Raw genomic sequence first — 72,089 nt, forward strand, 5'->3', positions numbered from 1 at the left:
TCAGTAGGCCTGAGAAGGAAAGGTAACTAAGTAAGTTCAAAGAACTTAGTGAGTTCCAAAAGAAAACATTGTAATAGTTACATATAATTCAAGTATACCTTTCCAACTTAGAGGTCACATAGTTCGCCAGTTGGCGAATTCCAAACATAGACAAACTATACGTTGAACACTATTCCTTTGGCGTGTACACTACTCCCATGTAATCATACAAGCCACCTTCTTCGTGTTAGCCACAAACCGTAGTCCATATACAGAGGCATATCAATATTTCATTCATTTTCCTTTGTCGTGATTTGCCAATCTGGTTTGCAATAACACTTGCCCTACCATAGGCTACACGACTATTTTTGTGTGTCACGATCTGCCAGTTCAATGCTCATTTCATTGAAGGTAACACGATGAATTCTTTTCTATGTATCATATCATGTTATTCATTTTAAAAGAAAAAAGGTAGTGGCTTAAACACAAAGAAAGTTCTTACATCTTAACATTGACAGACCAAACCAAACTGATAACAACAAACATTCATCACTCTTGTTCAGCCATTTCATCTTCATAGAATATGCATACTTTCCTTAAACTAAACATAAGCAAAAGCATTACACACATATGAAGTAAGAAGGAACTCACCAAAAAATGCAGCAAGTTCAAATAGCAAGACTCTTGCCCTTACCATAAGAACCTTTAGAAGTGTCTTGAGTTATACTATAAATAGTTAAACTAATCAGACTGTATACCAGAAAACTAAGCCAACTTTCAAGTAACATCATCATAAAACCCAGATTCAGGAAGTTTTCTTCTTTATACTCAAAATTGACGCTTAAGTGTGTAGCCCTAAAGTCACGTAAATAACAATGAAAATAGCTTAAAGTTTATCAACATTTACCAGGTGCTAAAATAACAGAAGAGTTGGCTGAGTATAGTGAACCCAAATCTCCAAGTAGTTCTCTAGTCTTATGCTTTCTGATAGAAAAGTGCAAAGAAAGTTTACAAAAAAATGTGAATACTAGAGAAGACGTAAAAGCTTGCTCAAGAAACTAATACAAGTTTATACAGATAGACACAGAAGCTAGGTTTAGTGAATAAATCTGATTATCCCACTAACCTCCTTGATTCCTATGACTAAGAACTCTTTCTCATCATAAATGCGAGTCTTATCAGCTACGTAACTTAGTTCTATTCTAACAATTCCCATTTTTCTAACCAAATTGTTCAACCAGAATAATAAAATAATAAAATAATAAATGGTTCTATCAAACTGAGGACTTACATATTCGTCTAACAGCTGGGTGATGTATACTCTTCAAAAGAGTCCGCTAAACCATCAAGCTCGCTTATCATAGGCTTCGCCCAAGGGCGTTCTCATAACCTTACATGCTTAGTCACAATTAATACCTTACCCACTCAGAACTTTCTTTAAACACTATACTTCGGCAAACAATAGTTGAATCACTAAGACTACACCGAGCAGGATGGTACACTCATAAACAAAATTTATCTCTATTTTCTTCCCTTTTTCTTTTGATGATTGTTGATATAGTTCCACAAGACGCTTTGGTTTATGACAGGTACATGACCAATGGTTTTTACCTCTACAACGATAGCACAAACATTCCAATTTTTTACCTGTATATCTTTATCATTCTTTTTATCATTATGATCCCACTTTTGATAGGTATTCCTGAAATGGCCACCTCATCCACGTCCTTGACCGCGACCACAACCACGACTACGATTGCACTTATGTCCTCAACCACGACTACTAGCGTGACCTTTATCCTTTCCATTATATGATGTCACATTCACTTTAGGGAATGAAGTAGAGCCAGTTAGACGTGACTCATGATTTTTCATTAACAATTCATTATTTTGTTCAGCCACAAGAAGACAAGATATTAACTTAAAAATATTTATTAAAACATTTTTCACAATATTTTGTCTGCAGGACGACATTATTTGCGTAAAATGTTAAGAATTATTTTTCTAACATATCCTTATCAGCTATTTTCTCTCCACATAATTTCAATTAGGAAGTGATTCTAAACTTAGTTGAGTTATATTCACACACAAATTTAAAATCTTGTAATCTCAAATGCAACCAATCATCGCAAGCTTTAGAAAATATTACGATTTTTTGGCTATTCCAAAGGACAAATAGATATTTAACAGTCAAATATTCAGTCTTTAGTCCCCCATGGAGGTGATGGAAAAGAAATATCATGGCTTTGACCTTATATTAACTTAATAGTTTCACCAAAGCCTTTTGCATCTAAGTGTATTTTAGCATCTAACATTCAAGATAAATAGTTCTTTCCAATAATATTAAAAGCCACAAATTCAAGTTTTGTAAGGTTCAACACTGATGATACAACTACAATGCAAATTTAATATAAACATAAGTAGTCTCTTAACAAACTTTCAAGCATAACATAACAATACTCCAGCAATTACAACAACTTAGTCACAAAATAAATTACAACTAATTTGGCTATGTTAGAAGTTTTAACAAATTACGGGGTTAGTGGAACTTTTAACGATGCAAACATACCTTGATCCAAACTAACGAAGATTGCAAGACTCTTGGATTAATTTAAGCGTGCGTGCTGATAACATATTATAAAACAAGAATAATATATAAAAAGATATATATGATACTAGGGGGATTTCTATTGCATTCTATTATTCATCATCATCATCACAACTAGTATATTCATATATATATATATAGGGAGAGATTAGACTCCTCATTTTTTCTAATACATAAATAGGAAAGGGGTTATAAGGAAATGAAATGTGAAGAGTTAAGGAATATGAAAGGTGAAAAGTTGATTATAATGAACATTCACTTAATAGCATTCATAACAAAAACAAAATTTTTTAACTTTAAATTTAATTAATGAATTGGCACAGGTTCAAAAACATATAAATGCAAAAATATTTTTGTTTTCAATAATTTTAAAATATTATCTTTTACCCTAGTTCAAATCCATATAAATCTAGGAAAATTTTAATTTATTTATCATATTTCTATAATGGAAAACATATGCAAAATGTATTTTTATATTTCCATTATTGAAAACAAATTTTTTTCCTGTTATCAAATGTATTTTTCAAATTTTAAAAAAAATAAAATGAAAACCATTTTTTAAAACATGAAAATAAAAATTCCTTTTTTATTTTATTTTAAAAATAATTTTTATTTTCTTTCTTTTTTTAAAAAATAAAAAAACTTCTTTAGTACTTATTTTCCTATAATAGAAATTGAGAAATAAAATAAAATAATCCCGCACTTATATGAATTTGAGCCAAGGTAACAAGTTTGATAGTTAATACTATTGAATTTTTTTTTTAATGTTTATATGGGTTTAAAAACTAGAGTCAATTCATTTAAACTTTTCAGTTTTACATAAAATAAAGATTAACATTATCAAATAGTTCCATTTTTCATTTCCCAAAATTTATTTTTAAAATTTTCAAATAAATAAAATTTTTCAATGTTTTCTATTTTTCAAGAAAAAGAAAACAGCCTTTATTCCCTAAAATCAAACGGAACTAAAAATTTCACTAAAATTTTCAAAGGTGAAGCCAGCAAATTTACAGAATTCACTCCAATATATTTACTAAAATATCTCTCTTCTAATGTTACTATTTTACATATTTTTAACTTTTAATCTCTTAATTTTATAAGATTTTCTACATATATTTTACTTTTATAAATACATTTTTTTATATACTAAAAATCTTAAATTTAGAAAATATTATAACAATATAAATAAAACATTAAGAAACATTTTAACCATGTAAGGGTTGGATGAACAAGGACAAGTTGGAGTCGAAAGCTGAGGTATTCAACGGATTCCAGTATTTATAAATGAAATGAAATTCGAGCTGATGGAATCCAATCGAATTGGATCAATGATGAGGTCTATATGAGTTAGTTCAGAAGCAGAAGACTTGAGAGGCCTGGAAGAAACTGTTTGTATAAGGGGTTAAGCCCATTGGCTTAGGCCCAGATTAAGGGCTAGGCCCAATTTTCTAAATTCTTTAAATCTCCTCCTCTAAATCTACTATACTAACAAAAATGCTTTGCTTTAATACTAAGGTTTTGGACTTTGAATTTTATGTTATGTTTGAATTTATTTTAATTACTTTTGAGTTAATTATTCAATCTAAGTTTTTATAATAATTAATTTATTGAAATTATTATAACTTACAAATAAATTTTTTAACACTCCTTGAAAATGAAATTTTAATTTAATATATAACACAATGCATGAATTCTAATTAGAAACAAATATACGGATGAAATTTTAATTTTTTGTTTGAGCAAAATAATTAACAGTAATTTTGAGAACAAAAAATAATGACAACCTAAACTATCAATATAGTTGGTTATGCATCAGTTTTGACTATATCATTTGGTGTACATTGTTTTAATCGAAAATAGAAACAATCAATTCTCTTTTTTCACTGTAGTGAAAATTTTAGTTTGTATCAATTTTATTAGTTTATTCTATCTAATTATGATCACACAGATCGAAATATTGTGTATCAACTTATGTATAAATAATATTAAAAATAATATAAAAATATATTTATCATTTATATTAATAAATAATAAATGCTTTAATTTTAACCATTAAACTTTACTGACTTTAACTTTTAAACAACATAAAAAATAAGTAAACAACTTGTATATCAGGGAAGAAGAAAAGAAAAGAAATGCAAAATTTCTAAAAGCTTCACTTCGTATAGGATGATTTTATTGTGAATAATTTTATTGTTTAATATTTTTTTTAAATTGTTAAATGATTGATTTTTGTTTGTGAAATTTAGTAATGAATATTTTATTCTCATTCATTTGAAATCTATAAATATATATTTTAAAAATGTTAATAAATCTGAAACGATACAATCACAACATGCATATACCTATTTATACCAATTCCAATTCTAATAGAAAAAAAAATGTTCCATATATTGCCTATCTTGATAACATCTTATTTTACATATTTGGAACAGGATTGTCAATCGTTCAGAAAGATCAAGAGTAATCTTATAATTCAATTGATATTATTGTTGTAATATACGTGTAATATACTCTAATTTAAAATTTTAGAATTTGTGGAGGTTATATGTAGTTTAGGAGTCATAAAAAAAAAGTTAAGCATTGTCAACTGTCATATTTTTTTCAAGTCTTTTCTTTATCATTGATTGGAATTATTGGGACCCACATGTTTCCTAATCAGTAGGCCTCTGTTAATTTATTATAATCCTGCTTAATTATCAAAGTTCTTTAAACAAGTGAATAAAACAATATTTTAAACTTTAAAAAAATAGAAAAAAGGTTTCTTTATGTATATAATACAAAATTAATATTTACATACCTAAATGGTATGTTAATACCATTATTTATCAAAATGGTATGTTTTTAATATTGTTGGGGGTCGAGGGTGATAGGGTGGCGGCACCAACATTTTTTTCTAGTGCAAACATGGAACCATCATTAGCATATGATTTGTATTTAAAAAAATGTATTTAAATGGTGGACGGAGTAGGATAGACGACACTTGTATTTTGTGTCCATACACAGGTGAAACTGGGTAAAAATACGGGTTACACGAGTGAGGATATTTTAAAGGCGGAACCTAGTGGAGGGTCCTTGACTGGTGGCACCCAGTGGAAAAGCCTTATTTAAGCAGTGTTTTCTTGAACGATTTTGAAGATAAGAAAAGAAGAGGAAAATTTTTTGTTGTAGTAGAAGAGAAAATATTGAAGAATTTGTAAGGTTAGTATATACCAATTTTATTTTTTTACAATATATTTTTTTAAAAATAAAATATTGAGAAATTTAATTATTTTTATATATTTAGTATTGTAGATATATAATCAATTTTTCGTATGCATTTATCCATCGAACTTCATTTATTCAAACAGGACTTATCATTTATTGGGCATTATCAGATATGTATTCAATTTTCATATGCATGACAACTACATAATTGTCATACACAACATTCAATTTAAGCATATAAATGTACAAATTTAGTTACACGAACTTACCTCGTCACTTGCTCGTATACAGAGATCTACTAATCTGATATTTTTTTCTTTTCCTCGATCTAACTCTTTATTTGATCTTTCCGGATCCAATTAGGCTTGCTTGATTTTCTTTCTCTTTCCTAGGGTTTCAATAGAATTTGGAGAAGAAGATGATATAATTTGATGATATTAGATATTTATTTTATTTATCATCTTTTATTTATTTCAATTTCCAATTTATTCCTTTTCTTTTTCTAATTTTTCATGGTTGAATCATAAAAAGTAATTACTAAATTTCCTTAATGGTCTAATTACCATATAAGGACTTCAAGTTTTGAATTCTATAGCTATTTAATACTTATAGCTAATAGAACTCAACTTTTGCATTTTATTCAATTTAGTCCTTTCTATAATTAAACATGAAATCGGTAAAATTTTCTTATCGAAATTTTCATACGTCTTTCCTATCATAATATAGACCATGCAATAATATTAAAATAAATTTTCTTTCTAACTCAGATTTGTGGTCCCGAAACCACTGTTTTGATTTTACTGAAAACGGGTTGTTACACTATAAGAATGCAGATTGGCAGAAACTAGTTGTGAAAATGAGTAAAATTTAGTTTCAAAATATGTTTTAAATGTTTTTAATACTTCCACAAATTAATTTGAAAATGTAACTTGTCTTTTCAGAATACATATGCAGTGTACGAGTTAAAGCCACTCGATTGTTGAGAAATTCAGCAGGGGTATGTTAATGAACCACAAGTGTGAGTGGATGTGAGCAAATGGGGGAATAATAGTCGTAATGTCTGGGAAGTAATATGACATCCAGATGAACTGCACAATTAATAACATCATTATAGTAGCACCAGTCAAATAACATAACTAAAGTAATTAAATGTAATGAATATTAGTAAAAATTACCCCCTCCTCGACGTGTGTTTCAATCATCTGGCGGTAAATCGGAAGCATCTATGATCTCCCTATACTCGAAGAAGAACTCCATCTATGAAAAAAGTAAACTTGTTAGAACAAATTTTCGTAAAAAATTCAAAATTTTTGTTATAATGGTTAAATTTTATCACCTATTCACGAGTTGGAAGACATATGTTTGGTGAGTAACTGATGCCAAGAATGGCATCCTATAAAGCGCCCAGGACTGCAATAATACCAAACACCCGCTTATGTTTACGGCATGAAGCTTTTTCATTCGAAAAAGCTCGCGATACAATGTACCCAGTATTAGTGAGCCCTAATTGTACGAATGAGCAGCGTATAAATCAGATAACAGGGGAAAATATGTAATAGCCCGATTTTGGGCCTAGTCGGAACAGTGGTTTCGGGACCACTATTCCAAGGCCAGAGAAAATTATTTTAGTATTATTTTATGTGTTATAATATGATTTTATAAGTGCATGTTAATTTTGGTATATTAATTTTAGCGATTTCTAGTCCAATTTCGAAAAAGGACTAAATCGCGTAAAAAGTAAAAGTTGTGTTTTAATACCTAAAGGTGTTAAATTGCCTTGTATCTTAAATTGGGGGTCTTTAAAGTGAAATTAGGCCATTGAAAGTGTGATGGCCGGCCATGGGAGACAAAATAGTTGAAAAGTCAAAATTAGACAAAATAGTTTTATTATTAACAAATAAAAAAAAAGAAAAGAAAAAGCTATCATTTTTCTCTTCCCCTTCACCGAAATATGCAGCAAAGAAAGGGTTTTGAAGCTGGAAAATTTCAGCAACATATTTCCCTTGCTTGTAAGTGATTTTAATGTCTTTGCTTGATGATTTTTGTATTTTTGGAACCCCTAAAGCATAAGTTTCATATGAGGGGACTTTTGTGCAAGATGATAAAGAGTCTAGGGTTTTGCCATGAATGTATATGTGTTGTTTTCTGTGTTTTTATGTTTTTATGGAAGATTATAAGTCCTAGTTATCTAATAAACAACTTTTGTGAAAGAAATTGCATGAAAATACCTTAAAAAGGGCTAAATTGCTAAGTTGTAAAATGAGTTGTAAATGTGTAAAATAGTTGGAATTATGAGTTGCTATAGTTATGAAAATGGTTCATCTAGACTCAAGGAGTAAATAAATGTGATAAAAATTAATTTACGAGCATTGGGGCGAAAGTGCAAATATGCAAAAGTTTAGGGGTCAAAATGAAAATTTGTAAAAATATGATTTTTAGACCCATATGAATATTGTGACTGATTGGTAGGCTAAATGTGATGTTATAGATGATGAAAATTGAGATTTGGACCTAGAATGGAAAGAAATCGATTTATGGACGAGTATGTCTTTTCACCTTTGTGGTATCGAGGTAAGTTCATGTATAAATAATGTAGCATAATTGTTATTTTTAAGTTATTGATGTTAAATATATGATATGCTTATTTTTATCATGAAATATATGCTTTGTGGTTATTTTCGAATAAAATGCAAGTTATGTGTATTATCTGTTAAATATAAAGTGCTACCGAGTATTGGTTTCGGTATTTTATGGAAGATGGCAATGATATGTGTTCGAGGAAAATCCCGTTTGAACCTTAGGAATAGATTAGGATACAAGTGACATGTCACTAGGATGGTTGAGCATCCGAACTCGTTGAGTTGAGTCCGAGTTCACTTATGGATGCGAATGTTCGAACTCGTTGAGTTGAGTCCGAGTTCGTGAGATGTAACTAGGCATCCGAGCTCGTTGAGTTGAGTCCGAGTTCACTTATGGATGCGAACGCCCGAGCTCATTGAGTTGAGTCCGAGTTCACTTATGGGCGGGTTACATGGTAGCTTGGCTACATATGTGGCACTTATGTGCAAACTTTCCATGTATCCGAATTATATTCCGATGTGTTCAACGGGTAAAATTCTACTCAAATGGAGGAATACTCGAGATGAAAGGGACGTATTGGTAAATGTTGTGAAATGGATACTTTGAACAGGTATGTACTTAACCCTCGGGTTAAAAACTCGACATAACAACAATATGGTAAGATGGTAAATGAAAATGTGATATGAATGTCTCGGTGATGATTATACAAACGATGTTGTATTAATTTTGTGAACAATGATCATGAATGAGTAATTTAGCCTTGACAGATTTGAGTTACTGCAGTAGTGTAACTTTAAGAATACACTAAAAATAGTGGAAAATGAGTTAGAGGCAGAATAAAATATGGGATTAAAGCTCAATGAGCCTATTTTCACATGAAAGAAATAGGGGAAGAAAAAGAATTCCATATTGTGTGATATTTGAATTCTTGTGAAACAGGGTCTGAATGAATTCGAGATCCCCTATTCTAAATTTAGAAATTCACCAAAAATTGTACAAAAATTATTAAGAGTTATACCTTACATGCATGGATTCCTTATTGAGTCTATTTTTATGGGAAATAAACAGCATGGTCGTTGGAATTTTTTTTACAGGGAGAAACTCGGTTTGTAGTGCACAGGGGTCAGAGTGGTCATACCCTGAAACAGGGGAGACTTTAACTAATAAACTGTACTATTTGGCTTAACCAAAAATTCTGGAAATTTTATGAAAGAAAGGAAAATAAGTATAGTTTCAGGGAAAATTAACGGAACTTAATTCGGAGTTTCGTAGCTCCAGATATAAATAATTTAGTGACTGTTGCTCAGGAAAACAGCTTGTAGTGAACTTGAGAATATGTTGTAAACATTGATAAAACAAGTTAATGAGTTGCTTATTGTTTTCATATGAACTAACTAAGCGAAAGCTTACCCCCCTTCTTTCCCATGTTTTTTAGAGTTTCCAGGTTAGCTCGGGTTGGAGGCCGTCAGAGATATTATCACCCTATCGAGTTAACGTTATCGGAGTAAGTAAACTCAAGTGATTCGAGTCTATGGCATGTATAGGGTTTTAATGTGAGTATGTAATATTATGATTTAGCCTAAGGCATTGGCTTGTTATTAAGGTAGTATTAGTTATGTAAATTGGCCTATGTCGGCTAATATCGTTATGGGCCCATATGATTATTCTTATGCATTTATGTTATTATTTCTTGTGATGTGGCTTACAACATGTATGCCTAGAGATTGAATTGAGATTCATTGATGAGCTAGTAACTAATGCAGGATTAAGTGATTGGTAAATAGTTAATAATGCTTCATGAATGGTTTGTGATGTAATGATAGTTATGTCTAGTATGTGGTAATGATATGGGCAAATTCTATAATATTTATTGCATAAGAAAATAACTTGAGCATAACATGTTTGTAGATGTTTAAGAGCTCATTTATGTCACGTTGTATGTTATTGGATAAGTATGTATCTATGCATATGGTGTGAGAGTGATAAAAGGCTTAATAATTAGCCTATTTCTGGCCACACGGCCTGAGCACATGGGCGTGTGAAGCCTTAACGTAAGAGATTTTTTTTAAGTTTTTCATGAGTTCTCGATTGGGTCCCGAACCACTCCAGATGTATGTTTTGGGCCTCGTAAGCCCATATATGGGACATATTGTATGTGAAAAGAAAAGTTTTTAACTATTTGAGATTTCATGGCCCTGTTTAGTATGCAAGTGTTAGTAAAAGTCAGGTAGCACCTCGAACCCCGTCCCGGCGTCGGATGCGGGAGAGGGGTGTTACAAAATATATCAAGTGAACCTTCTTGTTATTAGCATCTGACATGAGTACACCTCATATTATATGCATTATATATTCTCCTGTGACGCGTATCACCTCCTGTTTAGTGGCAATACTCGGTAAATACTCAAAATTCGCCTTCAACCATGAAATCTCAAAGTTGTTAATTTATCGCCAACATAATCGGGTGAGCGTCCTAATAAGTCATAGCAAAGGGTTGCTGGATTGGACAATTTACTAAAACTCATGACTGCAATGCCGTCGATTTGGAGCTCGAGTTGCAATGCAACATCTTATAGAGTGATGATGCACTCCCCACACAGCAAATGAAATGTGTGGGTCTCTAAGCCCCACCACTCATCCAAAGCGGAGATCAAGTTGTACTTCAAATCAAACATGCAGATCAATACCGCTGATTCGAATCTGGATGCCTCAAAGTATGGCATAAGACATATATCCAACAGATAACCCACACTGTTGACACGACCCCTTAGTACGTGATACGAATCCTGACCATATTAAATTACTGCAATAGTTAATACATCCCAATTAAATTATTACATTAGTTAATATATCACAATTAAATAAAAAAGTCAATATATACAAATTTTATTATCATCACATTAATCTTATTTGTTGTGTAATCATCTTCTGTGATCAAAGAACCTACTTGGATATCTGCAGTTTGAAAAAAATAAATTAAAGTTTAAACATTTTCAATTATTACCAAAACATGTAAAGATAATACAAAAGAATGCAAATCAACTTAATAGAAAAATAATATCAAAATTATATCATTACAAAAATACTAAATAGTTTGGTTCACAAAAAAATTACAATTACAAAAATAAATTTTTTATTTTATTATACATACGAAAAATTCAACATGCGATCTTTAAATCTAATTCATTCAAATAACATTAAATAATATTTTTTCTACACAAAATATATAAAACATGTAAAAATGTTGTTAAAAATCTCAAACTAACTAAGGACTTCAAGAATATTTTAGGCACTTTAATATTTCTAGTTTAGCCTAAATAAAGACTATTGTAATCAGCTTAAACATACAATTTTAGGGAGACAAAAAATATGCTTAAGGTTTCTATTTTGTTTTTAGTTTTTACTTAGGTTATTTTATATTATTGTAGCCGGAGAATCCTATTCCGAAGTGAGACTTTTGGGAGTGGAGATTGTAACAGAGCTACGCTTTCATCAATAAATCCATGAGCATCTCTTTCCCTTATTCTATTCTTTATATCTCTTTCTTAACATTGCTAGTTGAATGTTTGTGTAAAGATTATAATCAATTTATATTTTATCTATATTTCATAGGTTTAAAATGTATTAATCTTATTAATTGATTGAAAGGTAGGATTTTCTTATCAGATTAGCTGTTTGGGAGAGGAAGAACTTCAACCTAGGCTTGATGACCCTAAGAAGTCATTTAGGTGAAAATTAACCCAAAATTGATATGGCCTATCCATGAACACCTTAGCCCTGCACCAGTCTGGATTGTGAGGTCGAGAGATAAGTAGTTATTACCGACTCATTGTTCTAGTGGACGTGCCGAAAGATTCTACTAGGGTAATGACTAGTTGACTGATCAGAGCTCTACATCAATAATTAATTAGACGAAACAATTGAATCTAGGCTAAAGGAACTCGTATAGTCGAAATAAAGGATATGAGAAGTCGATACATAAATTTAAGAGTAGATTTAAGTTTAATTAAATTTATTTAGTTTATTAATATTATCATCATCTTACTTCCATATTAACACTACTAATTCATGACTCAAAAGTAGATTAGTAATTATTTTCGGTAATTGGTTTGATAACAATTTTCCCCAAATTGTAATCCGTTGAATACGATTCTCGGAGTACTTACTTACTTTGTTGTAACCATATTATAACTTGACTCGTATATTTGTAGACATCGCCTCATTTATATATCTTTTGTTACAATATTCATACTCTAGACATTAATACGTTCGGATGCGGTCAATAATGGTATTGACATACCATTTAGGAATTCAAATATTAATTTTGTATTATCTACGATAAAAAAACCAGAAAAAATCTCTTTTTTTATACTATTTATGCGATAAATCAAGAATGGAGAAGTTATTTAAAAAAGAAGAAGAAGCAAAGTTGGCGTGGAAACAAAGTTTTAACAAATTATTCCTACTCTAAGTAATCTAGCTATTAGGAGACTTGGGAATAGAACAGAGGGCCCCAAATGCTTAAACGCCGATGAAACTCTTAAGCATGCTTTTCGTGAATGTATAGCTGCAAAAGAAATTTGGAACAAGTTGGGTATTACATGGCCACAGGAGGTGAGCAATTTAGAGTATAAGGAATGGATAACTTATTTGATAGAGACGGGTTCCAGAGAGCAATGAAAGGTGTTAGCTTGTGCTATCTGACTGGAGAGGTATCGAGTGATGCATGAGGGTCAGAAGCAATCCCCATCTAATATGATGAATCGGCACACATCTTGGCTACAGTGGGACTAAGAATGGGGGAAACAACTTACCTAGTTGATGAGGTGCCAGGTTTTGTTATGAAGGAGGTGGAGAGAGATAGAAGGCAGTCTGGGTCACGAGTGCCAATATTCCCGATGGATAAGGACGATTACCACGACGGAAAAGGCAATCGATCTAGTGGTGTGGGATAAGCAGTGAAAAGGAAAGCTGATGGAACTAGCAGATAAAAATTCGTTGGCGAACAGAAAAAAGAGCTAACGGGAAGGGATGATCGGCTTTCAGGGGAAATAGAGCAATGAACGAAAGAAGGGTCTCCAAGGAGAGGAAATCCCCAAATGGTTCAGTTTGGATTCTCACGACATAATTTTGTATTTATGGTTATGGTTTTGATTTTGCTTTTCCTTTTTTTTTTGTGGTTTTGCTGTTTAAAATTTATTGTCTTTTTGGTGAACATTAAAAGTTTAATCAAGTGGAATACAACTGTTTAGCATAAAAAAAGTCATCTCTTTATTATATATATGATTTAGTCCTATGAATTGAATATTTTAAATTTCTTTATTTTCCAATGTGTATTTTCAATGGTAAGTTTATTTTCTTTTGTTAATTTTATGTGATTTTTTATTTTTTAAAATGCTATGATGTGACACATATCTTTGTATAATTAAACTTCCTTTTTTTTTTCACATTTAGAAAGATAAAAAAGAGAAAATTTACAATATTTATCTAATTGCAAAAAATGTCGAAGTACATATCATCACACTTGTAAAAAATAAGTCGCTTTAAATTTGAAGAAATTAACGAAAAGAGTTTACTTCATTAATGAAAACGTATATATCCAAAAAGTAGAATCACTAAAAATGATTAATTTATATTATAAGAACTAAACATACTAAAAATGTATTGTATAGGGAGCTTCTATAGAAGTTGACCATTAAATTTTAAAAAAAAAAACTTATTACTAATGTTTCAAGAGGATTGTTGATACAAGTTGTCAATAAGAAGGATAGGATGGTGCATAGGAATATTGGTTCACTATCTGTAACAATTTATTTTTAGTTAAATCAGAATAGTGATTTTGGAACCACAAATCTGATATCAAAATATTTATTTTATTATTTTAATGTCTACATTATGATTGTATGATTGTGTGAAAATTTCGTTAAGAGATTTTATCGTTTGAATGCTTAATTTGATAAAAAGTACTAAATCGCGAAAAATGTAAAACTTGTGTTCTATTAGTTAAAGGTGCCTAATAGCTATAGAACCTTAAAGTAAAAGTCCTTATATGGTAAATAGCCAATAATATGATAGTCGATGATAATGGTTTGGTAATGTTGTAAATTGAATTATTTTTTAAGGTTAATTTTGTAATTAGATAAAATAAGTTTAGTGTAAATAATAAAAGATGAAATAAAATATCATCTTCTTCATAATTTTTAACCTAAGAATCATCCACCGTTGTTGAGAAAGGGAGAGAGCATTCGGCCAACATTTTCTTAAGCATATCAAGAAAAGCGAAATTCAGATTTAGATCGGGGGAAAAACAAAGTATCAGACTAATTAACTTATTTTTTCGTTTTTGCAATCGAGGTAAGTTCGTATTTTAACAAACATTATTATAATTGTGTTTTAAATGTTTTAATATTGAATAAATTGTGAATACGACCTTGCAGACATATTTGACGTTGATTCGAAAAAAGTGAAATCCTGGTTGAACCTTAGGAGGAGATTAGGATACGAATGATATGTAATTAGAGATTATGTGATTTGGGTGCTGGTCCGTACGTCCTACCGGTGGCTGAGTTATCCAACATGTGTTGCGGATACTCGTCAGCTTGTGTGAGCAGTACTGTGTAGTTTCGTCATGACCGTTAGCTTGTGTGAGCAGACCTGTTGATAGCTCGAGAGTGAGCATTATATGTGATATGAGATTGAGATAGCCTCGGCTATATATGTGGCACTTAGGGTGCGAGATTCCAAGTATCCGATAGTATTCTAAATGGTTCAACGGGTATATTAGAGATGTGGTTGAATATGAATTTGATACGAGACGGTACAAGTATATACATGAACAGTATAAGCATTGAAATGAGAAAATTTATGAAATTCATAATTAACTTGGTGAATGAAAATGTGGTAGGTTGGTGAAACATTATGAGATATGTTATATTATGTTTAAATTTCTTAAATTGTGTATATATGGTAAGTTGCGTTATACTTTTATACAAACTTACTAAGCTTTATAGTTTATATTGTTTATTTTTTCGTGTTTTACAGTGAAATCAAAGCTAGCTCGGATTTGGGAATCGTCGGAGACCTCATCACACTATCAAGCTATCACTTTGGAACTTTTAAATCTATGTTTTTTGGATATATGGCATGTATAGGAGCTTTGGTCATTTTGGTATATAGTTTGGTAATGAATTTAACCATTTGGATTGGCTTGTAAATGTTTAGTGTTTGACTTTGTATATAGCCATGAGATTTGGCTTATTTTGGTTGATTTGGTTGTGTATATATATATGCAAATCGCCTTTTTCTTATGTTGATAATTGCTATGCAAATGATGTGGTAAATGGTTGATATTTGAGAATTGGCATGCTTATGAGTTTAGGCAAAATGATGCATAATTGGAAGTGTCCACATTGATGATTTGTGAAAGTGAGGTTTGGTATGAAATTGAATGGCATATTGTGGTATTTGTGTGCCTTGTATATATTGATATTGAAATGGTATGATTTATGCTTGGTTGAGGTTGGTTGAATGCCTATTTATGCCATATTATGTGTTATTTGGTTTGGTATAAGTGTATGCAAATTTGGGAGGCAAAATGGCTTGGTAGATAGCCTATTTTTGTCCACACAGGTAGAGACACGGGTGTATGTCTCAGCCGTGTGTGACACACGGTCGAGTGACACTGCCGTGTGTCCATTGGTGTGTAAATAGAAATCAAGTCAGTATGCTCTACACGGTCCAACACTCGGGTGTGTGACTTGGCCGTGTGGCATAAGTCAGTATACCTTACAGGTTTGGCATGGCCTAGCACATGGCCTGGCACATGGACGTGTGAGGCCATTTTGAAGGGCGCATGGACCCAAGTCAGAGAGTTACACGGGGTTGGACATGGGCTGAGACATGGCCATGTGATCCCATTTGGAATGTCCACACGGCTTGTGACATGGGCGTGTGTCCCCTGTATTTTGTAAAATATTTTAAGTGTTCCAGAAATTTCCTGAGTTATCAGTTTAGTCTCGAACCTCCCCGAATAATGTTTAAGGCCTTGTAGGCTCGTATTAGGGACAATGTCAATGATGTTCAATGATAAGTACATGAAATTTGAAAATGTATGTGAATGTATGTTTAATTGTATACTATGTCCGATACTGCTCCGTAACCCTATTTCGGCGTTGAATACAGATGAGAGGTGTTACACCATCTCCTTAATTGGACTTGATAGATGGCATATTAGTCTTTCAATCAGTTTGCTCATTTTCGATTATACTAAGGACATGTTTAGTTTCGTCTACTAATATAAGTTATCTTTTCATATTACAATCTGACCACATAATACTACTTAATTTTAGTTTAAATATTAGAAAATTAGTGAGCCAATATTTGCTTCTATTTTGCTTTGAATGCGAAAACCACATGATTCTCAATTGGACTTGATAGATGGCATAATAATGCATTCCATGAATTATTTTATTAACTAATTTGTTGGAAAAAATTTCAAGTTTAAAACCAATATACTACACTTAGGGCATCTGATCCAACAGTATCCCACTTGCCCTAGTGAAGTAGAAGATTCATATTCTGAATTCCCATGCTCTCTACATGATTCTCAAAACTCCTAGATAGTAGAGTCTTGTTAAAAGACTCCGCAAGGTTGTCCACGGATGTGACTTTGACTACATCCATGATTTTGTCTGCAATTACTTCCTTTATGATATGATACTTTTATTAATATGGTTTGTCTTCTTGTGGTTTCTGGTTTCCTTGATATTAGCTATTATCGGACTGTTGTCATAATACAAAGTGATAGCTTTTTTTCATACTAGGAATGACTTCAAAATTCATAAGGAACTTTTGAAGCCACATTGCTTCTTTTGTAGCCTCAAAAGCAGCCACATATTCAACCTCCATAGTGGAGTCAGTAGTACAACCCTACTCATCACTTCTCCACACAATGGACCCGCCGCCTAGGATAAAAACACAACCCGATGTCAATTTTCTTAAATCCTGACACATTTGGAAGTTAGAATCAATATATCTGACAGAAGTAAGTGCTGGATTTGGTAGTGTAGTATTTTCATCTATATAGGCTTGTAATTTTTGAAACAAATTGGTTAATAAAATTATTCATTAATCACATTAATACCTTTTGTATATTGTCCTCATGTGTTTTTTTTTCATGCAAAGCAAAATAGAAGCAAATATTAACTCATTGGTTGTCTAATATTTAAATAATACTAAGCGGTATTACGTGGTTGGATCGTAAAATGGAAAGACAACCTATATTAATATATGAACCTAAACATGTCTTTAGCCTAATCGAAAATGAGTAAATTGATTGAAATACTAATATGTCATCTATCAAGTCCAATTGGGGAGATGCCTTATCTTGCACATTGAAATGAATGACTCCTAGAAAATAGAGACATAGATGTTAGAAAAAATCGAGTTTGAAAATGATTTTCTTGCACAGCGAAATATTAAAATTTTGAAAATCGACTCGGTTTGTGATATTTATAGCAATAAACCTTAACCAAATGCATACTTGTGTTTTTGGCTTAGCGGATGTTCATTATTCCTGCTTTTCAACCAAACGATCTTCTTCGTTATTCTTAAACCACGAACTATTTGAATGTGGGGTCGAACCAATTGAATTGAAACATAGAACTTGAAAAAGTTTTCTCTCTTTTATTTAGGGTGAAAACAAAAACTCTCTCTTCTTTAATAGAAACCAGTAGAATTATTATTTTGGAAAAATATATTTAATATGAAGGAATAAATTCTCCCTTTTTTTTCGGTAGAGTTGTAACAACTCATTTTCAGTGAAATTGGAACAATAGTTTCGGGACTACAAATCTGAGCTGGAAAGAAAATTTATTTTGGTATTATTGCATGATCTGCATTATGATAGGAATGTCATATGAAAATTCTGATAAGAAAATTATACTGATTATGTGTTTAATTAGGAAAAGGACCAAATTGCATAAAATGCAAAAGTTGAATTCTAGTAGCTATAACTATCAAATAGCTAAGGAATTCAAAATTTTAGGTTCTTATATGGTAATTAGACCATAAAGAAAAGTTAGTAGATATTTTTGATGAATCATCCATGGAAAGTTAGAAAAAGGCAATGACTAATTGGAATGTGAAAAAATTAATGGATGATAAATAATTAAATAGAAATAATATCATTTTATATCTTTTTCATCCCCAAAGATTCTATGGAAACCCTAGGAGAGAGAAAGAAAACTAATCAAGCTTAATTAGTAATTTTTATATTTTTGAGATTAGGATAGCTTAATCTATCCATTTTGGGGATTAATTAGAAAAGATATCAAATTACCAAAGTTTTTCCATTGATGAATATGCTGAAATTTTGAAATTTATGGTAGAAAATGAAAGGATGTTGATAGATAAAAAACTTTTATAAAGTGAATTTTGATGAAAATATGATTTAGGGATTAAATTTTAAAGATGTAATAGTTATGGAAAAATTATGAATTTTGTGGAACACATGTGCTGTAAAAGTTATATGAGGCTCAGAATAAGGATTAAATTGTAGGAATTTCAATTTCTGAGCCTAGGGATGAAATCGTCATTTGTGAAAAGTATAGGCGCAAAATAGTAATTTTGCCTAGGCTGTGAATTGAATTAAATTGAGTATGAAATAGATTAAAATGATGTTAAATTTATTTATATAGATCCTGAAAGACCTAATACCGAGTTGGATTGAGGAAAACAAAAAGTTTCGGATTTATAGATTTTGTGTACGAACAAGTATAGAGGTAAGTTTGTGTAACTAAATTGTGTACATTTATATATTTGAATTAAATGTTATATATGTGAATTGTATAATTGTCATGTATTTGAAATTGATTGAATATCCGATAATGCTCGATAAATGTCAAATCCCTTTTGAATAAATGAAAGTCAGTGATACAACATTTTTCGTACTGGCTGTGGTTCAACATATGTTGCGGACACAACGTAGCTCTTATGAGTGTCCTGTTATAAGCCCTCTTGAGCTTCCCGTTATATTGTTCAGCGAGTTTCTCATTATAGCTCTTCGGGGTGTCCCGATAGGTTGTGATCCTACATTTGTTGTGGACACACCTCAGCTCTTATGCATATCCCGATTAAAGGTTCTTTGTGAACTTCCAGTTAATTGGCTCTTTGTGAGCTTCCCGATAGTGCCCGCTTGAACTTCCCGATATTGGCTATCTGGAGCTTCCCGATATGGTTCTTTGTGAACTTCCTGATTATGGCTGTTATGAGCTTCCCGTTATATAGCCCGAATAATCTTCCCGATAGGCTCTTTATGAGCTTCCCGAAATGGCTCTGTGTGAGCTTCTCGTTACAAGGCTCGAGAGGTGCTTCACGATTATGTGCCCTAATTGGGTACCCCTGGAAATGAATTGATGAATTATAGTAGTGTACACTAAAGTGTACTATATGAGCGTATCCATCGATATTTCAAATAAATTCAACGGGGAAAGTTCTGACATGGAAAAATGAACTTGAAATAATTTTTCATTAAAATGTTTATGTAATATGGAATAATGTTATGGAAAACATATGTATATGAAAGATGTTAAATGATGAGCTCATCCATATTCTTGGTATTATATGAGTTACTTGACTAACATGATTTGTAAAGTTGTGTTTTAGGCTATAAGCCAAATTGCTTGGATGTATTATTGTATGTTTATCTTAAATATAAATATATGGTAAGTTAAGTTCTTGTTATACGAACTTACTACGGATTAAATGCTTACTAGATTTTCTTTTCTCTATTTTATAGTGCTCAGAAGATCGTAAAGGTTAGAGATCGGTCAAAGTATCATCACACTATCCTCCAGCTTGTTTTGGTATAAAAATTAATCTTATTTTGATATAATGGCATGTATAGGTTAACTTGACCTATGTTGGTATATAAATAGTAGTTTGTAACTTAGCCATTGGAATGGCTAAAATGGATTATTTTGATATGATATTATAAGGTTATATATGTCATGTTTAACATATATGTATGTGGTTGGTTAGATTAAATTAGAGTAAAATATAAATCATCACAAGAAGGTAAGTTTGATCATATGAATATGTAATACTATTTCAGATATACTAATGATGTTTGCTTGATTTATATGATTTGAATTGGTTGGAAAAGTATATGCAAATGTTGTTGTAGGTTGAAGGTTAAATTTGGGTGAGAAATAAGACTAGGAAATGACCTTATTTTGTCCATAGGGGTAGACACACGGGCGTGTGTCTTGACCGTGTGTGACACACAGCCTGGCACATGGGCATGCGGATTGGCCGTGTGTTCCCTGCATCTTAAAATTGAGAAACAAAATGTTTAGAATCGGGCACACGAGCAGAGACATGAGCGTGTGTTTCAGCCGTGTGTACTACACAGCCAGAACACGGGTGTGTATCTTGGCCTTGTGAAACCTGCACCTAATTTGTGAAAATTAAATTGACCACACGGCCTAGCACTCAGGCCCCGATTTTGGGGTTAGTCAGAATAGTGATTTTAGAACCACTAAACTAAGGTCGAGGAAATTATTTTAAATATAATTTTATGTATTTTAGCATGATTAGATAAGTACATGAAAATTTTGGTGAATTAATTTTAGCAATTGCTTGCCTAATTGTGAAAAATGACTAAATCACATAAAGTGAAAAAGTCCTATTTTGTTTGATAAGAGTGTCAATTAGCTAAAGAACCTAAATTGGGGGCCTTAAAGAGTAATTAGACCCTTAGAGAATAGGGTGGCCGGCCATAGGGGGACAAATTGATGGGAAAGTCAAAATTAGGTGGTGTTTTGAGAGGGGATTTTGAGAGCTTAAAATATCAGCCATTAACATCTCTTACAAGTAAGTCATTTATAAGGTTATTCTTGATGATTTTTGTATTTTTGGACTCATTGTAACATAAGCTTTCTATGAAGGGGATTATTTTGCAAAATGGTTGAGAGATTAGGGTTTTTCCATGAAAGCATATGTGTAGTTTTTTGAAATTTTATGGAAGAACATGAGTATTAGATGTGTAATAAACAACTTTTATGAAGGGGTTTTTCATGAAAACCCTAATAGAGACTTTTTGCATAAGTTGGAAATTTGTTGATAAATGTGAGAAATAATGGAAATTTTGGATTGCTTCTAGTATAAAAATTAATCAGCTAGGCTTATAATATGAAGAAATTCGATAAAAATCGATTTTCGAGCTTAGGGGTAAAATGGTCATTTTTGAAAGTCTAGAGAAAAAATAGTCATTTTTCCCAATTATGAACTTTCAGGCATCTAAATTGATATATTGATGAAATAAATGAATTTTATTAATTTGGATCAAGAGAAACGTGATTTGGGTCTTGATCGGGGTAAGAACAAAGTTTACGAGGATTAAGCTCGTCTTCATCATTTTGTATCGAGGTAAGTACATATGTAAATAATGTTTTATTGAAGCTTACTTTGGTATATTTTAATAATATACATGTGTAATTAGCTTATTTTTGTTATGTATCTAAATTCTAATTGTTGCCATGAATGTTTAAATGACATGTTATGCGAGTAAATTACAATGTGAGCAAATGTGATGCTATTCGATTAGATATGAAGTCCTGTTGAACCTTAGGCACAGCATAGGATACAAAGGGGCATGTTATGAAAATTATATGGTTTGAACTCATGAGTTGAGTCTAAGTCCATGAGATAAATGCTATAGGTAACGTGGGTCCAGGTACTGACTTTGTGTACAGACTCGTGACTGGCTCAATGAGCATACGTTACATGATAGCTATGGGGTCTGAGTCCTGACTTGATAAAAAGACCTGTGAGTAGCTCAAATATGAGTGTTTCATAGCACGAGGTAGCCTTGATTTCTTATATGGCATTTAGATGCAAATTCCTCCCGTATCCATATGTATGTCGAGAGTTCAACGGGTAACCCGAAGATTTAGTTGGTGAATACTTTGATGAGGTATGTATACCGAACTCATGGTTAGGACCTGAGTAAAGACCTAGGTGTATTAAGTATACATGAATGAAAAGAAGAGTCAGATAGAGACGTTAAGTGATTTATATCGTTTAAGCATGACAAGCTACCGTTGGATGAATATGATTTTTTTTATAATTACACTTTATTTGCATATATGTACTTACTAAGCTCCTACGCTTACCCTCCTTTCTTTTCTTTCCTGATAGTGCCACCAAGCTAGCATCGGGGATCCAGCGACATGAAAAGTTTCGATGACACTATCACTTAAGACCTTGGTATAACTAGTTTCATTGTTATGTTTTCTGGCATGTATAGGGACTCGAGTCTTTGTTTAGTGTTTTGTTAGTTAGCCATAATGTGTTGGCTCATATGATGAATATGATACTCATTTTGTACAATGTAACACCCCAAACCCGACCCGGACATTATGGCCAGATCCAGGGTGTCACATTGAAGTGTTTTATCGAAAACCTTGTTTTCATTGAAAACCCTTCCTTAAAATGAGAACCTTAATTAACTTATAAAAACTCTCTTTCAATCGCGAAAGCTTGTTTAAAACATATGATTTATGAAAACCTGTCATTTTAAAATTAAGTTGCGGAAACGTAGAAAAACAAACTATGGTTCAGGAAACCCATGTTCAACTTCTCATAATTGCAACGCATAAAATAACAATCCAAATAATATTAAAAGGGAAGGCCTTATTACATTCCAGTCTGAAATTACTTAATAAACTAGAAACTATATGCTCTTTTTAAAAAAACAAGTCGAAGTCGTCTTGCTAGCTAGCCACCTCCGAGTCCCTCCAAACATCGAACCTTCTACTAAGCATCACCTGAGAAAAATAAAAGACGGGGTGAGTTTTCGAAAACTCAGTGTGTAAAACTCTCGACGAGTAATAAGCACTCATCAATCCATAAAATCATACATGCAATGCAATGTAGTGTAACCCACCCCAATAATCCAACCGCTACACACTAACTCCGTCTCCCGGTACACATCATGTGGGGATATAAATATCAAACCATCCATACGATACACATCAATGGTAGCCCGGTTGTGGTACTACCTTCATTGCAGCAAGCTACGAATCACATATTGAGCTTAATAGCCGTCGGTGGATCCATAGTTGTCAAGCAACCATGCGATCCTCATATACTTTTTCCATTCCATAATTCCCAATCCATAAGCAACCTAAACATGATATTGTATGTATGCAACAGATATACATGTAACATCCATAAATCTTACATTCAACACATAAGGGTATTTTGGTCATTTTCGCCCTTAGGGGCATTTTGGTAATTTCTCTTTATTAGGTTTATTACTTACCTTGGCCCGTTAACAAGTCCTCGTTGGCTAAAGTGAATAGATACTATGCACTAGGTAGGATTCCAGAGAAGAGAAGGTGAGTCATTAAGACCGCTTAAGTACCAAGCTCTTCCTAGATCCAATCCTAAACATGCATATACCCATTACCACACCTTAACCTTATGACTCGTCCACGGTCGCAATTAATTAATTAAGTTTTATGTCAATTAAACAATTATTAGATACTAGGCCAAAACCCATTACAGGGCCCAAACAAGTCTACATACATGCATATGGCCCACTAGGACCAATCTCATTCATATGGTCCATTAGGCCCAAATCACATTCATATACATGCTTTCATATAATTTCCATCATTTAACATCAAGTTGCCAATTTTGCCTATTATGGGCGCAACAGCCCATCGGGCTCACTTAGCCCATTCTGGCCCGGTTGGCCAAAACATGACCCAAGTCCATGGAATCTCCCATGGAGCGTCAAATAACCTATAGGTTTCCCCCTTACGAGTGTTCTCGCACTCGTAAGACTATCGTAGCCAAACTTTCATCTTTTCAGCATTTCGACTTTTGTTGATCTACTGTGTGTGTGCAGTATATGTGCACACCTGGTAATAATGCGTGCTGCGATCCCCTTAGCCACAAACCTACAATCAATATCACTCAAGGATTAATCTCACATACTTATCGAATACTTTTACCAAAAGCTGAAGTCTCACCTTAACCTTACCTGAAACGCTAAGTCTTAATAGCTTTTTCTTGATCACTAATCACACGTACTTCCTAGATCTGCATTAACCTTTATTGTTAAAAAAACATATTGGGTGACTTGTATCCAACACATGTCACCCTTTTCTACTAAAGCCTATTCGGCCAACCTTTACCGAAGTAAAGAACACTTACCAATATCTCACACCTAAAGAGCAAATCGGCAAGGATCCAAAAGACTGGGATTCGATACTAATCCTACCAAAATCGATTAGAAGAAGTAAGGGACAGAGTGATCTATACTAGCAAAACCGATTGAGAGAGCAAAACACTTACACTAGAATCGGTCGAAGTAGAAAGAGTAGTGGCGGGATAAAAGATACTCGACTCTTGAGTAGAAATCATTTAAAACCAGAGGTGAATCAAAAAGAGAACTTGAGTAAGGAAGAATGGAAAATCGGCACAAAGAAAAAAAAGGAAGAACAATGGATTTTTGGCTTTTAGATATTTGGAGAAAAAGGTGTTTTCTGGCAACAAGGTGAGGGAGAATTCAGCATTAGCCTGTCAACCTCACATTTGGCATCTATATATAGCCTCTAGTCAAATTTCCTATCCCTTAATCCCCTATTCAGCTCCACCTCTTTACACTCATCATCTCCTAATTTTTCTCCCTGATAACCCCTTAATCCCCTCCTTAAATTTCTCCTATTATCACTCCTTACAGAGTTTACATTCAACGCCACCATTGTCCATCCCTTAAGCAAAAATAAATCCTTCCTTTGAGCAAGGAGGGATTCAAACCCCTTACCTCCTTGCCTTGTATGTGATGCAACTTGCCACTCCACCATAAGGCATTCTTGTGTCCAATTCTTCCTTAATTTATTTAAAAGCCAACCTACTTTCCAACAAGGTTCTTTTAACAATTAAACCATAATTTCCTTCACCCATAATTTCGAACTCAAACCTTAGCCAAGACCTATTATCATATAATTTACACTTGACTAGGAATGTTAAGCACAATTTTTATCAAAATCGAAAAAAAAGAAAGTTCGGGATTTCAGGGTTTTTGGGGCGTTACATATAAGGCCATAGATGATGGTTAATACTCATTTTGATCTATAAATAGAAGATGATATTTTCATAGATGAGTAAATAGCATAAATGAAATGTTGTCCATTGTGGTTATTTTGGCTATGTGATGTGCCGTTATATTAGTATAGTGTGGTTTTTGTGCAGGTTACATAAGTAAGGTTGACAAAAAGGCTTGGTAAATAGCCTTATTTTGTCCACACGAGTAGGCACACGGGCGTGTGTCTAGGCCGTGTGTGATACACGGTTCAACACATGGGCGTATGATATAGCCGTATGTCCCCTGCACATAAGAATTGTAAGTCAATATGGTAGTAAACACACGGGCAGAGACATGGCCGTGTGTCTCAGCCGTGTGAAGGGTATGGCCTAGCAGATGGGCGTGTGCCTTGGCCGTGTAGCCCTTAAGGATTGCTGACGTCAGAAACGCCCAAGTTTTTTGCACATGGGCTAGGACATGGGCGTGTCATGGCCGTGTGAAGGACACGAGCCAGAGACACGTGCGTGTTTCAGGCCGTGTGAAAACCCTTGTAGGTTTGCATTTAGAATTAATTCCACACGGGTATAGGACACGAGCATGTCCCTATATTGCTTAAGCCATGTGAGCCACACGGGGTAATAGCACGACCATGTTGAATTGTCACACGGGCGTGTTGCCTCTCCCACAAGGACATGTGCCCCTATGTTAAGAGTTATTTTCAGAGTTCTTTAAAGGACTCGAATTGTTTCGGAATAGGTTCCAATGGATGTTTTGGGCTTAGTAGGCTCTTATTAAGGAGTTTATAAATAAAATTGAAAACGTTTTAATTTGACCATGTTTTGGTGTTATGAAAATGTCTATATGCATAAGTTTTAAGTTAGGTAATGCCTCATATTCCGACCTGGCATGGGGCACGGGTGTGGGGCGTTATAGCATAAGTTAGGGAGTTACACTGGTAAGGACACGGGTTAGGATACGGCCATGTGCCTCAAATCGAATGCCCACGCGGCTTGAGACATGGGCATGTCACTTGGCCATATGGGCCACACGGTCTACTTATACGGGCGTGTGACCCCTGTGTTAAAGAAAAATTTTTAAATTTTGCAAAAAATTCTCTAAGATCCCGGTTTAGTCCCGACTTGATTCTAATCATTAAATTAGGCCTCGAGGTTCTAATCAAGGGATGATATGAATAGTTTTAGATATGAATAGTAAATAACATGAATTATCTGTAATTGTTCTGTAAAGCCAGGTAATATTTTGTAACCTTATTCTAATGATGGATACCAGTTAAGGGTGCTACATGTATTGGTATCAGAGTTACGGTTTAGTCGATTCTTGGACTAACGTAGCAAGTATGAGTTTAGCTATACATGCCATTATATAATTTTTGATAGTGTGATATCTCCTGACCATTTTTTTAAATGTGTTTTTCATATTGTAATGTCATCCAACCAAGTTAGAGTTGATTCTGAGGAAGCTGAGAGTAATGCTCTAACTTCAGTTCAAAGAGCTGTATCTAGTAGTAGAAGGCTCGAATCTAAGGGCCGAGGTGAGGAGGCAAAATAAGTCTTCTTCTAAATGATGAATAAATGGTTTACAAAATTCATAAGAACAAATCCTGTTGTACAATAACCTCCTCCACCTGCTCTTCAACCAGTTCCTGAGATGCCACAAAATGTTGAACCTGTTAGCACTGGTAAACCTTTGGTAGATAAAATCTATAAATATGGGGCAGAAGAATTTAGGGCTATTGCTGATGATGATCTAGAAAGAGCTGAGTTTTGGTTGGAAAATAACTTCATAGTTCTAGATGAATTATCATGTACACCGACTAAATGTTTGAAATATGCAGTATCTTTACTAAAAGACATAGCGTACCATTGGTGGAATACCATAACTTTTGTTGTTCTGAGAGAAAATGTTACATGGGAATTTTTCCAAACTAAATTCAGAAAGAAGTACATTAGTCAGAGATTCCTGGATTAGATAAAGAATGAATTTTTAGAGCTCAAATAGGGAAACATGACTATATCTGAATATAAACGAGAATTCGTTAGATTGAGCAAATATGCCAGAGAATGGGTTCCGACTGAGGCTGATATGTGTAAACATTTTGAATAGAGCTAAATGAAGATATCAAGCTATTGATTGGAATTCTAAAATTAAACGAATTTTTTATATTGGTTGATCGAACACACAAAGCCGAGAAATTAAGTAAGGAAAAGAAGCAAGCAGAGAAAGAAACTTAGGTTTCTGGCAAGAGATTTATAGGCAAATCACAATCATCTACTTCAAAGAAATCAAAGAAGTACCATGATCGTTTTACCGCATCTGTGGGGTATTCTGGAAAAGAACGAAGCTCTCAATGCTCTAATCTAAGATCTCTGTCTCTATCTGTTTCCAGTGTAAAGAGTGTTGGAAGTCTTAAACCAAGATGCAAATATTGCAATAAATTGCATTTCGGGGAATGCTGTATAAGAAGTAGAGCTTGTTTTAGATGTGGGTCTTTTGACCACTATATTAGAGACTGCCCATAAAAGCCTGTAAAAGATACTATTTAGACCTCTAGACCAAGCAATCCTATTTTGAGAGGCAGACCACCTCGACACCCCGACAACGTTAGTGGTAGCCAAGGTGTGACTAAAGATTCAATAGAAAAATCTAAAGCCAGAGCATCGGTAAGAACATATGCTATACGTGCAAGAGAGGATGCTTCTGCACCTGATGTTATTACTGGTACATTTTCTCTTTTTAATACCGATATTACTATTTTGATTGATCTTAGTTTCACACATTCATACATATGCACAAATTTAGTGTCTGTTAAAAATTTACTTGTTGAATTCACTAACTTTGTGGTTAAAGTTTCAAACCCCTTGGGCCAATATGTTATGGTTGATAAAGTTTGTAAAAATTGCCTGTTAATGGTAAAGGGTTATTGTTTTTCGGCTGATATAATGTTACTGCCTTTTGATGAATTGGATGTGGTTTTGGGAATGGATTGGTTAACTTAGCATGATGCAGTGGTAAATTGAAATGCCAGAATGGCGAGTTACTCCCATTGAATCTGATAAACTGGATGAGTTATCTAATGTGATTTCAACTATATCGGCACTGAAATATATCTGAAAGGGATATGATGCTTATTTTGCATATGTGTTGATACTAAAGTATCTGAGTTGAAGATTCAGTCAGTGCCGGTTTTTTGTGAATTTTCTGATGTATTTCCGGAAGAATTACTTGGTTGACCACCAGTTTGAGAAGTGAAATTCTCTATAGACCTTGTTTGGGGGACAACACCGATATCTATAGCACCCTACAGAATGACTCCTACCGAATTGAAAGATTTGAAAGCAAAGTTACAAGAATTGATTGATAGAGGCTATGCTCGACCCAGTTTTTCACCTTGGGGTGCACCAGTTCTATTTGTAAAGAAGAAAGATGGATCATTGAGACTGTGTATTGATTATAGAGAATTGAATAAAGTCAAAATAAAGAACAAGTATCTATTACCTCGAATTGATGATCTATTTGATTAGTTGAAAGGTGCCACTGTATTTTCAAAGATTGATCTTCGTTCTTGCTAGTAACAACTACGGGTGAAAGAATCAGATGTTCCAAAGACAGCTTTCAGAACTGGGTATGGGCACTATGAGTTTCTTGTAATACCTTTTGGTTTGACAAATACACCTGCAGTATTTATGGATTTGATGAACATAATCTTCAGACTGTGTTTAGATAGGTTTGTGGTGGTATTTATTGATGATATTTTGGTATATTTTTGAGATGAAAATGAGCATCCCGAACATTTGAGATTAGTGTTGTAAACTTTGCGTGAGAAATAATCGTATGCCAAATTTAGTTAATGTGAATTTTAGTTACGAGAAGTTGGTTTTCTTAGACATATAATATCTGCAGAAGTATTCGGGTGGATCCAAATAAAATTTCAGCCATTGTTAATTGGAAGCCACCGAAAAATGTGTCTGAAGTCAGATGTTTTATAGGACTAGCAGGGTATTATCAGAGGTTTGTTAAAGGGTTCTCGATGATAGCTTCTCCGATGAATAAATTGTTGCAGAAAGATGTAAAATTCAATTAGTCTGATAATTGTCAATAGAGTTTTGACAGATTGAAAGCCTTATTGATAGATGCACCAGTGTTAGTTCAGCCTGAATCGGGTAAAGAATTTATAATTTACAGTGATGCATCATTAAATGGTTTTGGCTGTGTAATGATGCAAGAAGGTAAAGTAATAGCTTATGCTTCAAGACAACTAAAACCACATTAAAGAAATTACCGGATACATGATTTTGAATTGGCAGCCATTGTGTTTGCAATGAAAATTTGGCAGCATTATCTGTTTGGTGAAAAATGTCACATTTTTACTGATCATAAAAGTTTGAAGTATCTGATGTAGTAGAAATACCTAAACTTGAGACAACACAGGTGGCTTGAATTATTGAAAGATTATGATCTTTTCATTGATTAACATCTGGGAAAACCAATGTGGTTGCAGATGCTTTGAGCAAAAAATCCCTATTTGTTTTGCGAGCGATGAACACTCGAGCGTGTGACTTGGCTGTGTGACCTTATTTTGGTTGATGACGTCATAAACAGAGAGTTACATGGGCTGAGGACACGGGCGTGTCCCAAGCCATACGGACGTGTGTGACCACATGGCTACCCACACGGTCGTGTGACTCTCTAAAATAAGAAAATTTTCTAAGTGTCGAAAAGGTTTCGAAAGTTCTCGATTTAGTTCGAACCGCTTCCAATGTATGTTTTGGGCCTCGTAAGCCCTTATAAGGGACAATTTGCATGTGATTGAAAAGTTTGAAACTTGAACAAACTTTTATGGCTCAAATTTGTATGTTATTTTACGTTTAAGTCTAGTAATGCCTCATACCCTGTTTTAGTGTCAGATACGGGTAAGGGGTGTTGCACTTTTGATTACAGAATAGAGACTACTCTGTAATTTTCCTTTTCCTCAATTGCCTTCTTTTTGGTTTGGTTTTTGATCTAAATAATAATTAAATACAATCTATTAATTTCACATTTGGACTTTTTTGGTTTTTGGTGTTTTTAGTTTGATTGGGTTTTGGTTTTTGGTGTGGACTGATAAACCGTAAATTATACATATTTTTACCCCATGCTTGGCATACTTATGAATGATTTTTCCTTGGTTTTAGTGAATTTGATGCTCCTAATCCTTTAATTTAATGTTTTTATACTCAGGAGAGCTTAGGATAGCAAAAAGAGTGAGAAACGGGCCAAAAAAGGATAAATAGGTCTCAAAATAGTGTTACACACGGCCTAGGCACTTCCACACGGGTAAACCACATGCCCGTGTGAGGCACACGGGCAGTCCACACGCCCGTGTGTCATGGCCATGTCGACATTAATCCAAGTCAGAATTGCGAATGGTTTGATCACTTGCACACGAGCGAGGCACACGGCTGTGTCCCTGTCGAGCCTAAGTCTAGTTCTACTCGGAAAAGACCACTTTTGAGGTTTGAAAGCATTCTAAAGCCTATATAAACACCCTAGTAGAGGATTAGAGGGGACACATGGAGTTTGAAGTAGAAAATACTCGAGAACAACCATCGGAATCACCTCGGAGGCAGGATCTACATCAAGATTGAAGATTTCCATCCAATTTTCTAGAAGTTTTTTGGTTTTCTTTTTATGTTTTGTTGTTTTTCATACTTTGAGATGTTTTCCATTATTATTATGAACTAAACTCCCTAAAATACCTAAGGAAGATTAAACCTCTTTGATTTATATGATAAATACTTGTTCTTATTCTTAATTGTGAGTCTTAATTCTTGCTTTAAGATTCTAGGATATTAATTCAGGTTTTTGATGTGCTTATTCAGTGGACCAAAAGTCCCTGTTTAAGAGTAGATCATTCATAATTAAGCAGAGTTGCATGCAATCCTAGAGATAGGACGACATAAATCTATTGGATTAGAGTCAAACCTGATAAGAGAATCCATAGATCGAGTTAGTGCAATGATAGAGGTTTTAATTAGAAAGAGATTTCAATTAATCAACCTAGAGTCAGTTGTTTTTAGTCTCGAAAGGGATATTAACATAAATCAGGGATTTCTACGGAATAAGTCAAGTGAATAAATTGTCTAAGTCAAAGGTAATAAGTGAAGTCTAGATGGATTCTTTTTTGGGAATTGTCTTCTCCATTGGTTTTTCTAAAGTATTTTCCAACTTTCATCTCTATCGTAATCTTAGTTAAAAAAATTAGTTTAGTTTAAAAACACCCTTTAATTTTTAGGCTAGATAATAGATACATAGTAATTACTAGTACTTTTAGTCCTCGTGGATACGATATTTCTGGTCTTACCATAACTATACTACCTTTTGATAGGTGTGCTTGCCTTAAGCTGGATTCTTAGTTAGTTTCATGATTATCAAGTTTTTGGCGCCGTTGCCGGGGACTAATATATTATGAACGCTTAATTTTTATTCCTTTAGCCATTTTTATTTTTATTGCAATTTAATTTTATTTTTGCTTAAATTACTAAATTTTCTTTTAGTTACTTCTAGTAGGTTTTTATAGTTTATGACTAGAAGAAACCCGTCAGGACCCCTACTTTTTGATTGTGAGATCGAAAGCACAGCTCACAGAAACTGAAGAGAGATAAGGCGAAGCCTACGATACATAGAGGAATGACAAGAGGACGATATTAAAAACACAACCGAGGAGATGAATGATAATCAAAATAATCCGTTACCTCCTGTGGCTGTTGCGAACCTAGCAAATCAGGATCCTGCTCCTCAAACTATGTATGATTATGCTAAACCTACTTTAATAGGAGCTGAATCGAGTATAGTTAGACCTGCTATTGCTGCAAATAATTTTGAACTAAAACCTAACACGATTCAAATGATACATGATCGCTTGATTTCGTGATAGGTTTTAAATATTTATCATTAATCGTTCTTGAAACTAACTATTGTCATGATGTAGACAAGTGTACCTATCGAACAGTAGTATAGTTTTAGCAAGACCGGATTGTCGAACCCAAAGGAACTAAAAGTACTAGTAATGACTGTCTTTTTATTATCTAGCCTAAGAATAAATAGTTTTTGTTTTAACGAACTAATTATCTAAACGAAGAATTCACAGAGAATAGAATTGGGGAATTGCTTTTGGGAAAATCGATTGAATTAAGACAATACCTAAGAAAAATTCCACCTAGACTGTACTTGTTATTCTGGCTCCGAATCAAACGATTTATTCATTTAAATTTTTTTCGTAGAGATCCCTAAGTTATGTTATTTTCCCTATTCAAGACTAATAACGTCTAATTCCTAGTTTGAATAATTGAGACCTTTCTCTAATGAACACTCTAGGGTTACATTAACTGGATCTATGGATCCCCTTATTAGGTTTCATCCTAATCTGGCAAAATCTTATCACCCTATGTCTAGGCACGCAATCAACTCCGCTTAATTATGACAAATGTACTCTTAGACAGGGTCTATTCCTCCTCTGAATAAGAGCTTATCTTGAATCAGTATCCTGGGATATCAAAACAAGAATTAAGAACACAGAATTAAGAACAAGTTAAATATTTATCATACAATTCAGAAAATAATAACAAGATTCGTCTTTGGTTTCATTCCCCTTAGATGTTTAGGGGATTTAGTTCATAACTAAATAAGAAAACATCTCAGAATAATAAAGAATACAAAACATAAAGAAAACTCAAAACTCCTGAAGGGGAAATTAAGGAGAAATCTTCAGTCTTGATGATGAATCCGGCTTCTGAGATAGATCAATCGACTTTCTTGGAGTAATTCCTTACCCCCTATTCTCCGTCTCCTTTTCTTCCTTATCTAGGGTGTATTTATAGGCTTTGGAATGCCTAAGAACCCTCAAAATTAGCCTTTTCTGAATTGGACTCAACTTGGGCTCGGCAGGGACACACCTGTGTAACACGCCGATGTGCGGTTACTTCAGGCCGTGCTCGAGCCTGCCAAATTGACACGGCCGTGTGGGTTGCCCGTGTGAGTAAGTCCAGGCCGTGTTGATCTCGTACTTTGGCCCATTTTCTCTGTTTTTGGCCTGTTTCTCGTTCCTTTCACTCTTCTATGCTTTCCTAAGTATAAGACATGAAATTAAAGTATTTGGAGCATCGAATTCACCAATTCTAATGGAAAATCATCCATAAAATGCATTAAACATGGGGTAAAAATATGTATAAATTATGGTTTGTCAATACAACAGTTTGTTCAGTTTGATGGTTTGAAGGATGAGGATTTAAATACTCATTTAGCAAATTTTCTGGAACTCTGCGACACTTTTAAGATCAATGGCGTTTCTGACAATGCCATTCGTCTTCGGTTGTTCCCATTCTCATTAAGGAACAAAGCTAAACAGTGATTAAACTCGTTACCACGAGGGTCAATCACTACTTGGGAACAAATTACCGAAAAATTTTTACTTAAATATTTTTCGCCGGCTAAAATGGCTAAATTAAGGACTGATATCTTTTCTTTTGTGCAGATGGATTTAGAAACTCTTTATGATGTATGGGAGAGATACAAGGACCTATTGATAAGGCACCCTCGTCATGGGTTACCGCTATGGTTGCAGGTTCAGACTTTTTACAGCGGTGTGAACCCGTCAACAAGGAAACTTATCAACGCAGCCGCTGGTGGAACGTTAAACAATAAAACACCTGAAGAGGCTTACGAATTTATTGAAGAGATGTTATTGAATAAATATCAGTGGAAAGTCATGAGAGCGAAGTCGACGAAAGCTGCTGGTGTTTTCAACCTGGACACAGTTACTATGCTATCTAACTAGGTAGAACTTTTAAATAAAAAGATTGACGGTTTGTATGGTTCTACTCAGGTACATCCAGTGATGAGGTGTGATTCAAATTGAAGAGGAGTACATAACACCGAATATCAATGCTTCAACCTTACCACCGAGGAGGAAAAAGTCCACTATATGGGTAATAATAATTCTAGACCTGAAAATAACCCGTATAGTAACACTTATAATGCAGGTTGGAGGAACCATCCCAATTTCTCTTGGGGAGGTTAAGGAAATCAAAAACCACAAGACCCTTCCGGTTTTCAACAACCACCTTACCAACAGGAGAAGAATCCGAACCTTGAGGAGATGCTAACGAAATTCATCGCGGTATCCGAAACACGTTTCCAAAACACTGAGATAGCTTTGAAAAATCAGCAAGCGTCAATTCAAGGGCTCGAAACTCAAATAGGATAGCTTGCTAAGTTGATTTCCGAATGACTACAAGGTAGCTTGCTGAGTAATACTGAAACTAACCCAAGGGAACAGCTTAATACGATTATTGTTCGAGATGAAGAAGGGTTAGTTGAACCTGAACCAGAACCAAGGCAAGGACTTGTGGTAAGTAAAGGTAAGGATGAGGTGGACCATAGTGAGCAAAAACAAGTAAGTAAAGAATATAAACCTTGTGTGCCATGCCCCAGTGCGACAAGGAAAGACCACACGGACGAACAATTTGGTAAATTCCTTAAATTATTAAAGAAATTACATATTAACTTACCGTTTATTGAAGCTCTTTCGCAGATGCCAAACGCAGTTAAATTTTTAAAGGAGCTTTTAGTAAATAAGCGGAAGTTGGATGAGGCGTCGCATGTGGAGTTGAACGCAGTTTTCTCAGCCATTCTATAGAATAAGTTACCCAACAAGTTGAAAGATCCAGTGAGTTTTACGATTCCTTATTTAATTGGTAGTTTAAATGTTAACAATGCTTTGGCTGATTTAGGGGCAAGTATTAATGTCATGCCCCATAAAATGTTTAAACAACTCGGTCTTGGGAAACCCAAACAAACTAGGTTGAGCATTCAATTGGATGATAAAATAATTAGATTTCCTAGGGGTATTATTGAAGACGTACTGGTTAAAATATATAAATTTATATTCCCAGTTGACTTTGTTGTCTTAGACATGGATGAGGATAGTGACGTACCTTTTATTTTAGGACGACCCTTTTTAGCAACTGCTAGGACTATCATTGATGATGGTACAAGTGAACTGATACTTCGTGTAGGCGATGACACGATTACTCTCCAAGCTCGTGATTCTGCTAATATATCTAGCAATCGAGATGCTTCGGTTACATTAAATAATGTTACAACCCAAACTTCTTTGCAGGAGTCCCTTAGGAAGAACGTGATGGAGCCTCATTCTAATCCATGCCACAAAAATAGAGCAACTCACGGAGAACGAAGGCTTCAGATCGATGAACTAGATGAATGGCGAACACATGTCAAGGAGAAACTAAAAGCACATAATGAATCCAAGCGATACCATGATGAGCATAGGGATGAAACAACGAAATTTAAGGTCGGGGACAAAGTTTTGTTAGATAAAAAGGACCCCTGATTTGATACTTTAGAGCACAATACAGACGGAGTGACTCCCTTCACGGTATTGAACATCTTCCCACATGGTATAGTCGAGGAAACACATACTGCATTCAGAACTTTTAAGGTAAATAATACTCGACTTAGACCTTATTTTGGTAAAACTGATAGCAAAAGTGAGGAGTTTCAACTCCTCAATCCACCGTAATCCTGCGAATGAGAGGTAAGTCAAGCTTAGACTCTAAATAAACGCTTCTCGGGAGACAACCCGAGCACTAACATCACTAACTAGATTATTTTAGCTATTTTTAGTGCTTTTGTGTAGGTACAAAGGCTCATACGGCCTGGATGCACGGGCGTGTCCTTGGTCGTGTGAAAACAGGGCTAAAAATTCCTCAATTATCGAGCCACACAGTCATGAATTCGATCCACACGGCTGTGTGAAGCACACGGCTGGGATATACGGGGGTGTCCAAGGTCGTGTGAAAACTGGAACTAATTTTTCAAATTTTAAATAAGTCAGGGAGCCACACGGGCAAAGCAAACGACCGTGTGTTCAGACACACAGGCGTGTGGTATACCACACGGGCGTGGGAGAAGTGAAGGACTTGGCACACGGCCGTGCGACGCAACCATGTGTACCACACGGCCTAACCACACGACGTGTCCTCAGGCCGTGTGACGAGTGGGCAACAAAATTTCACGATAAACACGGGCTGGGAGCGAGCCATACGGGTGTGTGACACGGCCGTGTGGCCCAACACGGGTCTCACATGGCCGTGCCCCTTTTTAAACCCCCAAGCCCTAATTTCTTTTTTTTCTTTTTCTTCTCCAAAATCTCTCAACCCTGGCCGACTTAGCCCTCCTTCTCCGGCCACCTTCAGCTGCCGACCACACCAGTAGCACCCTCCCCCTCATTTTCTTCCTTCCTCCCCCTTCTTTTCACCTTCTTCTCCCCCGCAGGCCGACCCCTTCTCTTCCCTTTCTTCCTTTTCTCTTTCTTTTTCTCCTCTTTTCTTCCATTTTCTTCCCTACGTCCAACCGCAGGACCATCGCCACCCATTTCTCTGGCAAGCACTGACGGTTTTCCCTTTTACCCCTCTCAATAATAATAATTATTATTATTAGGAATTTTATTTCTATTTCTGTTATCTTTTTCTTTATTTTAGTTTTGTTTTATTATGCATTTAAGTTATTTTAAGTTTTGTCTTAATTTTAATTTTGTTTGCTACTGATTAGTTTAGGTTAATTATGTTTACATTGCTACTGCCAGATAAAAGATCCATATTTAGTTCATCATTTTGGTCATATCTATCCCCTGCTAATGCAAATAGTATATTGACTTATATTACCCATTTATCAACATATTGCTTATTATGCATTTTAGGACTGAATTCTACATCTTACAATTAAATTCTTTGTCATTTGTTATTTCCCTTTCGAATTTTGCATGTTTTACTATTTGAATATGCTATCTTAGGAATAGATTAATATTAAGAATTATTTACAATATTTATTTATTTATTTAATTCCTTCTTTTAGTTTTGTAGGCCTATAATGACAAACACACGAGGCAAGAAAATTGTTGTTCCCGCTTCAAAAAAGTGGAAGGGTCCTGGCACAACTTCATCAGGTGCCTCGACCGAAGCTCGCCACCCTCTACTTCGGTTCTCGTAAAGCCCACAGGATGACCTGTTTCAGCTGCGACGAGTACGACCATTAGGAGTGGGTCGATGTATTGATTGGGCCGCTTTGGAGCAGGTTCAACTTGCTCACCTAGCTCGCTTCCATCTTGATACTACCTCGTGGGATCGTTTCTTTTCAATTATCGAGCCTACCTATTCAGAGCTGACATTGGAGTTCTACACTGCTTTCCACCTACAGCACGTGAGGAACACACATGATGAAACTGGTACTATCATTTTTAGACTTGGAGGACTTGTCAGGCAAATGAGTGTACCCGACTTTGGAGCTGCTTTGGGCCTTTACATGGAGGAGTTCATGGCTTCCGAGAATTTCTTACAACTTCACCGCCACATACACTACTCGCCATCTTGCTGCTGGACTGACCTTACGGTGAGTATGGTTCCCAATGATGCAAATCGCTCAAAGGCAACTTTTCTTCCTCCAGCATTACGCTGCATTCATGCCATTTTGGCTCACACTTTGACTGGGAGGAGAGAGAGCACCGTAGTAGTTAGCACCACCGACGCATACTTTCTATGGAGTATGGCGGCTGGCCATGTATTTGACTTAGCATATTTTATTGCCCTCGCCTTTCCCCACCAAACGAATCGCCATAGGAGGGGCCCCATCTACCTTGGCCCTTACGTGACTCACCTCGCTCGACGCTTCGGTCTCTTCGACACTCCAGAGATGTCATCGACACTCACATTAGTCGGCCAGATGTCTCTGCAGGGAATTTCCAGCATGATCCACATGCGGATGATAGAGCGATGTCGTGGAGTCGACCCTCCTCAATAGAAACTCGTCCACTCTGCTGACCAGGATGAGCCAGAGGACATTACTGAAGATGTCCCTACCCCTCAAGAGGACCCAACCCCACCACCACCACCGAGTCATCGACCTTCTGCTGCCACTTTGACAGATTTATCTGAGTGATTCACTCATTTTGAGCAGCAGTGTTTCGAGCGATTCGACAGCATCGATGCCACTCTCTGAAAGATTTGCCACCACCTCCATATCTCTTCTCCAGCGCCACTGGCTCACGACTTTGATGATGAGGACCTTTGAGTCCCTTTTATTTTTCTTATTTTTATTCTTATTTTTTTAATTTTATTTTCCTTTATTTATTTTTGAAGACTTATGTTTTACGTTTTAAACTCTGCTTATCTTTATGGTTATTATCGAATTATCCCTTAATTCTCTTCCACAGTGGTGTTTATTTTCTTATTAATAACTCAGAATCTTGCCTTTCATTTGCTTTACCTACAATTTCCGCTCTCGCTAATTCGAGGATTTCATCCACAATTTCAGGGCAGCTTCACTTCTCACCCTCTCTTCTGATATTATATTTATATTGCTATTATATATCATTGTACATTGAGGACAATGTGCATCTTAACTGTGGGGAGGTTATTTATGTGATTATCAGAAATCCCTGAATTTTTATCTTTTCTCAAATAATCTTCTCACGTCATTATTAGAGTAAATTTTTGATTGATTTTTGATTTTTATTAATATGTTTCTAAATTAAATCATAGGTAACTGCGCATTGATTGTTTAAACTTTAAGACATTAGAGAATCAAGTATGATAATTTGAAACTTTTGAGAAGTAAAATTACTAGGTTGTTTCCCTGAATTGAGGTATTATCTTGAAGTTTTGAATTTACAGGATTGACATCAAATACCCATAATTTTCGTGAGATTTTGATCCTTTTAGAGCATATATCTTTCTTGCTCACTGATTTTATTGATTATGAGTGTGTCAACATTGATTTGTTATTCTAGAACTTGCATCGATTATACATGTCAAGACCACACCTTTGATTTGATATACGAAAATGATAAAGACATTTAGGTTTTAACCCATTTTTTCTCATAAAAAGCCTACATACACAATTGACCCTTAGTGAACCCCTTTGAGCTTAACAAACTATTTTTTTTAATTTATCCTAAATTTTAACCCCTATATCATTCTTTTTGATTCGTTGAGAATTTTTCCTAATTTATTGAGTCCCTTTTTGTCGAGATTTGATTTGGTTAATTGCCTAACTATTTTCTTTCATTCGAATCATTTAATTCTCTCTTATACTTGTACTTGTTCTTATTCTAAAATAATAAATAAAAAAATACATACATATATATTAGTAGTAATTCTTTGTTTTTAAGCGTAAGTATTTAATTCCATATTCTGAGAAGAAGCTCATGTTTATTCAATGGATGTTAGTTTTTTTTTCTAGTTAGGTAATTTATTAATTTAATCTCGAGTCTAACTGTCTTTTTCAGCTTGCATCCACACCTTTAACTCAAAGCCCCGTTACAACTCTTCAAAGACCTTTTGATTTGTGTATCATCTCATTTATAGTGGTGGAGATTTGATTTTCATGCAAGCCTATGATAATAACTTTTCATGTTTGACTAATGAGTGCTTAATCATTGAACCTTAAACACATTGAGTGATTTGAGTGAACCTTTAGTGAGGATGTCAATCAATATCAATTTGGAATTAAAGATAACTACTTAGATAAAGGGGGATGCCTATAATTTTATGATTAAAATGATCAACTTTGACTATTTGAAACTTTAATGTTCTTTTAGTTAAATTTTTAATGTATGATTACTTGTGAATTATTTAGAACATTATTGATGAGAATTATAAGTTGAGAAGAATTTATTTTGATTGTGAGTTGAGGATTTTGCTTGAGGACAAGAAAATGCTTAAGTGTGGGGATATTTGATAAACCGTAAATTATACATATTTTTATCCCATGCTTGGCATACTTATGAATGATTTTTCCTTGGTTTTAGTGAATTTGATGCTCCTAATCCTTTAGTTTCATGTTTTTATAGGAGAGCTTAGGACAGTAAAAAGAGCGAGAAACGGGCCAAAAAAGGGACAAATGGGGCTTAAAACAGTGTTACACACGGCCTAAGCACGTCCACACGGGTAAACCACATGCCTATGTGAGGCACATGGGTAGTCCACACACCCATTCGTCATGGTCGTGTCGACATTAATCCAAGTCAGAATTGCACACAGTTTGAGCACTTGCACACAGGTGTGGCACACGGCCGTGTCCCTGTCGAGTCCAAGTCTAGTTTTACTCAAAAAAGGCCACTTTTGAGTGTTTGTAAGCATTCTAAAGCCTATATAAACACCCTAGAAGAGGAATAGAGGGGACATGCGGAGTTGGAAGTAGAAAATACTCGAGAGCAGCCATTGGAATCACCTTGGAGGTAGGATCTACATCAAGACTGAAGATTTCCATCCAATTTTCTTGAAGTTCTTTAGTTTTCTTTATGTTTTGTTGTTTTTCATACTTTGAGATGTTTTCCATTATTATTATGAACTAAACTCCCTAAAATACCTAAGGGGGATGAAACCTAAGACGAATCTTGTTACTCTTTGATTTATATGATAAATACTTGTTCTTATTCTTAATTGTGAGTCTTAATTCTTGCTTTAATATTCCAGGATATTAATTCAGGTTTTTGATGTGCTTATTCAGTGGAGCAAAAGTCCCTGTTTAAGAGTAGATCATTCATAATTAAGCAGAGTTGCATGCAATCCTAGAGATAGGACGACATAAATCTGCCGGATTAGAGTCAAATCTAATAAGGGAATCCATAGATCGAGTAAGTGCGATAATAGAGGTTTTAATTAGAAAGAGATTTCAATTAATCAACCTAGAGTTAGTTGTTTTTAGTCTTGAAAGGGATATTAACATAAATCAGAGATTTCTACAGAATAAGTCAAGTGAATAAATTGTTTAAGTCAAAGGTAATAAGTGAAGTCTAGGTGGATTCTTTTTTGGGTATTATCTTCTCTATTGGTTTTTCTAAAGTATTTTCCATCTTTCATCTCTATCGTATCTTAGTTAAAAAAATTAGTTTAGTTTAAAAACACCATTTAATTCTTAGGCTAGATAATATTAAAATAGTAATTACTAGTAGTTTTAGTCCTTGTAGATATGATATTTCCGGTCTTATCATAACTATACTACTATCCGGTAGGTGCGCTTGCCTTAAGTCGAATTTTTAGTTAGTTTCACGATCATTATGGGCGCCTGTGTGGCATGCCGCGTGACAAAACATGGCCGTGTGGTCGATGAGATGGCCATGAGTGTTTTCATGGGCCGAATTGGTATTGGGCCATTTTTGGCCGAACTGGGCCATGTAAGCCTAATGGGCCTGTGGACCCCACACAGAAGCGACCAGACAAAACTGTGGTTACTATTGAGCTAGGCTGTGTGAACCACACGGTTAAGGCCATTTTTGGCTTATGTGGGCCATACAAGAATGTGGGCCCACATGGTCCCGCAATTTTAGCTATATGCCCATTAGCACTGATTGATGTTAAGGTTGCACCGGTCACTTAAGACGATTGTGAACCTACTGTTGGGTCGGTAAGTATACTTAGACCCATTGTAATGAAATAACCGTTATACCCCTGTGAGGTAAATTGACTGAAATAACCCTGTATTATGTATGACTGTTTTTGAGTATGACATTTCTGCATACACGTTTGATATTATGTTGCATTACATGGGGTGGGATATATGATTTTAGAGGAAGTGTACTGGAAGGCTATAAGCATATTACTAGCAGCTCTGTTGCAATTACTATTTTAGTGTTGCAATCGGTACGACTTGGTGTATAGGGTTGGGTGGGTTGATTTTATCCCCACATGGTGTGTAAGGTTGGTACAGAGATGGTGTGTAGAGGCTGGATTGGGTAGGATTTTCTGATTGTATACTGCACTGATTCTGTAATGGGCTTAGGCCCCACTAATATTGTTACTGGATTGGGCTCAGGCCCACACTGTTTTTGATTCTGAAATGGGCTATGGCCCTAACTAAAAGTAAAGGGTTTAGGCCCAAGTTGTGTTTACTCTGATTTTTTCTTATATGGGATTACAAATTGAGTTTTCGTAAACTCACCCATCTGTTTTAACTGTTTAGGTAATCCCCAGACTTAGGTGATTCGATGAGACAGAGGACTCGGAGGTGGCCACTCGACTTAGTAATTTTTAATATTATAATTTAAGTTATTTTGGGAAATTTTATGTGATAAGGCCGCTTTAAGTTTATTTTTAATTTGGGGATTTAATTATATTGGTTTATACCTATTAGCAGTAGGTCGCGAGTTTTCAAAATATAAATAATTTTCAACTGTCACGCTTACACAACTTGATAAAGCTTCCGCAACAAACACTGTTTTTCTCAAAAAGGGTAAACACAATCTAAAAAGGCTTATGCTTTACTAAACCAACCGGAGTTTTAACAATGAAAAAAGATATCATGACTTGTCAAAATCATATAGAGGTTTTATTATAAAACAAACTTTTCAAACGGAACGACGCTTTTCAAACACATTCCAATGTGACATCACAGATTCGGCCATAACGTCTAGGCTGGGTTTAGGGTGTTACAAAAGAATCATAATTGGAAGGCCTTAATTGGTAAATTACCCATTATTAAGATGGTGCATGGTTTAATTTTTAATTTCTTTTAATTTTATAAGTTTTATAAGTTATTTCATTATTAAAATAAAGAGTAAAGGTTAAAAATATGATAATAAGAAAACGTAAAGTTTCCTTCTTCATTTGGCTTGTTCACCACTGAAATACACCATTTTTATACTTCAAGGTTTGGCTATGGCTATGCCTTTGCATGGTAAGCCATTTTTCATCCATTTCTTTTAATTTTTATGTTTTTAGGTCGTTGTAACTAGGTTCAGCTAGCCCGTTCCTTCGATTTTGAAACTGTTAAAGATTTGAATGTTGTCATTGATGAAACTTGTGATTTTTGCTGTTAAATGATGAATTTGAGATATTATTTGTTATCTAAAATTATTTTATTAAGTAAGTTTTGATGAATTTTTTGGTTAGGGACTAAATTGTTAAAATAGTAAAATTTCTAGGATTTGATGTAAAATTGTTGCAAATATCAGTTGATATGGGTACCATGAATATTAGGCTGTTATAAATTGACACTAAAAATGGTTAATTTGCATGTTTTGGGCTTATGGACTAAATTGAATAAAAGTAGTTTAAGGGTAATTTTGTAAAAATGTAAAAATGGCTAAATTGCATAAAATATATATATTTTACTATCTAAATTAATATATTGAATGAAAATTTTAATTTAGATCAAGATCGAGTGGAAAATCAAGAAGAATAAAAAATTACCAAAATACCCCTGTACTTTGTCATTTCTACAATTTAGCCAAGTAAGATCGTACGAACTAAATTCTGTATAATGTTGAGTAAATTGAATGTTAGTATGTGATTCTATTGTGATTGAATCATTGTGTACATGTTATTATGCAATTTATCCTGTCAAGAAACGATGAAAATTCAATGACATACGACAATTATCAAGCCCGATTTGAACTTTTAGAATATATAGGATACAAATGGCATGTCATTAGGGTTACGATATTTTGGGTGCTGGTCTTGAATGTCCTACCAATGGCTGAGTTTCGACATACATTGTAGATACTTGACAGCTTATGTGAGCAGCACCGTGTAGCTACTACGACTGATAGCTTGTGTGAACAGACCAAGGTTATGATGTTTTGGGTATTGGTCTTGAATGTCCTACTTGTAACACCCCAAATTTGGGTCTAGTCAGAATAGTGTTTCGGGACCATAAATCTGATGCTGAGAAATTTATTCTTACTATAATTTTATGGTCTACAATTTCACGGAATGATTTCGTGAAAATTTTCTTTGAAAATTTTCACGTTTGGGCACTCAATTTAGTCAAAAGGACTAAATCGCGTAAAGTACGAAAGTTACATTCTAATAGCTAAAGGTATGAAATAGCTATAGAATTTTTAGTGGAAGTCCTTATGTGGAAATTAGCCCATTAATAAGTTAGTGGAAGATATTTGTTTGGTATTATTGAAATTAGTTTGAAATTTAAAGGTTAATTTTGTAATTTGGTTAATAAAGGTATAATAAGACAAAATAACTAAAGTTATCATCATTATTCTTTCTTCTTCCACTGAAATGTTGAATAAAATGGCAGCCATGGGAGAAGCTTCATTCGACCATCATTGTTTGGCTTGTATGTGGGTATTTTTCGTCCTTTTTTTATGTTTTCGGAGTCGTGGCAACTTAATCTAGCTAGCCCGTATCTTCGACCTCAAAATTGTTAAAGTTTGTGAATTTTTCCATTGTTGATTAAGTGTGTCTTTTGATAACTGATGATAAAAAATACATCTTTGTTGTTAGTTAAACAACATTTGTAAGGTGATTTTTGATAAAAATGTCGAATTTAGGGCTAAATTGAGAAATGTGATAAATTGTGTGATAAAAGTGTGAATATGTGAAATATGTGGGCTGCTATAAGTATGATAAATATTTGCCTAGGCTTATATGTGAATAAAATTGAAGGAATTTTATTTTTATGAGCCTAGGGACTAAATTGTAAATTAGTCAAAAGTTAAGGGTAAAATAGTAATTTTACCAAAATATGAAATTTGTTGAAATTAAATAATTATTTGTTAGTATTATGCATGACAAAATGTATTATTTCTGTATATTCATGGTTGAATTATGATTGTTGAGAAAGAAAGATAAATTGGAATAAAAGTTCAAATTGAGGAGAACGCGGTAATGAGTACTTTCATTTAGTGAAAAGATGAATTGACAGAAAAGGCCATGGTTGGACCATGGCAACATGTGAATATGTGATTATGTGATCCCATATAAGACCATATCTGGGATATGGCATCGGTGTGATTATATGTTTCCGTATAAGACCATATCTGGGATATGGCATCTGTATGTAATATGTGATTCCGATAAGACTCTGGGATATGGCATCGGTCTGTGAAATGTGATTCCGTATAAGACCATAGCTGGGCTATGGCATCGGTTTGTGATTATGTGACTCTGTTTAAGACTATAGTTTTACTCTGGGAAAGTGAAAACAAAGTACTCAATTCAGTAAGACGTTCTTTAATTTAACCAGGTGTGGTAAGTGAAAGTATTTATGGATTTAAAAGATAAATTTGTAGTGAACATGAAATTGAGCTCAATTAAATGATTTCATCAATTAAATATTGAGTATGGCAAGATGTGTTACTGAATTACATGTTTTTGAATTGATATTTGAAGTTCGGAAAGTGATATATGAAATTAATATGAAAAGATTTATGATTATTATTAGTATTGATTCTAACGTAATGTGTATTCTTCGATGTTGAAATGATTCAACGGATATATATATTGAGCATATAAATGAGTATGAGACTAATAAGAGATAGTATAGATATGTACATGTGCCTTACAAGCATTGAATTGATAAGAATTGTGAATTGTGAATTAAACTATGTGAAAGAATATGTGTTAGATTAGCGAATCCTTACGAGTTACATTATGAAATAATAAATTGCCTTAATTATATTATAATAAGTTATGAAATGGATAATATATGTATGATGTAATAGAGGTGGTCTAACCACATGTGTGGCACCTAGTGTGCGAGATATTGACTATCTGATATATTACCATGGTTTAATAGGAAAATATAACGACACGAGGATATGAAATGATACGGATCAATTCAGGAACTCGTGATGAGTTCGACAAGTAAGTGATAATTGATAAATTCATATTACGAGAAAGTGAAAGATTACAAGTTATTATATGGTATATATGATTGTGCTAATGTGATAAGCAGTGGATTGAAAGAAGCTTGTTTATATTTACTTTTGCTTCTTTAAATTATGAATGAATAATTAGATGAACTTATTACCCGTATGAGCTTACTAAGCTTTATAGCTTACTTGCTTTCTTTTCTATGTTTATAGTGTTTCGGAGGCTCGCTCGGGTTCGAAGTCATCGGAGAACACATCACACTATCCAGCTATTATTTTGGTACTTTTAAGTTTCGTGATTTTCGTTATATGGCATGTATAGGCTTTGTGGTTATTTGATAAGTACAAGTAATTTTGGCTATTATTGCCTTTATGTTCAACATGTGATTAGCCATGAAATTTGGCTTTTTAACGATGTGAAGTTTATGTAGGGTAGATGTAGCATGTGAATGATGTTTTGATGCCTTAGCTATGGAAGTTTTGGATGTATTTTTATGATTGGAATAGTGCTAAGTTATGTTGTGTAAGTATGTACTTAAAAAGGGTGGGAAAATGGCTTGGTAAATAGCCTTATATTTATCCACATGGTTAGACACACGGATGTGTGTCTAGGCCGTGTATGACACACAGTCTGCCCCACGGGCGTGTGATCCGGCCGTGTGTCCCTGCACCCTGAATTTTAGATTTGAATTGGCCACATGGGCAGAGATACGGTCGTGTGTCTCAATCATGTGAAGGACACGACCCAAGCACACGGACGTGTGATGCAGCCGTGTGGTTTCATTTGCTGATGACATTATAAACAGAGAGTTACGCGGGCTGAGGACACGGGCATGTGTGACCACACAGCCTACCCATACGGGCGTGTCTCAAGCCACATAGGCGTGTGACCCTATTTTAAAAAAACATATAAGTGTTTCAAAGTTTTTGGTTTAGTCCCAAACCACTTTCAATGCATGTTTTGAGCCTCGTAGGCCCGTATAAGGGATGATATGCATATGTATGAATGGTTTTGAATTGAATGAAATTTTATGGCTCGATTTTATACGATTGGTTATGTTTATATGTTTAAGTCCGGTAATACCTTGTACCCTGTCTTGACATCGAACTCGGGTAAGGGGTGTTATATTTAGTGGTATTAGAGCTATGGTTTAGTAAATTCTTGGACTAATATAACGTATGTGAGTCTAGCTATACATGCCATATTACTACTTGTGATAGTGTGATATCTCCCAATCCTGACGAAATTATTCTGTTGAGACAGAAATGTTTTCCATCTGAGCTACTTTTGATAAGACTGAAAGTGATATTAAGATGTTTGAAAATGTGTTTGTGTTGAGACGACACTCAGAAAGGTAAGAATAAAAGTTCATGATATGAATGTGATTAAGTATAAAATGAAAGAGACGTAAGTTGAGAAATATAAAAAAGTGAAATGAAATGAAAGTTTATATTATGATAAGCCCATCTATGTTTGCTTGATAATCATGTGATGCTATGTGCCTAACTTGTTTGATTAAGTGAATTTGAAAAGTAGACTTACTCAAAATTGATGGAATGTATGTTTATGTACACTTGTTGAATAAATACAATCAGTAAGTCTGAGTAACTTATATATATATCTATGCATGTTAATTTGCTTGAAGTAAATTAAGTGATTGTGATGATATTGTTGATGATGAATGCTAAGTCATATGTGTGTATTTATGAGAGTCAAGTTAGAGGCTTTACGACCTCACCCCTTTACCAGTGTTGCTTTTATAATGAAAATTTACGAGAATTATGTTGAATAAGTTCGCAAGTATAAAACTAAAGACTTCAGTGGTGGAATAATTAATAATGTGATTAAAGATGAGGATGGCTTAGTGAGTGAAGACGGTTATGAGAGAGATATCAGATTGTTCTAAAGATTATTTGGAATGCACAACAACACAGTTAGGGAAGAAGTTAATCTCGACTAGTCAACTCATTCAGGTATGATGTCTAAAGACTGTACTTACTGGGAATTCTTCTGAATTGATTATTGTTAATGAATGGAATATTATGGTATTAGTGATGACAGAATTAGTCATAGGAATAATGTTTGAATTATAAAGATGTTTGAGTATGACAGTTACAGTTGAGTAATTTATGACTATCTCTTCTGGGCATTCTATGTGTTCATACATTCTCAGAGGCATAGGTAATTGCTCATTTTCTGATGAAATCCTTACTTTATGAAAATGTTGGTTAACTAATTTTTTTTGATGAAAACATCATGGTCTGATTGATTTATGATTGGCATTCCTCTATCTTCTATTGGTATTCTATTCCGTTACGTTTGAGCTAAAAGTCAACGGTGAATTTATATGAAACTATTCCTCTTTTTTTTGTTTGTTATTCTGTTTATATCTTTATGGAAAATATATTATCTCTGTTACAATTGAGTTCAGAATGTATGAAGTGTTTCCTTTTCTTCTGGTTTTCTTTGAGGAATTGTTAGGATCTCTATTGTTTCATATGAGTTGTGTTCTCGGACATTTAGTATGGTCTTGTAACTCGAATTTCATTATCTTAGTTTTCTTATCATCCTTATTATTTAATTTATCAAGCATGGCTTATCTTTAAAGTATGTTCAATGGCTGAAAATAATTATGCTTATTATGGTTATATTTCTGGTTCGATCATAGGAACATGGTGATATTGATATCTGGATATTTTTTTCTAATTTTCATGAAAAAGGTCGATATCAAAAAAAATGTGAATTATGACAGTTCAATTTCAAATTGTATATTGGTTTTCTTTTCTCAAGTAATCTTGATTATTATCAGTGAGTTCAAACAAGATGTGATGTTTCGTTTGAGTTAATGTAGTTAGTAAATATCTGTGACTAGCATGTTGAAAGGATCATGAAAGATTGTATGTTTGAGCCGTCCTAACAACATGAGGAAGTGATCACTATGGAATGTTATTATTGAATAGTTAAAATCGAGTCAGTTGTTTTAATCAGAGTGAGCTGTTCAGTTAAAAGGTAAATCAAGGTATGTGCATTTATGTTTATCCTCTGGTCCGGGAATAATGTTGTGCATACATGGATTTATAGATGAACAGTCTGAATGAAGAATTTATATTCTTGAAAGCATGATACAGGAACATACCAGTTAGATTTCTATTAATTGAAAGATGTTGTTATGAGCAAAGTTGTTCTGATTTGTAAAATGGCCATATCTGTGAAGTTTAAATCGTCTGATAAATGTTAGCGAAGTTCTAAATAGTTGGAGATATTGTTAATCGTAGCATTAGTTCTGGTTTTAGCTTGAATTAAGCAAAGAATGATGATTTTCAGTAGTGCGTCATTTGACGGACTGGGATGTAATCTAGTACAAGAATGTAAAGATATAACTTATACTTCCATATGGTTAAAGTAACATTCAAAGAATTATCTGACGTGTGAATTAAAAATTGGCTGCTATTGTGTTCGTGTTAAAAAGGTCTGATGACATCTTTTGTTCAGTGAAAAGTATTACGTATATACTAGTTGCAAGAGTTTAAGGTAGCTAATGTCACTGAAAGATCTGAATTTAAGACAACATTGATGTCTTGAATTATTGAAAGATTGTGAGTGAATATCGAATAACCTTTGGGTAAAGATTGTGAGTATTGGTTTCAAGATTGACCTTATTGATGGTGTTCTGATTCTAGCTAAATTGAAAACTGAAATGATGTTTCCATTATAAATCAGAAGATCTCAGAAATGAGATAATAAGTGGTAAATTAAATGAGTACAATATGAGCTGACTTTTGATTCTGAATTTCAGATCAGATCAGATTACTGTTATTATTATTCTGAGATAGAATTTATTTACTGAGGAACTCAAGACTTATGCAGAGAATTTTTGTACAGAGCTCACAGTAGTATCTTGTCTTTTCATCCAAAGAGAAATAAAAAGTAAAGTGATTTAAAGTAAATGTTTTGGTATATGGATATGAAACCTGATATTTGTGATTTTTGTGTTCAGGTGTTGTTTTGTCAACAGGATAAAGCCAAATATCAAATGCAATCAGGATTATTACTGTAAGTGATGATGTTGAAGTGAAAATGAGAAAGAGTTATTATGAATTTTGTATTGGGATACCCTTCATCTCCGGGAAAAGAAAGGTGCTAATTGGATTGATATTGATTGAAGATGAAAATCTGTATGATTATTTTAGTATGCACAGAGTTTTTATTTGACAGATGAACTTAGTGTATGTATTCCTGAAAGAGTAACTGAGATCTTGATGATATGCTCCGGTACTGTGTGCTAAAGCCCAAAGGTTATTGGAAAGAAATATATGAGGTTAAATTGATTTGTAATTCTGAGAAGTTAGTGAAAGTGTTTCAAGAGAGTTGAAAGCAACTTCTTCTGGTAAGATTTTCGGGGACGAAAATCCCTAAAAGGGGGGAGAGTTATAACAGCCCAATTTTGGGTCTAGTCAGAATAGTGGTTTCGGGACCATAAATCCCATATTGAGATATTTATTCTTTTTATATTTTTTTTGGTCTACAATTTCACGGAATGATTTCGTGAAATTTTGTTCAAAAATTTTCATGTTTGGGCACTCAATTTAGTCAAAAGGATTAAATCACGTAAAGTGCGAAAGTTGCATTCTAATAGCTAGAGGTATTAAATAGCTATAGAATTTTTCGTAGAAGTCCTTATGTGGAATTAGCCCATTAATAACTTAGTGGAAGATATTTGTTTGGTATTTTTGAAATTAGTTTTGAAATTAGTTTGAAATTAAAAGGGTAATTTTGTAATTTGGTTAATAAAGGTATAATAAGACAAAATAACTAAAGTTATCATCATTATTCTTTCTTCTTCATCGAAATGGTGAATAAAATGGTAGCCATGGGAGAAGCTTCATTCGGCCCTCATTGTTTGGCTTGTATGTGACTATTTTTCGTCCTTTTTTTTATTTTTATGTTTTCGGAGTCGTGGCAACTTAATCTAACTAGCCCGCATATTTGATTTCAAAACTGTTAAAGTTTGTGAATCTTGCCATTTTTGATTAAGTGTGTATTTTGATAATTGATGATAGAACATACATCCTTGTTGTTAGTTAAACAACATTTGTAAAGTGATTTTTGATAAAAATGTCGACTTAGGGCTAAATTGAGAAATGTGATAAATTGTGTGGTAAAAGTGTGAATATGTGAAATATGTGGGCTACTATAGGTATGATAAATATTTAGCTAGGCTTATATGTGAATAAAATTGATTGAATTTTATTTTTATGAGCCTAGTGACTAAATTGTAAATTAGTCAAAAGTTGAGGGGTAAAATAGTAATTTTACCAAAATATGAAATTTGATTGAATTGATTAGATTGATAATTAAATGATCTAAATTTGATTATTTAGATCAAATTAAGCATCGTTCGTAGCTAGATCGGGGGAAATACAAAGTACTGGAATAGTTGATCCATTTAGTTGTTTTTGTGAATAGAGGTAAGTTCATATGGCTAAAATTAAATAATTATTTGTTAGTATTATGCATGATATAATGTATTATTTCTGTATATTCATGGTTGAATTATGATTGTTGAGATAGAAAGATAAATTGGAATAAAAGTTCAAATTGAGGAGAACGAGGGAATGAGTACTTTAATTCTGTGAAAAGATGAATTGATGGAAAAGACCATGATTGGACCATGGTAACTTGTGACTATATGATTATGTGATCCCGTATAAGACCATATCTGGGATATGGCATCGGTGTGATTATATGTTTCCGTATAATTCCATAACTAGGATATGGCATCGGTATGTGATATGTAATTCCGTATCAGACCATATCTGGGCTATGGCATCGGTTTGTGATTATGTGACTTTGTTTAAGACCATAGTTTTACTATGGCGAAGTGAAAACGAAGTACTCAATTCCGCAAGACATTCTCTAATTTAACCAGGTGTGGTAAGTGAAAGTATTTATGGATTTAAAAGATAAATTTGTAGTGAACATGAAATTGAGCTCAATTAAATGATTTCATCAATTAAGTATTGAGTATGGCAGGATGTGTTAGTGAATTCCATGTTTGTGAATTGATATTTAAAGTTTGGTAAGTGATATATGAAATTAATATGAAAAGATTTATGATTATTATTAGTATTGATTCTGACATAATGTGTATTCTTTGATGTTGAAATGATTCAACAGATATATATATATTAAGCATATGAAGGAATATGAGACTAATACAAGATAGTATAGATATGTACATGTGCCTTACAAGCATTGAATTGATAAGAATTGTGAATTGTGAATTAAAATATTTGAAAGAATATGGGATAGATTAGCGAATCCTTATGTGTTACATTATGAAATAGTAAATTGCCTTAATTATGTTATATTAAGTTATGAAATGGATAATGTATGTGTGTGATGTAATAGATGTGGTCTAACCACATGTGTGGCACTTAGTGTGCGAGATATTGAGAATTCTATATATTACAATGGTTTAATAGGAAAATATAACGATACGGGGATATGAAATGATACAGATCAATTCATGTACTCGTGATGAGTTCGACAAGTAAGTGATAATTGATAAATTTATATGAAGAGAAAGTGAAAGATTATAAGTTAATATATGGTATATATGATTGTGCTAATGTGATAAGCATTGGATTGAAAGAAGCTTGTTTATATTTACCTATGCTTCTTTGAATTATGAATGAATAATAGGATGAACTTATAAGCCGTATGAGCTTACTAAGATTTATAGCTTACTTGTTTTCTTTTCTATGTTTATAGTGTTTTGGAGGCTCGCTCGGGTTGGAAGTCATTGAGGAACACATCACACTATCCAACTATTGTTTTGGTACTTTTAAGTTTTGTGATTTTTGTTATATGGCATGTATAGGCTTTGTGGTTATTTGATAAGTATAAGTAATTTTGGCTATTTTTGCCTTTATGTTCAATATGTTATTAGCCATGAAATTTGGCCTATTAACGATGTGAAGTTTATGTAGGGTAGATGTAGCATGTGAATGATGTGTTGATGTCTTAGCTATGGATGTTTTAGATGTATGTTTATGATTGGAATAGTGCTAAGTTATGTTGTGTAAGTATGTACTTAAAAAGGGTGGCAAAATGGCTTGGTAAATAGCCTTATATTTGTCCATATAGTTAGGCACACGAGCATGTGTCTAGACCGTGTGTGACACACGGTCCGCCCCACGGGTGTGTGATTTGACATTGTGTCTCTTGCACCCTGAATTTTAGATTTGAATTTGCCACACGGGCAGAGACATGGCAGTGTGTCTCAGCCATGTGAAGGACATGGCCCAAGCACATGGGCGTTTGATGCGACTGTATGACTTTCATTTGCTGATGACATCATAAAAAGAAAGTTACACGGGCTGAGGACACGGGCGTGTGTGACCAAACGGCCTACCCACACGGGCTTGTCTCAAGCCACACAAGCGTGTGACACTGTTTTATAAAAAATAAACTCTAACTGTTTCAAAGTTTTCAGTTTAGTCCTGAACCACTTCGAATATATGTTTAGGGCCACGTAGGCCCGTATAAGGGACGATATGCATGTGTATGAATGGTTTTGAATTGAATGAAATTTTATGGTTCGATTTTGTACGATTGGTTATGTTTAAGTCTGGTAATGCCTCGTACCCTGTCCTGGCATCAGACTCGGGTAAAGGGTGTTACATTACTGATGGTTGAGGTCTTGCATTAGTTGCAGATACTCGACAGCTTGTGTGAGTAGCATCATATGGCTTACATTCCAACATATAGCTTGTGTGAGCAGACGTGTGAGCTACGACTATATGTTTAGCATACTTTGTGTGAGCTTTCTCGCGTATTCGATATTATTCTAAATGGTTCAATGGGCATGGAAAGGGATAAACCAATAAGGGTTCTGATTGATTTCACTACAACAATTATAGAAAGGTATGATGTATTAATGATCGAAGTAAGAACATTCATGGTTATGCAAAGTATGATTTAAGTGATGCTATGTTTATATACCATATCTTACCAAGTGATGGTATAGCTAAGTTATGTGTTTAATCACTAATTGGTGACTATGGTTAATGCTATGTTTATGTCTTATGTGTTATGCAAATAAATTGGTAAGTGTTCAATATGAATTAAGATATGTATGTGTGAAACTCATTGAAATGGTGATAAATGGAAAACATGTTATGTTATGAGATGGATAATAAATCCAATTAAATCATGCTTAAGTATAATTTTTATCCATGTCAAATTCATATGAATCATGTTTAAATGAACTTAATATGTGTTGTTGTTTTGCTTAGGCTTATGCCAAGCGTATGGATATTATTGATGTTTATAATTACACTCGTACTATGCATATAAAATAGGTAAGAAAAGGAAATGAAACGGTAAGTACGTAATTGGGATGTATCATGATGTTATAAAAGGTCTAATGTTATAAAAGGTCTAATGTGATAAATGATATATTTATATGTGAGCAAATTGCTTATGCTATGGATGAATATACTTATATCATGGATAAATACACTAAGTTGGAAATTGATAATGTTGTTTAAGCTTATGATAAGCATTAGGAACAGAATGGAAAGAAAGTAAATGGAAAGATATATAATCTTATAGAAAGGTTGATGATTATATATTATGTCTCATGAAATCTTATCATGTTATGAATTGTTAATTAATATGCGACATTAATGAACTTATTCAATTTTGAGTTGATAATTATGGTTGGATAAATCTTAAGGCATTAGTATAGGCTTGTATTTAACCTATAAGTTTCATTATTGAAATGTAACATTATGCTTATGGTTTATACAAGTTTACTAAACATTCATTGCTTACGTAGTTGTTTTTCCTTTACTTTTCAGATTATCGGAAGCTTAATTGGGTTGGAAGTTCATCAGAGATCTATCACACTATCCAGCGATTATATCGGTAGATTTTGATGCTTTGGTAGTGGTTATAATGGCATGTATAGGTGGACTATGTCTAATGTTTAATGGATGAGTTTGGCATGTATATGTCATTTTGGTTGATGATTATAGCATGAAAAGTTGCCTTGTATAGGTGGACTATTAATGTCTTATTGGTTGTGGGCAATATGGTCAAATTGATGCGTGTTTTGAAATAACCAAAATTGGTATAAGTTAATGTATCTTTAAATGGCCAAAATGGTATGTGATAAATTGATTTCGACATGGTCAAAATATAGTTTATTTTGGAAAGGTTTTTAACTAGATGTGCATGATGTAAATATGGTATATAAATGTCAGTTGATTGGTACTATTTGGAAATGGTTGGTTTATGTCATTTAGGTGGTTATGTTAAAATGTATGTATGGTCTTTTAATGGTTACTATTTTGGCATTTGGTGCTTAAATGATGGTAGTTGGAATGATGAATAAATATGCATGTTATGAAATGTTGTTTTGATATGTTGGAATGTTGTCATTAAGGTATGGTCTGATATGGAAATTGATAGTGAGTATTCAGTCGATAAATGGCTAATTTGGTATAATTGGATGTGGTTGGCATATGACCAAATTTGCTAAGGTTTAGTGTTGATAGTTGTTGGTATGATTGGTATGTGAACATTGTGGTAAATGTTGGTATATAATTAGTTCAAATGGTTGGTTGATTTTTTGCTAAACTTAGCAAATGTATAATTAAGTTTGATTGTTGTGATTGTTGCCTTTTGGCATATTGGTTGTATGGTTAAATACTATGATGATCTAGCTTGAAAATGAATGTGTTAGGTACAATTTGGATGCATGAATATAGCTGCATTTGGCTTGTGTAAGTGGCTAAGTTTTGGGTGAGGAAAATGGCTTGAAAATGGCCTAATTTTGGTCCACATGACCTAAGACACGGGCGTGTTCTCAGCCGTGTGTAACACACGGCCATGTGATACGGTCATGTGTCCCCTGTAGGTTTTTAAATGATACATTTCAAGAGTTACACGGCCTGTCACATGGGCGTGTAGCTTGGCCGTGTGACCCAAGTTAGAACATGGGCATGGACATGACTGTGTGTCCCTACTTCGATTGCCCACATGGCCTGAGACACAGGCGTGTGTCTCAGCCGTGTGAGTCATACAACCTGGCCACACGACTGTGTGACCCCTTCAATATGTAAAATTTCAACTTTTCCCTAAAAATTCTATATGTTTTCGATTTAGTCCCAATTCATTTCTAATGTATTTTTAGGGCTTCGAGGGCTTGTATAAGAGACTATATGTATGAGATTGGTTGATTTTTCTATGAATGATGTTATGATTTAAATCTTTTGAATATTTGATTGTTTTGAGTTGTAAACTTTTGGTAATGCTCTGTAGCCATTTTTTGGCGATGGATATGGGTTAGGGTTGTTACAGACATCATTCAGAATATGACAAGCTATTTATACCACATATCCCTAGAAAAAGATTGGAAGTTTTGAATAACTTAACATCAAATGTACCATGTCTAACAACGTTCGATTCATTCACTCTGCCATGCCATTCTATTGTAGAGTACCCGACGTGGTTAACTAGGATAGAATCTCTTTCTCTATGAGGTGCCCTAAGAACTTATTAGATAAAAATATTCCCTACCTCAATCTGACCGATGTGCCTTTATGTGTAAACCTAGTTGTTTCTCCACTTCTGCACGATACTCTTTGAATTCATCAAAAGTATACATAATACTTGTAACCACCTCTTGCACTAACACTCATGGGGTTACATATGTTAGTGTGCATATGTTCCAGGGGTTTTTCGGCCCTTGTTCCTTTTGCATTAATAGATCGCTTAGTCATCTTACCTTCCAAGCAAGATTCACATTGTGGAAAATCAACTTCTTTAAGAAAACTTAAGATTTCGTCTTTCATAAGTCTAGTGATTCTTTCTCAGTTAATCTGACCAAGTCTCAAATACCAAATGTACGCATTATTAGAGTGATATGTTTTAAGTCTTTTATTAGATATTTCAATCTCAAGCAGCGTGTACATCTTTGGTTTGACGAAATAGAGATTATTTGACATCCATCTTTTATAGACAAACAAAAATTAAGTTTCTTTTGAAACTTGGTACATAGAAAATGTCTTTCAAAATAATCTTCTTAAAGTTATCAAAGTAAAGATGTACATCTCCCACTACTTCATTGCCACAGTTGTCCCATTCCCGGTCCGCAACAATAGATTTATATCTCTAAGATTTTTTGTTGTCTCAAACCTCAAATGAGAAACACAAACATGATTAGTGGTTGGTCCATCTAATCTTCCACTAAACAAGCTTCTACCATAAAGATTTCCATACCTTTGCCTTTGGTGGCCAAGTATTCTTTCCACTCTTTACAATTTGCCTTGAAATGTCATTTCTTATTATAGTAGAAGCATTTATACTTAAATAAGTCTTTGGGTTTTCAAATTCTGTAACATCCCTAAGCCGTATCCGTCGCCGGACTAGGGTTAAAGGCATTACCAAATATATCGAAACATTTAACTTTCATTTCATAAACATCAAAGCATCAATTATCAACATCACTATAGAGTCCCTTGTATAGGTCATCGAGACCATAAACATGCATTAGAAAAAGGTTGGGATTAAACCGAACACATACAAAATTTTTCCAAAAATTAAACATTTTTCAAACAAGTACAGGTCACATGCCCGTGAGAATAGGCCGTGTACCTCACACGGCATTAGACACGCCCGTGTGTCTAGGCCGTGTCAAAACAGGGCATACATATTGACCTGCCCATACGGCCACAAGACACGCCCGTGTGCCTTGGCCGTGATCGAGTCTGACTTGAGCCACATGGCTAGCCATACGCCCGTGTGCCTTAGCCGTGCTTGAACCTGACTTACTATTATAAGGTACGTTAGGGGACACACGGCCGTACAACATGATCGTATGTCACACACGACTGAGACACACGCCCGTGTCTTTGCCCGTGTGGACAAAAATAGGCCATTAGAAAAGCCAATTTGCCACCCAATTAAATCAAACCTACAAGCCACCAAAATCACAACCTTTCTTAACCAATTCACATCCAAGTCACAACCAAAACTTTAATCATTCATGTTATATCATTGCCAACTAATTCCATGCTTAACAACCTTACTATTTTATGCCAAAACATAAGACAAAAACATTTCAAAACATATGGTTTATAAACCTTAATACATACCACTCAATCTCATACAATGAACTTATCAAATACTTGCCAGATTGACCATTTATTTTGGCCAAACAAGAACATGTCATAAACATAACTTCATCATATAACTTATACAACTCATTCATAAACATATCCATAATCAAGCCAAATCACATGGCTAGATATATACACATTTTGAAACATATTCAAAGTACTTCTAGCCTATACATGCCATACTCCAATATTTACATTTCCAAAATGTACCAAAATGAAGTTAAATAGTGCGGTGATGATCCACAATGATCCTCGAGCTTCTAGTAGCTACGATATCTGTAATACAGTTAAAAGACACACAGATTAAGCTTATAAAAGCTTAGTAAGCTCGTACCAAAATCATAAATAGTATATAAAATATGAAACATCAATACACAAGTATTTATAATTTCTCAAATCATCAATCAAATCTATGCCAACAAAATTCATATGTTCATACCAATTCAATGAACTTCACATACATAATATCATCTACCACATAGGTATCGTACATACCTGAACCTTCCGTACTTATTAATTTTTATTCTCACCTTTCATTCGGATATTTTAAGACTTTTGGTGAATTACTATTGCTTCAAACATCCGCACACTTGGTGCTTTAAAGGTTAGCTGAAGCTAGAACAATTTCGCACACTTAGTGCCATCTTAATTAACTGAAACTATATCGGTATCGCACACTTAGTGCCTCATTTAGCGGAAGATAGTTTCAATCGAACACTTAGTGCAAAATACCATTGATTTACCATTGTATTAATCCAAACCAAATATATATACAATCCATGTATAATCAACGCATCAAAACATACTTATAACATAATATTTTGTGTACGAACTTACCTCGTACTCGAAATTTGTCGACTCGGATTGTTTACTCTATAATCTTCGACTACCTCCGAATTCCTCTTTTCTTGATCTATATTTATTAAATACTAACCCATTTATTCACCAAATCATTCAAAACAATCCATAGACACTTATTTAGGATATTTTGTAAACTAGCTCTCACATTTTCACATTTCAACACTTTAGTCCCTAATTCACAAAATCACAAAACACACATAATTTGCTTATACACAAGCTTAGCTGAATTTTCATATCTCTCATACAAGTCCATAAATTTCATTTATTTCACATTTTAGTCCCTAAAAATAACATTTTTATAATTTAGCCCAAATTACTCAAATTCATCAAAAATCCAAAGACAAAACATGTAATCCCAACATCAAGCTTTCATATTTCAACATATAACATCACCAAGCTCATGAATTCATCCATGGCACATTTCCAAATCATCAGCAATTTCATGATTTTAAGCATGGGTTAGCTAGAGCACCTAACAACGATCACAAAAATATAGAAATCATCAAAAACCGAAAAAAATTCATACCTTAATTGAGCCAAGCATGCACCGAATATGTAAAAGCTTCAAGCCCTAATTTTTCTTTCTTATTTCAGTGGAAGAACATGAATTTTGAAACAAATCTGAACTTTGTTTTAATTATTAATACATTATTTCATGTTTTACCATTTTACCCCTTATTAAAATTATAAAAATTCACATAATGGTTGGCTATTTATGTCCATCTCCACTACCTGTGGTCAAATTTCAACATAAGGACCTCACATTTCACAATGCATATCATTTAAACACTTTTAACATCTAGGACACAGCTCTTGCATTTTACGCTCCTAAGTCCTTTTCTCAAATTACCCACTTAAACGATAAAATTAACACACCAAACTTTCACACATACTAAGTCACATATTATAAACACAGAAAATAATATTAAAATAATTTTCCAACCTCAGATTTGTGGTCCCAAAACCACTATTTCGACTAGGGTCAAAACTGGACTATTACAATTCTCCCGCTTAGGGATTTTCGTCCTCAAAAATCTTACCGTTAAACAGATTTGGATATTGCCATCTCATAGCATCTTTAGGCTCCCACGTGGCCTCTTCAATACTGTGTCGTTGCCACATTACTTTTACTAATGGAATTTTTTTATTTTGCAGCTCTTTAACTTCGCGAGCTAAGATACGGAACAACTTTTCTTCATAAGTCATATCAGGTTGAATTTCAATTTCAGACGGAGGAATCACATGCAAAGGATCGGATCTATATCATTGAAGCATCGATACATGAAGCACATTATGAATCTTTTCTAACTCTGGTGGCAACAACAATCTATATGGTATTGGCCCAATACGCTCGATAATCTCATACGACCCAATAAACCTCGGACTCAATTTGTATTTTCTACCGAAACGAAGTAATTTCTTCCATGGAGACACCTTCAAAAACACTCTGTCACCGATCTCAAACTCAATATCTTTTCTTTTTAGATCCGCGTAAGTTTTCTGACGATCAGAAGCTACTTTCAAACTATCTTGGATCACTTTTACTTTCTGTTTAGTTTCTTTTATCAAATCAATTCTGTGAATCTTATTTTCACTGAGATCAGTCCAATACAAAGGTGTACGACATTTACGACCATATAAAGCTTCGTATGGTGCCATTTTAATGCTTGACTGAAAACTATTATTATAAGCAAATTCAATCAAAGGCAAAAACTGTTCCCACGTACCTTCAAACTCGAGAATGCAACATCTCAACATATCCTCAAGTATCTGAATGATTCGCTGAGACTGACCATCTATTTGCGGGTGGAAAGTAGTGCTAAAATGTAATTTAGTACCTAGAGAATCTTGCAGTTTCTTCCAAAACCGTGATGTAAATCTCGGATCTCTATCTGAAACAATAGAAATAGGCACACTGTACAATCTCAATATCTAAGAAACATATAACTCAACAAGCTTTTCAAGCGAATAATCTGTACAAACCGAAACAAAGTGAGCCAATTTAGTCAATCTATCCACAATAACCCAGATTGTATTTTTCTTACTCGGTGTCAACGGTAGACTAGATACAAAATCCATTGTGACTCTGTCCCACTTCCACTCAGGTATCATGATCGATTGAAGCAATCCAGAAGGTACCTGATGCTCGGCTTTTATATGCTGATAGACTATGACACGTGATATTCCTGACAGGTTTTAAATATTTGTAATGAATCATTCTTGAAACTAATTATTATCACGATGAAGGTAAGTGTACATATCGAACAGTAGGATAGCTTTAGTAAGACCGGATTGTCGAACCTAAAGGAACTAAAAGTACTAGTAATGACTGTGTTTTTATTATCTAGCCTAAGAATAATGGGATTTTTTTTAACTAACTAATTAACAAAACTAAGAATTCACAGAAACTAGAATTGGGGGATTACTTTTGGAAAAACGATTGAATTTAGACAATACCTAAGGAAAAATCCACCTAGACTTCACTTGTTATTTAACTTTGAATCGAACAATTTATTCATTTGACTTAATCCGTAGAAATCCCTAAGTTATATTATTAACCCTCTCGAGACTAACAACATCTAACCCTAGGTTGAATAATTGAAATGTCTTTCTAATTAACTCCCTAGGGTTGCATTAACTCGATTTATGTATCTCCTTATTAGGTTTCACCCTAATCTGGCAAAATCTTGTCACCCTATCTCTAGGCGTGCAATCAACTCCGCTTAATTATGACAAATGTACTCTTAGACAGGGTCTATTCCTCCTCTGAATAAGAGCTTAACTGGAATCAATATCCTGGAATATCAAAACAAGAATTAAAAACACATAATTAAGAACAAGTCAAATATTTATCATACAATTCAGATAGTAATAAGAAGATCTATCTAAGGTTTCATTCCCCTTAGGTATTTAGGGGTTTTAGTTCATAACTAAAAAGGTAAACATCTCAGAAGAATAATGAATACAAGACATAAAGAAAAACCTAAAACTCCTGAAGAGAAATTGAGGGGAGATTTCAGTCTTGATGATGAATTTGGCCTCTAAGATGGATCAATCGGCTTTCCTTGAGCAGTTCCCTGCCTCCTTCTTTGTGTCGTCCCTTTCCTCCTCCTTTAGGGTGTATTGATATGGCTTTGGAATGCCTAAAAACCCTCAAAATTGGCCTTTTTCGAATTGGACTAAACTTGGGCTTGGCAGGGACACGCTCGTGTGCGATTACTTCAGGCTGTGGTCAAGCCTGTTAAAGAGGCAGGGGTGTGTGGTCCACCTGTGAGAGTCATGCTTCAATTCTGCCAAATTGACAATGCTGTGTGGTCTGCCCGTGTGAGGAGGTCCAGGCCGTGTTGATTTCGTATGTTGGCCCATTTTCTCTATTTTTGGCCCGTTTCTCGTTCCTTTCACTCTCCTATTCTCACTTAAGTATAAAACATGAAATTAAGGCATTAGGAGCATCGAATTCACCAATTTGAAACAAAAATCATTCATAAAATGTGCTAAGCATGGGATAGAAATATGTATAAATTACATTTTATGAAATACCCCTACACTTAAGCATTTGCTTGTCCTCAACTTTTAATTTCTATCGATAATATCTCAAAATAATCGATAGGTAATCATACATTGAAAATTCAACCGAAAGAACATCAAAGTTTCAAACATTCCAAGTTGAGTATTTTATCATGAAATCATAGGTGTCTCCCCTCATCTAAGTAATTACCTTTGATTCAAAATATCACAGAGTTTCACATCCTCACTAAAGATTCACTCAAATCACTCGAGGTGTTTAAGGACAATAAATGAAGCACTCAATAGTCAATAATGAAAAGTCATTACCGTAGGCTTTCATGAAAATCAAATCTCCACCACTATATATTGAAATGAACATCAATCAAAAGGTCTTTAAAGGGTTGTAACGTGGCTTTGGTTAGGGAGTGTCGTCACAAGCTGAAAAAAAGAGGTTAGAAGCAAGATTGAATTGAAAAATTGCCTAACTAGAAAAAGTAATTAAACATCAATTGAGTACAAGTGAGCTTCTTCTCAGAAGATGGAATTTAGATGCTGCGGCTCAACACTACCGAATTACTACTAATATGTAAGTATGAATGTTTTTTTTAAGAACAAGTCAAATATATAGAAGGAGAAAACATAGCTTAGAAGATCACTACTACTAATATGTATTCATGTATTTTTTTTAAGAACAAGTCAAATTACAAAATGGAATAAAACATAGCTAAGCAACTATTCTAACTCAAATCTCGACAAAAATAGGGATCAAATTAGGGGATTTCAACAATACTGGGTTATGGGTTAATGTTGAGGGTAAATCAATTAATGGCTTGTTGGGCTCAAAGGGGTTCACTAAGGGTTAATTATGAAGGTAGGATTTTGTGGAGTGAGTGGGTTAAACCTAAGTGCCTTTATCATTTTGACATATCAAATCAAGTGGTGTGGTCTTGACATGCATAATCAAACAAGTTCTAGAATAACAAATCAATACTGACGCACTCATAATAAAAGTGAGCATGAAAGAAATAATAGATGCTATAAAGGCTCAAGATATCACAAAAAATTATGGCTTTTTGATGTTTAAACTTGTGAATTTCAACTCAAGAGAATACTTAAACTTAGGAAAACAACCTAAAAGTTTTAAATTCTTCAAAAATCAACTTATCATGCTTGATTCCCTAATGTCTTAAAGTTTAAATAATCAATGCATAAATGCCTATATTTTAATTCAAGACATATCAATAAAAATCATAAATTAATTAAAATTCATTCTAATAGCGATATGAGTGATTCACGTGAGAAAAAGATAGAATTCAGGTATTTCTAATGATGATATAAAAGACCCCCCCACACTTAAGATGTATATTGCCTTCAATGTACAATGATAGATATATTGGCAAAGATAGATTTATAATCATAAGATAGGGAGAGAAGTGAAACTTCCTGAATGATGAATGAACTCCTTGAATTGGAGTCATAGAGAATAAACGGCCAAAGCAATGATGAGGGTAGAGGAGGATACTCCAGTGGTGGTAGCGGTTGGGTTTCCCAAGTCCTTTTCTCTTGGAGTTTTTAGTTCCTATTTGATGATGAGCTTTGGAGCTCTTTATGACTGTGATAAAATCAGGAACTCTTTAAGAGATATGCTGAAGCATAATTACTCGTAATGAAATAGCTGAAAAATAAAAATTGTAAAAACTCAGGATAAAATAGTATTAAAAGGAAATAAAAGTAATAATTTCAAATTATAGATATAAAAATAAAATAAATAATAAGTGTTTAAAGAGAAATTGGGGCACATTAGTGTACACGACCATGTTGCATGGCCATGTCCATCTCCGTTCGCTTCTCCCACGCCCATGTACATAGGTCTACGCCCGTGTTGGTTTTGACAGTGTCGACCACGGGTGTATGGCACGGGCATGTCTCACGCTCGTGTTATTTTTACAGTTTCGCCCATGGCCATATCGCACGGCCGTGGCATCTTATCGCACCCCGTGTTGGGAAAAAATTTTGTCCTGTTTTCACATGGCCTAATGCACACCCGTGTGCCTGGCCGTGTGGGCTTTAGCAAGCCTACGTTCAATGATTTGGTTAGTATGGTAGATGTTAAAAACTAAAATTTAAAGAAATTAATACTATTAGTGCTCGGGTTGCCTCCCGAGAAGTGCTTATTTATAGTCTAAGCTTGACTTACCTCTCCATTGAATGGTCATGGTGGTTCGAGGAGTTTACACTCCTCATTCCTGCTGTGAATCACATCAAAATAAAGTTTTAGGCGGGTATTGTTTACCTTAAAAGTGTCGAACCTGGGATGACTTACCTCAACTGTACCGAATGGAAAAATGCCAAGTACCGTAAGAGGGATGTCTTCACTCAATTTGACAGTGACAATGTGAGGATCTACGACATCTAATAAAACTTTATAACCTTAAGTTGATTTGGAAGGGTGTTGAGCTTGTTCTGGCGTGGTTTTGGTTTATCATGTGTTCTCAGTTTATGTGTTCGCCATTCTTATAGCTCCTCAATTTGTAGACTTCGTTCTTCATGAATAGGTCCTCTATTATTGCTTGAAAATGACTCATGTACTTCCTTCAAACTCATTCCTGTAAAGCAGGTTGCACCATATTGTTAGTTTTAGTAGAACAGTTTAGACAATCACCTTCAATTTTCGATGTGTTACCGGAATTGCGAGCTTGAAGGGTAATTGTTTTGCCTCCCACAGGAAGTGTGAGCTCACCTGTGCCATCATTAATAATTGTTCTAGCAGTTGCTAAAAATGGCCTTCCTAAAATCAAAGGAGTGTTGCTATCCTCTTCTATGTCTAGAACAACGAAGTCAACGGGAAATATAAATTTATCGATTTTAACTAACACATCTTCAATAATACCCCTAGGAAATTTTATAGTTTTATCTGCTAATTGAATACTCATCGTAGTCTGTTTGGGTTTCCCAAGACCTAGTTGTTTAAACATTTTGTAAGGCATGACATTAATACTAGCCCCTAAATCAGCTAATGCATTATTAACATCTAAACTACCAATTAAGCAAGGAATTGTAAAACTCCCTGGATCCTTCAATTTGTTGGGTAGTTTATTCTGTAGAATAGCTGAGCAAATTGCGTTTAGCTTCACATGCGGAGCCTTGTCCAACTTTTGCTTATTTTCTAAAAGCTCCTTTAAAAATTTCATTGCGTTTGGCATCTGCGATAGAGCTTCAATAAATAGTAAGTTAATATGTAATTTTTTTAAGAGTTTAAGGAATTTAGCAAATTGTTCATCTGAGCGGTCTTTCCTTATCGCGTTAAGGTAAGGCAATCGAGGTTTGTATTCTGTACTTACCAGTTTCTGCTCATTGTGGTCTACCTCACATTTGCCTTTGCTTATCTCAGTTTCTTGCATTGGTTCTGGTTCAAGTGTGACTAACCCTTCCTTATCTTGACTAGTAATCGCGTTGAGTTGTTCTCTTGGGTTAGATTCTGTGTTGCTTGGCAAACTACCTTGTGGTCGTTCAGAAATCAATTTGACAAGCTGTCCAATCTGAGTTTCGAACCCATGGATCGATGCTTGTTGATTTTTTAGTGTTGTCTCAGTATTTTAAAAACGAGTTTCTAACACCGAGATGAATTTGGTTAGCATCTCCTCAAGGTTCGGCTTCTTTTCTTGCTGGTAAGGTGGTTGTTGAAAACCCGGAGGATGTTGTGGCCTTTGATTTCCTTGACCGCCCCACAAGAAATTGGGATGGTTCCTCCAACCTGCATTATAAGTGTTACTATATGGGTTATTTTGGGATCTAGAGTTATTGTTACCCATATATTGGACTTGTTCCTCCTTGATGCTAGGGTTGAAGGGTTGATATTTTGTGCAGGCTCCTCCTCCATTCGAATCACGCCTCATCACTGGATGTTTCTGAGTAGAACCACACAAACAATCAATCTTTTTATTTAAGAGTTCTACTTGGTTAGATAGTATAGTAACCGCGTCGAGGTTGAAAACACCTGTTTCTTTCGTCGGTTTTGTTCTCATAACTTGCCACTGATAGTTATTCAGTGACATCTCCTCAATAAACTTGTAAGCCGCCTGAGGTGTTTTATTATTGATTGTTCCTCTAGCAGCTACATCAATCATTTGTCGAGTCGAAGGATTTAGGCCATTATGGAACGTTTGAACCTGTAGCCAAAGTGGTAATCCATGGTGAGGGAACCTTCTCAAAAGGTCCTTATATCTCTCTCATGCATCGTAGAGTGTTTCTAAATCCATCTACACAAAAGAAGAGATATCATTACGTAATTTGGCTATTTTAGTCAATGGGAAATATTTTAATAAAATTTTTTCAGTCATTTGTTCCCATGTAGTGATTGACCCTCGTGGTAATGAGTTCAACCACTGTTTAGCCTTATTCCTTAACGAAAAGGGAAACAACCGAAGATGGATGGTGTCATCAGAAATGCCATTAATTTTAACGGTATCACAAAATTCTAGGAAATTTTCTAAGTGAGCGTTGGGATCCTCGTCTTGCAAACCATCAAACTGAACAAATTGTTGTATCATTTGAATTTTGTTAGGTTTCAGTTCAAAATTATTTGCAGCAATAGCAGGTTTCACTATACTTGAGTCAGTTCCTGTTAAATTAGGTTTAGCATAATCATACATAGTGCGCAGAGCAGGATTCTGATTAACAACAATCGCAGGAGGTAGCAGATTTTCTTGGTTTTCAGCCATCTCCTCGGTTGGGGTTTGAATATCGTCCTCTTGCTCGTTCTCTGTGTATCTTAAGCTTCGCCTTATTTCTCTTTGGTTTCTGCGAACTGTATGATCAATCTCACTATAAAAAAGTAATGGTCTTGACGGGTCTCTTCTAGTCATAAACTATAAGAACCTGTCAGAAAAAAGGAAAAAGAAGAATTAGTAATAAAAATTAGAAATAAATTTAAATTACAGTAAAAGTAAATGGCTAAAGTAATAAAAATCGAGTGTTCCTAATATCTTAGTTCCCTGGAAATGATGCCAAAAACTTGATACGTAATATTCGTGACAGGTTTTAAATATTTATAATGAATCGTTCTTGAAACTAACTATTATCACGATGAAGGCAAGTGTACTTATCAAATAGTAGTATAGCTTTAGCGAGACCAGATTGTCGAACCCAAAGGAACTAAAAGTACTAGTAATGACTGTCTTTTTATTACCTGGCCTCAGAATAATGGGGTTTGTTTTAACTAAGTAATTAACTAAACTAAGAATTCAAAGAAACTAGAATTGGGGAATTACTTTTGGAAAAACGATTGAATTAAGAGAATACCTAAGGAAAAATCCACCTAGACTTGTTATTTGACTTTGAATCAGACGATTTATTCATTTGACTTGATTTGTAGAAATCCCTAAGTTATATTATTATCCCTCACGAGACTAACAACATCTAACCCTAGGTTGAATAATTGAAATCTCTTTCTAATTAACTCCCTAGGGTTGCATTAACTTGATCTATGGATCCCCTTATTAGGTTTCACCCTAATCCGTCAAAATCTTGTGACCCTATCCCTAGGCGCTCAATCAACTCCGCTTAATTATGACAAATGTACTCTTAGACAGGGTCTATTCCTCCTCTGAATAAGAGCTTAACTTGAATCAATATCCTGGAATATCAAAACAAGAATTAAGAACATATAATTAAGAACAAGTCAAATATTTATCATACAATTCAGATAATAATAACAAGATCTGTCTTAGGTTTCATTCCCCTTAGGTATTTAGGGGTTTTAGTTCATAACTAAAAAAGTAAGCATCCCAGAAGAATAATGAATACAAAACATAAAGAAAAACCCAAAACTCCTGAAGGCAAATTGCGGGGAGATCTTCAGTCTTGATGATGAATCTGGCCTCTGAGATGGATCAATCGGCTTTCCTTGAGCAGTTCCCTACCTCCTTCTTTGTGTCCCCCCTTTACTCCTCCTTTAGGGTGTATTTATAGGCTTTGGAATGCTTAAGAACCCTCAAAATTGGCCTTTTCCCAATTGGACTAAACTTGGGCTCGGCAGGGACACGCCCGTGTGCGATTACATCAAGCTGTGGTTATGCCTGTTAAAGAGGCATGGGCGTGTGCTCCATGTAACACCCCTTACCCGTATCCGTCGCCGGAATAGGGTACGAGGTATTACCGAATCATAATACATATCATTAAACAAAACCAAAACAAAAAATATGGTATACAACTAGATCATGAATCATTATAACATATGCCTTTAATAATATTAGCCAATTTCAAAGGCTTCGTACAAAATAATCGGTCAAATACTATACTTAATATTTTAAAACCTAGACAATTATGACACGTAACAAAATAACTAAGTCTACTATACATGCCATAATTCAAAATGTTTAGTTCAAATACCCAAAAATATTGATAGTGCAGGCAGATCTTCAGCGATCTTTGACTCCTGTGCAAGCTGGACGACACTATAAGACAAAAGAGAGAAAAGAGGGTAAGCTTATAGCTTAGTAAGCAAGTATGTAAATAATGAATAAGAATCTAATATGTTTACACAATAACTCTAGTGTATCTACTTTTAATTTCACCATTTACTCTACTTTGGTCAAGCTGTCTCTACTGCGTCATACTTACTAAATAAATCATAACTCGAGTTACAAAACTCAAAATTCATTTCTGTAAAATTTTCCTGAAACTAGACTCGATATTACTTTTTACTAATTTTTTTCTAGAATTTTTGGTCCCGCCAATTTGTCTTATTCAGAGGATAAGCTCTTATTCAAAGGATACTGATTCAAGATAAGCTCTTATTCAGAGGAGGAATAGACCCTGTCTAAGAGTAAATTTGTCTTAATTAAGCGGAGTTGTTTGTGCTCCTAGACATTGGGTGACAAGATTTTGTCGGATTAGGGTGAAACCTAATAAGGGGATCCATAGACTGAGTTAATGCAACCCTAGGGTGTTAATTAGAGAAAAGTCTCAATTATTCAATCAGGGATTAGACATTATTAGTCTTGAATAGGGATAATAACATAACTTAGGGATCTCCATGGAACAGGTTAAATGAATAAATCGTCCGATTCGGAGCCAGAATAACAAGTACAGTCTAGGTGGATTTTTCCTTAGGTATTGTCTTAATTCAATTGTTTTCCAAAAGTAATCCCCCAATTCTATTCTCTGTGAATTCTTAGATTAGTTAATTAGTTAGTTAAAACGAAACCCCCTTATTATTAGGTTAGATAATAAAAAGACAGTCATTACTAGTACTTTTAGTTCCCTTGGGTTCGACAATCCGGTCTTGCTAAAACTATACTACTATTCGATAGGTACACTTGCCTGCATCGCGATAGTAGTTAGTTTCAAGAATGATTAATTATAAATATTTAAAACCTATCACGAAATAACGCGATCAAGTTTTTGACGCCGTTGCCGGGGAACTAAGATATTAGGAAAGCTCAATTTTTATTACTTCAGCCATTTATTTTTCTTGCAATTTAATTTAATTTAATTTTTTTATTATTTATTAATTTAGTTTTTCTTTGTCTTGGCAAGTTTTTATAGTTTATGACTAGAAGAAACCTGTCAGGACCACTACTTTTTGACGAAGAAATCGATTGCACAGTTCGCAAAAACCAAAGAGAAATAAGGTAAAGCTTAAAATACACAGAGAACGAGCAAGAGGAGGATACTCAACCCCCAACCGAAGATATGGCTGAAAACCAAGACAATCAGCTACCTCCTTAATCAAAATCTTGCTCCACACATTATGTATGATTATGCTAAACCTTCTTTAACAGGAACTAATCGAGCATAGTTAGACTTGTTGTAGCTGCAAATACTTTTGAACTAAAACCTAACACTATTCAAATGATACAGCAATTTGTTCAGTTTGATGGTTTGCAAGATGAGGATCCCAACGCTCACTTAGCAAACTTCTTGGAACTATGCGATACATTTAAATTTAATGGTGTTAATAATGATGCCATTCGTCTTCGGTTATTCCTTTTTTCATTGAGAAACAAAGCTAAACAGTGGTTGAAGTCATTACCACGAGGGTCAATGACTACTTAGGAACAAATGATCGAAAAATTTCTATTAAAATATTTCCCGCCGGCTAAAATGACCAAATTACATAATGATATCTCTTCGTTTGTACAGATGGACTTAGAAACTCTTTACGATGCATGGGAGAGATATAAGGACTTACTGAGAAGGTGCCCTCACCATGGGTTACCGCTTTGGCTTCAGGTTCAAACATTCCATAATGGCCTGAATCCTTCGACTCGACAAATGGTTGACGCAGCTGCTGGCGGAACCATCAATAATAAAACACCTGAAGATGCTTTTGAATTTATAGAAGAGATGTCACTGAATAACTATCAGTGGCAAGTCATGAGGACAAAGCCAACAAAAACAGCTGATGTTTATAACGTCGATTCGGTCACAATGCTCTCTAATCAGGTAGAACTCTTGAATAAGAAAATTGATGGTTTTCTTAGTTCTTCACAGGTTCACCCAGTAATGTAGTGCGAAGCAAGTGGAGGTGGAACAAGCAGTTCGGAATACCAACCTTATGGCCACAACATGGATAATGAGCAGTTAAATTACATGGGTAATAATTCTCGATCTCAAAACAATCCATATAGTAACATTTACAATGCAGGTTGGAGGAACCACCCAAATTTCTCATGCGGAGGCCAAGGAAATCAGAAACCACCTCTATGCTACCAACAACCACCCTACCAATAGGAAAAAAAGCCGAACCTTGAAGAGATGCTCTCAAAGTTTATTCAGTGTCAGAAACACGTTTTTAGAACACCGATACAGTACTTAAAAATCAACAAGTGTCAATCTAAGGGCTCGAAACTCAGATAGGCCAACTTTCTAAACTAATCTCTGAACGACCACAAGGTAGCTTGCCAAATAATACGGAACCCAACCCAAGGGAATAGCTCGATGCAATTAATATTCAAGATGACGAAGGAGTCGTTGAGTCTGAACCAGAACCGAGGCAAGAAATTATGGTAAGCAAAGTCAAGGTGAGGTAGGTCAAAATAAAAACAAATCAGTGAATGTCAAATATAAACCTCGTGTGCCATACCCCAACGCGATAAGGAAATACCGCTCAGATGAACAATTTGGTAAATTCCTTAAACTCTTAAAAAAATTACACATTAACTTTTCATTTATTGAAGCTCTATCACAGATGCCAAACGCAATGAAATTTTTAAAGGAGCTTTTAGCAAATAAGTGGAAGTTGGCGAGGCATCGCATGTGGAGCTAAACGTAGTGTGCTCAGCTGATCTGACCTCTGTTCACTACGAAATAAATTTCTCCTAGTACACAATTCAAATAGCCATGAAATCTATTTCATTTAAAACTAGACTCAA

The 72,089-nt window shown here is 34.4% G+C and overlaps 1 long non-coding RNA gene and 3 other non-coding genes across 4 annotated transcripts; 2 read left to right on the forward strand and 2 right to left on the reverse strand.

Moving 5' to 3' along the window:
- Positions 1-7,706: 7,706 nt before the first annotated feature.
- LOC107963569 (uncharacterized) lies at positions 7,707-10,226 on the forward strand. The gene is made up of 3 exons (XR_001701978.2): positions 7,707-7,803; positions 8,283-8,365; positions 9,810-10,226. It is a non-coding gene; the product is annotated as an uncharacterized lncRNA (long non-coding RNA).
- A 23,740-nt stretch (positions 10,227-33,966) lies between these two features.
- On the reverse strand, positions 33,967-34,073 carry LOC121231191 (small nucleolar RNA R71). The gene has a single exon (XR_005929258.1). It is a non-coding gene; the product is annotated as a small nucleolar RNA R71 (small nucleolar RNA).
- A 32,824-nt stretch (positions 34,074-66,897) lies between these two features.
- Positions 66,898-67,003, forward strand: LOC121231140 (small nucleolar RNA R71). The gene has a single exon (XR_005929208.1). It is a non-coding gene; the product is annotated as a small nucleolar RNA R71 (small nucleolar RNA).
- A 3,822-nt stretch (positions 67,004-70,825) lies between these two features.
- LOC121231574 (small nucleolar RNA R71) lies at positions 70,826-70,931 on the reverse strand. Its single transcript, XR_005929632.1, has one exon. It is a non-coding gene; the product is annotated as a small nucleolar RNA R71 (small nucleolar RNA).
- Positions 70,932-72,089: the final 1,158 nt, after the last annotated feature.

This window comes from Gossypium hirsutum, chromosome A06, assembly GCF_007990345.1.
Source record: "Gossypium hirsutum isolate 1008001.06 chromosome A06, Gossypium_hirsutum_v2.1, whole genome shotgun sequence".
In the NCBI taxonomy this organism is placed as follows: domain Eukaryota; kingdom Viridiplantae; phylum Streptophyta; class Magnoliopsida; order Malvales; family Malvaceae; genus Gossypium; species Gossypium hirsutum.